The 60,948-nt window shown below is 40.0% G+C and overlaps 2 protein-coding genes across 2 annotated transcripts in view; both read right to left on the bottom strand.

Annotated features, from left to right (window-relative positions):
* Positions 1-1,135: 1,135 nt before the first annotated feature.
* LOC120789455 (mothers against decapentaplegic homolog 3) lies at positions 1,136-34,822 on the bottom strand. The gene is made up of 8 exons (XM_040126186.1): positions 34,066-34,822; positions 11,765-11,958; positions 11,224-11,358; positions 10,052-10,177; positions 8,874-9,086; positions 8,512-8,649; positions 7,146-7,290; positions 1,136-4,745 (listed from the first exon to the last, which is right to left on the bottom strand). Exons 1-8 carry the CDS (start codon positions 34,266-34,268, stop codon positions 4,622-4,624), a joined length of 1,278 nt encoding a protein of 425 aa, XP_039982120.1. The 5' UTR covers positions 34,269-34,822; the 3' UTR covers positions 1,136-4,621.
* A 24,632-nt stretch (positions 34,823-59,454) lies between these two features.
* The window catches only part of LOC120796391 (mothers against decapentaplegic homolog 6-like), a 22,808-nt gene continuing 21,314 nt past the window's right edge, over positions 59,455-60,948 (bottom strand). The window contains 1 exon segment of the mRNA XM_040139234.1: positions 59,455-60,395. Coding sequence (XP_039995168.1) covers positions 59,746-60,395 — 650 coding nt within the window. The 3' untranslated portion in view covers positions 59,455-59,745.

Raw genomic sequence — 60,948 nt, 5'->3', positions numbered from 1 at the left:
ACGATATTTTAACTAAACCGAGAATCAGTCTAATAAATTGTCGGTATGGGAGCATTTAAAACTAAACAGACAACGGGTTTCAACAGACACGCCTAAGAGTGAAAATATTAAAAATTAAAATGATTATAGGGCGTAATGCACTTAGCCTGAACACATGCCCCACCCTCCTACTCTTCGCTCACTTTGCACCGGCCTCTGTCTGGATCTTTTCTGCGTGGAGCAAATCATATGAGGCCATGATTTATAAATGCTTCTCAGTGCCGGTCAGTCAGACAGGACCATTCCTCGGTCTCTCAAAGAACCAGGGTCTGCTATCTGGTATCATCTGCGCTGTGACTGTAAACATTACTCGTTACACAGAGCAAAATCAATCCAGTTCAGTCGTTGGGGCATTGTGTAATTTTTAAGATCTTAATATTTAATATGTTGAGCCAGTGTTTAGAAGAACTTGACTCTCCACTGAGAAGGTACATTCAAATGTGTTTCTGTTTCAAGATGAGATGTTTAAAGATGTCATGTATAACTGCATACTGTCAATGTAGTGTATATATGCACTATTTATAGTACGAGTCATAAACTGCCTATAATAGTGCCCATTAGAACTGAAACGACTAGTTGATTAATCAGTTGTCAATTAGGTGTCAATTAGTTGATCAACAGAAAATGAATCATCAACTATTTTGACAATTGATTCATTGTTTTTCAAGCACAAATAGTGAAAAAAAAAGCCAAATATTTGCAGATTTCAGCCTCTCAGAAGAGGATGTGCTGCTCCTCTTTGGTATGTATTGTAAACCAAATATCTGAGGGTTTTTGGACTTTGGGTCGAACTAAACAGGACGTCGACTTCAGCTCAGGGAAATTTTTTGACAGTGTTTTTAGGTTTCATAAACTAAATGATTAAATGATTAATTGAAAATAATAATCGGCAGATTAATCGATAATGAAAATAATTGTTAGTTGCAGCCCTAGTACTCATATACGCTTGGATTCAAGAATACTTCACAGAGCGTCAAACTAATTCAAAGAAGTGCTTGCAGATTGTGTTGTGATGACCATTATTTACAATTTTATTTTGCAAAAATACTGTAAATGCTGTAATCTTCAGAAAATTGGCTCTTCCTAATGCTTTGAGAAACAATTCTTCCTCCTTTTCATTTCTTTTACTAGAGCAGCTCCAGATTTAATTTATGCACCTGCACACATACACATATACAGTGTCAATCAATGATTCACGATTGTCCTGTGTTTGACTCTCCGGCAAACCACAGTCAATTATTAAACGCGTGTGTCTTGTCTGGAATGAGGCTCGGGCGGCTCTGACGACAGGAGAGTGTGGTGGAGTCAGACACACACACACACTGTGTTAATGTAAAGTCGATTCTGCAGAAGTTCCTGCTTCAGCTTTTGATGCCGTCGCACAATGGAGGCACTCAGGCCCACCAAGATCTGATACACTACAAAAATGTCAAAAATTCACAATGAACAGCCTTGCTACTGCATCCAGATCCCAGATATTTTAACGAGTGAGCTGGCAGAACGAGACACCACTTGGCTTCGGTCCTGCCACGCTCTCACGTCAACAATTGGTTTTCTCACGCACCCAAGCTATTTGTCACCACGGTGAAGTGGCTTTTGAAGTCCCTAGCAGGTTGTTCCGTCGTCTTTACCTTACGGGAATCAGAACAAAGACGGCATTCTCATTCAAAGCCACGCCGTGTCTGTGACAGCAGCAATGGTTTTGGTTTGCATTAGCTCGTAGCACAGCAGCAAGCGAAGAAACAAGAGATGAATGCTTTGGGCCTGTAATTATGGTTTCTGTCTGCTTCTGAGGACAGTGCCAAGCTATTTACCACAGACTAGGAAATCCCCAAACTTTAGAGGGAAACAGACAGACGACTCTATAACCTGAGATGTCTCCAGAGAGGCCTGTAATGTCCACCTTTAAGTATATTTCATGCTTACAGAACTTGTTAAGCTATAAAATGAAGTTAGCAAAATAACTGTTCTAATTTCTAATTTTGAATTATTCCATTTTTGATCTACTACGCTCAACAAAGTGAATGTGACTGGAAACAAAACTAACTTTGACGGTTACTGAAATAAAGATGTGGTTTGAACATTTATCGTTTGTACAACCCAGCTTCAGTTCCCCTCTTACTTGGCACGTTGACCCTGGGCTCACCACAAGATATATATTTTATTCATAGACCAACTATAATAAACAAAAATATAAAGCATCACATCAACGTTTTATAGGCAGAGAAAAATAAAGGGTATAATTTTATACATGACATCTAGAAAGACCAATTCAGAGCACAAAAGCATAAATCACAACTAATAATAACGATTACAGTGAAAAATTTAAACAAGGGGGAAAAACACAAGCACTATAACTTTAAGAGAGTATAAAAAATGACAAATTTGCTTGCAAAATATTCCCTACTGGGTAATTACATTGAATATGGGGTTTAAAAGCCCATTAGGATCAGGACTGCTGTGTTCAAGGACACTAGAAGCTCTAAAAAGAGCTGTCTTGTCTCAGATTGGTAGATGCTACTGGTTCTGAAACAATCTGAAATTATAATTTGAAGGTTCACAAGTCATTATCATTTGACACAGATCAAAATCTACCAACTTTAAGTACAAGTAAAATCTCATGGCTTTGCTGTTCTCTTGATTCCCTAAAATGTTGAAGATTAGCACCACTGGGCTGGCATTGACATCAAAAGCTGGGTTAATGTAAATAAGTACTGTAAAAAGATTCAAAATATTGTCCATGTTCACCCACTGTGTCTTTGTCTAGTGTTATAGAACCAGAAGGAAATCGATCCACTTCCACCACAGTGGGTGGCTCAAAGGAAATGGGACCAAAGCTAAGACTATGTTTTTCTATTTCACCAATAGCTTTTCCCAACTTAAACGTTTTATTTATTTATTTAAACTTTTTTTTTCTTTTTTTTTTTTTTTTTGCATTTTAAACTTCTTTTTTTTCTCCTGCTTCCAAAACCATCAACTTTATAAAGGTTAATGGTCACATAATAACACATATGTACTACATGTACATAGACCTAAAAAATAGGGACATCTGATTTTAAGGAGCTAGTTATTTACATGCCTCTGTCTATCTAAACATTTCCCTTTGTAAAAAGCTGTGATTTGTACTGAAACTGCCTCATCTTCACAGGTAGAAAAATACAAAGTTAGTATCCCCACACCTGCCCGCAGTATTTTCTGCCATGTCATGTAAAAACACTTGACGAGGACAAAGTCGTCAACACGTTGTCACCTTATTGTCCTACAAAAATAATTGGTAGCAAAATAGACTTTAAAGTCTCAAGAGTCACACATTTGTCATTTTCACTGGTGTCTGTACATAATTCAGCTGGTTTTTTTTTGTTGGTTTTTTTTACGGTCCTGAGTGTGCAAAAAAGTCAATATTACTGATGGTTAAAAATAAGACCAATGTCATGGACTGCTGAGAGAGAAAATTAAAATATCAAAGGCATCTTTCTGCAGAGTACTCCTGTCACACACAAGTATTCCAACCACATTTTGTGTGTTCAATTTGTCATTTGACTAAAAGTTTGCAGAATAGTACAGTATGTGAGATGTTTTCAAGTTCTGTGTAAATGCCTATTTTGTACTACCTGGTACACATTGCAATGCTACAAACGTATTTTGCAAATTGGCAAAGCTTCCTGAAATTAATGCAGGCTATATTTCACGTCGCCCTCTGACAAGCACTACTGAAGCTACGAACTACAACTGTCACTGAATGTACTTTGTCCACATTGCCTTAATAGAATATCGACATTTTACAAAAGTGCATCATCTCCTGATGACATCTGATGAATACCACTGTCTTTAAATAGACGGATCAAAAAAGTTTTGATTCCTTGATAATTCGTTTCTGTCTGAAACTCAAAGGTGTAGTTATTTGCCTTATAAGAGTAACACAGGCTGCATAAAATGACAGTATGAAAACAAATATTTGAATTAGGCTTACAGTATATTCCTTCACACAGTGTTTACAAATGATGGTTAACCATTGCCATTATTCCATTATCTTCATAACCTATCAAATGCCAGAATACAGAAAACAAAGTCAAGTGAAATGCATTTAACGTGATCTTACACATGCTTTACAAAGTTGTTATTAATGCTTAAAAAAATTAAATTCATTTTTAAAATCCACGTTTCACTTTAACATCTGTACAAAAATGTAAATATCATGAAAATGAAATTTCAACAAAAGAGTGAAAAAAATTAGAACTCTTAACTGAAGAAAAAAAAAAAAACATCTCTTCCCATTGCTACAGCAAAAAATTTGCCATCAAAATAATTCTGGACAAAATGTGGAGATCATACTAACATGGTACTGCTTTAATGCACTTGTCCCCTTTTGCCACAAACAACATGTATATAAAAAGTGCTACTGACAGCTGGGGGGGAGGAAGGACTGAGTTAAAGATTGAGGATTGGCTGAATGAGGGGGGCTCATCATCTTTCCGTACTTGTGTAGCCATTCTTGTCTGCATGAAGTCCGTGTTGTTTTAGTCGCTGAGACTAAGAAAACACGAGACGTGGTGTACAGGAAGTGGGTGGATGAAGGGCTTCCCTAGGAGACGCTGGAGCAGCGGATGCTGGGGGAGCCCATTTGTGTGAGCACCTTGTCGAGCCACTGCAGGGGGCCGTTCAGGTGGAGCTCGATCCAGCAGGGGGTGCTGGTCACTGTCTGTCGCCTGGGAGAGACGAAAGGAGAGCAGAAACAGATGTTAGGTACGCGGAGAAAGCTGTTTAGAGCACAGGACCAGGGTGAGTCATCTTAGAAAGTCAAGTTTCAGCAAAGTCAAACTAATCTACTTTCAGTTTAGCTGCCATGGGAGGCAGACGCAAGAGGCTGGCTTCAGATTCCTGTGAGCTACACTTGAACAGTTTTAACACAATGTATTGTCAGTTAAGACCGAATTTAAGACCACTTTAAAGTCAAAAAGCCTAGTGTGTGAAGGGAAGTGAAAAACCAACACTCTCTTGTCTATTTGTGTTGTCATTTTTTCACTGGGGATTGGAAATCATGCCTCGTCTACATAGTGATGAGTTTAACTGAATCAGAATAAATCTGATGACAAGAGCCAAAACTTGCTAGCCTCTACGTCTTTCTAGAGTTCAAAAAATGCTCAAGAGAAAATGTCATTTAATAGATATCATACTGCAACTGAAAATAAGATGTTTTGTTTCAAACATTTGTTACCTTTGAGAAAACCTTGGGAAGCACTTATGTGCTCTTAAAAGTGGTTTTGAGAGTAATTCATTGCTTTTGTTCTTGATTTCTGAAAAAGAAAAACTTTAGAAGCAACAGTATCAAAACATTTTTCCAGACATTCAGCCTTTTGATCTCCACATCCTTTGGCTCTTCCCTGATTCCCTACAGACTTTATACAAAAACTCTTACTGCTTTTCCCACAGAGGGGAGGAGAGGAGCGGAGAGAGTGTTCAAAGTAATATAGTGTATGACTTTAAGTTGACTTAAGTGACAGCTCTTAAAAAAAAAATAAAGGTCAGATTACCAAAAAGATTCTGTTTTCAGTGCGCCTCACCCAGTGATAACCCTGTCATTTTGTCTCTGTGCTCTGTCACTGACTCCTTTGTGTTGTTTTCTTTCCCGGCAAATCATGTTTGATACCAGATAGTTGTGTGCACTGGACGCAGCAGCAGGTTTAAGGGAAAAGATGGGGCTGTTTTTTGTTTTGTTTTTCTTTTTCTAACAAAACTGAGCATTTAATTTGTTTTGAGGCAGATTGAAGGAACTAAGTAAATCAAACAACTATTCAATGCTAAGTCAATGCCAACAATAGAAGGTAAAATATATGTTGTCATACATCTACGTTTGGCAAGCCAGACGAAGAGAGACACTTGCCAGCTGGATGATTTCCCTCTGGTTTATATGTTTGTGTCATAACATAGTGTTTGTCTGAATAAATTACGTGCAACGGTTATTTTTTGCAAGATCTGTCATTCATCTTTACATTTGTCTGTTTTTAAGAATTAAACTAGAATTACCACCTTACAGTTATATGCCTCAGAGAGCCAGTCGAATTGCAGTTTACATCCATGTCTGTCCAGGCTCATACAATGTATGTAATGAAGACTTTGAGGGAATTTAATAAAAGTTATTAGGTGTATTCGGTCATAATTAGAGTATGAATTCTTGTGCTATGGCCAAAAATGTCACAGTGACCTTGACCTTTGACCTTTGACCACCAAATTATAATTAATTCATCCTTAATTCCAAGTGGACGTTTGAGCCAGAAGTAATGAAATTCTCTCCAGGCGCTTCTGAAATATCGCGTTCACATGAATGGGACGTACGTGAGGACGCAGTGACCTCTGACCAACAAAATGTAGTCAGTGCATCCTTGACGTACGTACGTACGAACGGATGACCCGAAAACATACTGCCTCCGGCCATGGCTGTCGCCGGCGTGGAATCATGAGAATGAGGTGTGGGTGGAGGAAGCGAAGAAGGAGGGCTTGGCTAGTCCAGTAACCTGAATCCTGTTTTTAAGTGTATCCACATGTCAGCATTTCGTCAGAGCAGGACTGGTGAGCAGTCCATCACAGCACAAAGGTTCTCCCTGTGGAAACCTCCTGTGCAGAGCCAACTTTCATCCAATCATCTGCTCCCCTTCAATCCATCTCCCCCTTTCTTACTATCAGTGAGTCAGACTGTGTGGAAAACAGGGAGGGGATGGAAGAGGGAAAATCTGACATCTCTTTTTGACACAGCACATGTGTGTTTGTTTAAAAATACTATGACGTGCCAGCTGGGGCCTGTTTCTATTGATGAGGGCTCGGCAACATCATACATAGGATTCGCCAGAGTGTGAGCAGACGCCCGGGAGCGGGGGCGGCTGGATTGCGGGATGTGTTCCACAGTCTGTTTGTTTCTATTATCTGTGTTTACATACGGGCTTGCTAAGGACTTGATCTTTGCACAACATCACTTATTATGTTGCTGACAAGTTGGTTGTGGGTTTTATCTTCCGTTAAATGATTCAGCTCTGTCATGGTCGAGGTTTACCATTTAGGAAATGAGTGAGCGGTTGACATTACCCCAAAGCGGAACTGTCACTGCAGCTTACCTGTATTCTGCTCCCCAGCCCTTGACAAAGCTCATGCGGATGGTGCACATCCTGGTGAGTTGGTACACAGCCTCAAACCCTTGGTTGACTGACTGGGCCAGCAAGGCAGCAAACTCCTGGTTGTTGAAGATCTTCAGGTTACATCCTGGAGGAGGCAGCAAACCAGAACAGATGCATTAGAGAACCAAGGCAATTTACTTTTACTGCTACTTTTTATTTATTTAAAGCTTTTTTACTCCTTACAATATATTTAGTACAATATATTTACATTGATCTGCCATAAGTGATTTATATTTTAATAACTGATTTTATTTTCTATAAGCATAGGGCATACTTACATGAGAATTTTAACACAGTGAACTTAATCAGGCAAACAAAATGTGAATTAATGAAATTTCTATGTGCATTAAACCTTGTGCAACCTTTATGTTCACCTGAAGGCATTCAATTTCAGACTTGTGTCTAAAGTGTTACAGAAACGTTACTAGGACCGACCTAATAGGATTACAGTGAGTTTTATGTTAAACTGACTCAGGCGCTTATCCAGACATGACACCGACGTGCCATCACATTTACGTAAAAGGGTGCATGCCTGAAAGGTGCTAGTGACTCAGACTAAAAGTGTGCTTGTGTTAACATTTTGCTTCTGACAACAAACCTCCATTAAGACTTATAGATGTGTTGTGTTCAGGGAAAACTCGTAACACTTTCGCAAATCATGTGGTAAAAGTAAACAGACCCATGTGAAGAGGAAAAACTTTTATTTTTAACCAGACTCCACTTTAGCTTTAGAGGACGTGCCCAGACTGGTGTTGAGGGTAAGGTATGGGTTAGATGCGGCCTCTGCTGTTCACGGTTGTGATGATATGGCTACAATAAACCTGTTCTCAATCGTCCATTTTAAATTAATTTAACTTGGCTTGGATGAGAATTAGATATAACTATGGCAGCAGAAGGTCATCACTGTTACTGCAATTTCAACTAGTTGTCGCCAGAGGTATACACTATTTTCCCTCGCCAAAGACTAGACTCAATTGATAGTTGGAGACAACACTGGACTTTTTTTATGAACACATAGGAAAAGGTAAAGACAGGCATCTGAAAACCTCAGCCATTCTGACAGCATTTGTATACCACTTCATCATGAACACACACACACTCTCCCATCAAAGTTTGGGATTCAGAGTCTAGTTAAAGGGCACTCCGACAGATGGACAGAAGGATCTGAGGATCAAATCACCAACCTTGTGATTATTGGACGCCCAGCTTCACCTCCTGAACCACAGCTACTCTATTCTCTCCTCTCTCCCCATTTGTATACGTCTTTCTGTACCCAACTTTCCGCCTCTGTCAGCTTGACACAAACCTGGAGGGATCTTGCAGACTGTGGCGGGGTGCCAGCCGTAGCGTTGGTTACAGTTGGGGCTCTGGACAAAGATGGCGCTGTCGCTGAGACACTCAGCAAACACTTCTCCTCCGATGTAGTACAGCCGCACACCACGGCCTTGAAGAAAACAGAGACAGAACAACCAACTCCTCAGATAAAATTCACGTCACAATAAAGACATGAGCAGTAAATACACATGCAATGTCTTATTTAGTTTTAGTATACTACAAGTGTGTCAAATGTAAATGTTAATTTGCTAACAGACTTGCAAGAGCATAAGAACAAGTGGTTATAGGAGCACTATGTGATGATAAATGATAATTATCTGAGTGGAGTCCTACCGATATGTCTGCGTGTTAACTCCACAGATGCATTGCGGTTGACGTTGGACAACAGGCCCAGGCAGAAACGCTCTGAGTTGGAGGGGTCCGTGAAGCCGTCCACAGTCAGTGAGGGCTGTGAGGCGTGGAAGGTCTCTCCTACTCGCTGGTTCAGCTCGTAGTATGAAATAGAGCACCAGAAGGCCGGCTCGCAGTATGTCACTGGCTGAAGGTCTGACACAGAGAAACAGAGAAAGATAAAATTTGCTTTCATGAAATCAAAATGGAAAGTAGAGACAGAGTAGAAACAGAATGCAGAACAATACTTGAGCTAATCGGGCGGCTGTGAATAGACTGAAATGTGCAGAACAATAAGAATTGTAACGCATGAAATGATAGAGGAGAAAAATAAACTGGGTAAACAAACGGGTAACAGGAGCAGAATAAGAAGTTGGTTGCAAATCAGATAAATAATGGCCAGAAAACAGAATAGATGGTAGCGAAAATGGAAACACAGAGCAACAACGAGAGGCAAAATGGGTGAAATGTGGGCAGAAAAGGGGCTGAGGTGGATGTAGAGGAGGAACAAAAACATCCCCAAAGAAAACACTGGGCTGAGCTTGCGTCACAAAATGTCAAACCCATACGCCGTTTCCCAGAAGCTTTTACCAGAGAAAATGTGGAAACTCAGGCCTCACTGATGGGACACTGGAGCCAAAATGTTCAAATTACAGGCTTATCCATGATAGTTTTCAGTAACTTCATCTGGTTCTGGTAATTTGCTCTTTTTCCTCTCAACATGGCCACTCTCTAACAACTTCAACATTTTGTCCTTGGCTTTGAAGTCCAGAACAGAGCTGGACGGCACTGCCAAATGAAACTGGTGTGATTTTGTTATTTCACCAGTAGCCTTCCAGCCAAGCCCCCTGGCGTTTTTCCATCCTGATAGAATAAACGTAGGATATTGTCATTGAAGTTAGTGTGGGCTAGATGGTGTCTTGGCCTGTTTAGCAGCTGACATAGTGCAGGAAAGACAAAGGCTTCTTTCATCACCTGGTTTCCTCTTACAAAAATGGAGCTAAATCAAACAGAGAATTCCCGCTGGGGAGATACACTATTGAAGCATTTGTCTGTATGTGAATATAGAGACAGAATAGTACAGAAATGCACACTTATGCACACAGACACACAGTCCTTACCTAAGTTGTTGTGTGTGGGTGAAACTGGGTTAGGTGACAGGTTTGGGGAGCTTGTGTCCATGCTGTGGGTCATCTGGTGATCGCTGGTCTCTCCATCCTCACTGAGGTAGCCTGGTGGTGGCGTTTCTGAGAAACACAAAACCAAACGCAACACAAACATACAAACACACACACACACACACACACAGACAACATCTCATTACATTTGTGGCAAGGTTCCCAAAGTTAGGTCTGGTGGAAATCTGCTGTCTACGTGTAGTAGCTAGCGGATTGTAACACAACACAGGAAGACAAGAAAGAAAAGAATAAAAGAATCAGCAAAGAATAACATTACATAAAATTAATATAAAATACAGCTAAATTTCAATTTAGTTTTTCTCACTTGCCCACCTGCTTGTTCTTTGTGTCTCTGTTTCTCTCATTAACGTGCTCTTTTTCAAACTTCCCTAAATATGTGGTCACGTTTCATGTAAAAAGAACTGATTTAAGGGATGAAAAGTAACTAAGTACATTTAATCAAGTGCTGTACTTAAGTACAATTTTGAGGTACTTGTACTTGAGTATTTTCTGCTACTTTATACTCCAACTCCACTACATATCAGAAGGGGTATTTGTACTTGTAACATAGTATTTCTACACTGTGATATTACTACTTTTACTTAAGTAAAAGATCTGAGTACTTCTTCCACCACTGCTGGTTAGCATCAGATCTGTGTTTAACCCTGGTTGGGAGTATTACATTGAAGCCATGTTGGATAACAATTGTTCACCCATTCAATAATGCAAAAAATTACTGTGTCAGTCAGAAAGGTGTACTAGGCACTAAAAACAACTGCCAATTTATATTCATTGATCATTTTCTGACAGTGCACAGCAACAATGATGTAATCTGAGCAGGTTAACTAATAGGATAACCCAAAATCAAATGTCCCAGCTGTCTAAGCAACTACTGGTGCACAACATCTAAATGTCTTTGTCGCACTCTGTGTGACAAAGAGACTAAACAGAAAAGAGACAAGGTGGTGCATTGCCTGATGCATGTATAATGTTAAGAGCCTGACACAGGGATGCTGTGGATAATCGGACTTGGTATTAAAGATTCCCATATAAATCTTGGTGTCAAAGGGTTATGTGAGACTTGGTATGAGTCATGTTGAGAAACGTGCTTGTACCTGGTATGTAGTTGCTCTGGGGCTCAATTCCAGCAGGGAAGTTGGTGTTTTCAGGGATTGAATGGCTGTAGTCATCCAGCGGTGGGAACTCACTGGGGATTTCTGTGTGTCTGGGCACCAGCACTGGTGGGAGCACTGTATAGTGGACATCAAGACACAGACAGACACACACACACACACACGCCACAAACAACAAGTAGTTCCTTAGAGCATAGCAATAGTGACTGGTTTCATGTCTGGATTAATTTAATACGTAATGCAACACAAAACAATAAAATACGACAAAGTTATGTGCAATAAATAAAAGGGAAAACACTGGATAAAGTCTGTAGATAAAAACAAGTCTATAAAAGTGTGGTTTGGCAAAAAAGCAGACCGTTCAGCAGAAAACAACCCTGACAGCAAAGTGAAATAAAGTGAAATAAATTTGGACAAACTGTGAAACTTCATCCTTTAAATTCTTGGAAAAATGTTTTTTTCAAAATGGTTAGAACCATGATAACGTCTGCAGAAGAGGTAAACAAGCTCCAAGCTGTTATACCTGGTGTCTCTACTCTCTGGTAGTGGTACGGGTTGACACACACTTCATCCTTCTTCGTGTGGAAGGCGTACTCGCACAGCTCCACCGCCCGCAGCTCATGGTGGGACTGCAGGTCGGGCCAGCGCCACAGACGGCAGTAGATGACATGGGGCAGACCTTTCCTGTGGGAAACCTGCAGACGGCCATCCAGAGACCTGCAGACAGGGGGAGAGGAAGAAGCAGAGAAGTCTGTCAATATTATGTAACCTTTTTTTCCGAAATACGCGTCGTGTTAATAAGCATTTTCATCTGAAAAACAAAATAAAATGTTTCTTTTTCGGTGTTTTGGTAATTTCTTGGCCTCATATGTCTAACATGTTGTGTAAAATTAGATTATTTACTTGAAAGTTTTCACCTCAAACACTGACTTGATATCATGTGTAATATTAGACTATTAACTTCATATTTCCTTAATGGTATTCAACTCTATTAAATTGTATTTTCCCAGTCTTTTTTTATCGATGTATGATTTTTTTTATTCAAGGTTATGACAGTATTAACAGTTTGGATTTAGACTGGTTATTGGCTGATTTTCCTTTCTCCTTTCCGGCATTTTTTCCCCAACTAAAACTCACCTATTTTGTATTGCCCATCTATTCATTTATTTAAAAAATGTAATATTTCTTTTGTCTATTTTGATGAGTATTCTTAAGACTTTGACATTTATTGTTTGTCTCATTTTGAGGAGGTTTTTAACTGCTACTGATGTGATGATTGTTTAGGTGTTTGAGACTTCCCACCCCCCTTTTCACTGACTGTAACAGCCTGTGGCTTCAGTATTGACATGTGTTGTTTCATATTGGGAAGCTCTACGGTCAAAATGTTGAGTTTCTAATGAACTCAGTCCTGACATTGTGCAAAGAATACAACCTTCTTTTCACAGTATAGTTCCATTAAAAGAAATTTTTTACTAAGATTTTTAATTCAGTCTTCATATTAGAATTCACTGTAAAAAATTCTGTACCAGGCCTGGACTTTGTCAATACCTCCTACTGACGAGGACCCCAGCTGTGTGTGCACTGGCTATGAGGTGATGTCTAATAATAAACAACTGGCAATGAGATTACAGTATGTATAACAGGAACTTCATTGTGTTGTATAACATCTGCACTCATCTGGTATAAAATACTGTTGGCAGGATGATGATTTAGGCCACCAGATATTAATGACCTGTAGTTCGACATTGCAGATTGACATAATGGGGTTGTAGCCTGTAATCTCTAAGCACAATGACCCATGAAAGAGAGGGGAAAAAAAAAACCCAACTCATCATCTTATGCAAGAGGCAACGACCACATATGTCCCTTCTATCTCTCTCTCTCTCACCCACTCACTCTCCCACAAATACAGAGTAAGGGTCAAAGGCTTAAGCTAAAGCCCTTTGGAAGGACAAATATCAGTCCCCAAATAAAAACAAGGCTGTGCGCTGTCCAACTACTGAAGCTCAGGAGTGGCCAATCTGGGTCAACCATTATACATCCAGCAAGTGAAGAATGATGTTTTAATTTTTAATGGCAATAGCTCCCATTCACTGCTTCTGTACTTTAAAAAGGGGGTGGGGAGTGGGTTGTTGAATTTTGCAAATGGTGTCTAAGTGCTTTATGTGCACACAAGCATACAGTTGAAGAGGCAAGATGTCATTGGAGGAAAGCTGGTGAAGCTCAGAATATGAGAAACATATCCCTAAGGACTGCAAGTGAGAACTGGTGTGCTAACGCCTAACTTATTCCCACCACGAATCTTCACCCAAAATGAGTAAGATACCTAATAAGGGGCCTAATCCTGTAAGAATAAGTCAGTATACTCCAGAACTGTCCTGCACAATACAAACCTTATACTATATAAACTTTATACAGTTAAGGCAGTGCAAGGTTGAGGGTGAAGACCCTATTTAGGTATCTAATTGCCGAGAAGTTGAAAATTAGGTTGCCAAACTTTTTTGCTCACCATCAAAAATTTTTAAGTAAATAGCAGAGGTATCCTCAACCATGAATTGATTGCTATGGTCAATCAATTACACCGAAAACAGCAGGTTTTCTTCATAAAGTCGCAATAAAAACAGATATGGTGTTGTACTCATTGTACAACCTGTTTTATTAAGTGATAGGGTGTATTGTAGTGTCTCTATTAAAGCTCGTTCTTAGTAATAGGCAGCTTTATTCAGAGTGGGCCATAGCAGTATCATGCATATCACTGCTGACACATCAAAAAGGGAAGTGAGCAACATAATAATGAGTACTAATAATAGTACACTGCTCAAAAAATTGAAGGAACACATAAGATCTCAACGAGGAAAAAAAAATCAAGCTGGTTATCTATACTGACATGGACTGGACTGGGTAATGTGTTAGGAACGAAAGGATGCCACATCGTTTGGTGGAAATGAAAGTTATCAACCTACAGAGGGCTGAATTCAAAGACACCCTGAAAACCAAAGTGAAAAAATGATGTGGCGGGCGAGTCCATTTTGCTGAAATTCCATTGCAGCAACTCAAAATGGTACTCAGTACTGTGTGTTGCCCCCACATGTTTGTATGCATGCCTGACAAGGTCGGGGCATGCTCCTAATGAGACGACGGATGGTGTCCTGGGGTATCTCCTCCCAGATCTAGACCAGGGCATCACTGAGCTCCTGGACAGTCTGAGGTGCAACCTGGCAGCGTTGGATGGACCGAAACATAATTTCGGTCCATCCAGAGGGCGCCAGTAGCGGACTTGCCAATTCTGGTGTTCTGAGGCAAATGCCAATCGAACTCCACGGTGCCGGGTGGCGAGCACAGGGCCCACTAGAGGACGTCGGGCCCTCAGGCCACCCTCATGAAGTCTGTTTCTGATTGTGTGGTCAGAGACATTCATACTAGTGGCCTGCTGGAGGTCATTTTGTAGGGCTCTGGCAGTGCTCATTCTGTTCCTCTTTGCACTTAGGAGCAGATACTGATCCTGCAGTTGGGTTAAGGACCTTCTACGGCCCTGTCCAGCTCTCCTAGAGTAACTGCCTGTCTCCTGGAATCTCCTCCATGCTCTTGAGACTGTGTTGGGAGACAGCAACCCTTCTACACGTATTGATGTGCCATCCTGGAGGAGTTGGACTGCCCGTGCAACCTTTGCAGTGTCCAGGTATCGCCCCATGCTACCAGTAGTGACACTGACCCTAGCCAAATGCAAAACTAGTGAAAAACAGTCAGAAAAGATGAGGAGGGAAAAAATGTCAGTGGCCTCCACCTAAAAAACCATTCCTGTTTTGGGGTCATCTCATTGTTGCCCCTCAAGTGCACCTGTTGTTAATTTCACTAACAACAAAGCAGCTGATTAACTGATTAACAACCCCCTCTGCTACTTAACTGACCAGATCAATATCCCAGAAGTTTAACTGACTTGATGCAATACTATGATTAAAAAGTGTTCCTTTAATTTTTTTGAGCAGTGTATTAAATATATTACGTCATGGCTAGAACATAACAATGTATATGATAACACAGGCAACACTGACACAAGTGTGTGTGATCAAAGAACTCCCAAGACTCCAGGGTTTTAAATCGAGGACAAAAAAACAGAGCTCGGCCCACCACTCAGCTTTTGATCTTTGTGTTGAGAGATCTTGCTGCTTCCACAAGTACAATCTGGATACTTACACAAAGTAGAAAAATAAACTGGAACACTTTGGGTCAAGTAAAAAACCCTACAACACTGTCAAACAAAGACCATTTTTAAAGTTGTATTGTAGCTTGCAGTGCTATCAAGCTTTAAACATTTTGATAAATGTCGTTTGGTTAGTGTTTGTGAAAGCTTACTTGTGATCATTGTTCCTCTTTTCTACTGCAGTTTTCCTGTGTTTGGCATACATCAAGCTATGATTATTGAGGCCGTTTCCCTTTACCATGTTGCATAATATTGCACTGTTTTTGGCTGATGCGGCTGCAATCCAGGGCTTTTTGTACCTCAGTAAGTTGCCTCAAAAGTCACTTAAAAATATTGTCCCACCTCTGGCACACTTTGCAACCTTGTTTTAGAAGAGTTGGAGAAAATAAAACAAACAATAAATAAAATAAAATAAAAACATAAAAACTGCTAGTATTTTTGAAATAACTAAATCACAGTTGCAAAGGCAGCTGAGTCATGAGGCCACGAGGGAAACACATGAAAAATGCATTAGCGAAGAGGAACAGTGATCACATGAAGACACTCAACACTGACCAAAGGAAACAAGATATTTACTTAATTACAGGATGAACTGCTCAAGTTGGAACAATCCCTCTTTAACATTATCCACAAAAACTGTTCATTAAAAGATTCAAACAAGTAGCATTTAATGCAAGGTTATTGTGGTTATACTGTAGGGTGTTCCCTTACTCCTTGGAGCAGAAAAAGAAAGAAAAATAAAACATTTTTTCGCTGTAGTTGTGTTAAATGATCAGACAGGGCTGATCTGATGTCAGTGGTATGTGTGTTAGGTCCCTGTTGCTGTGTGGGTGTTTGGTGGGGCTAGACTCTGTGTGGGCTGAAACAGACATGCACAAACTGCAGTGGCATTACTGGTTATTTGGTGTCCTACTTAATGTCCTTGCCTTTGTAAAGCCCCTTCCAGTCAGTGTTTTTAAAGGAAAGGGTTACAGTAATAATATGGTATGAGTCACACTGATTAGTGCAATAGCTGAACTGCACATGTGCAATACAACACGACAGAGGATATATACTCAACCAGAAACAATCAATATCTCTCAGTAGCAACAACTAGCATCACCAATCCTCAGACCGACAGTAAAGAAAGAGCACAAAATGCGATTTAAAGCCTAGCTATATCCCCTACTTGGCCATTATTCAATATATCAAGTAAATGGAGAGTCAAATGAACTTCATTTTTGTACATGCAGTATAACGTCTCAGGGGGGAAATACAGGTGCACAAACACACCAGCTCACAAAGCAACCCAAATTTTCCAAGTAGATGAGGAAAAAGTCCCCCTATACTCCGGATATATGGGAAAAATGGAAGAAACTGGGGGAGACGCTGATATCAATTTGATCTCTGCAGTATTTAGTGAAACAAAGGGCAAATCAACATGGAAAATCAGCACATACCTCAAATGAGTGTGGAGGTTTAGGATTAAAATCTCCAACTTCCCAACTGAAGCCCCACATTTAAACGGGTTTGATTTCTGTAACAGGAGCCTCGACACATCTTAAGCATTTGGAGTATTTCCATTCTTTGCTTCTACTCAGCTACATTTGAGAGGGAAATTTTGTGTTTTTTAAATCGCATACATTTACTTGACAGCTATAGTTAATAGTTGCTTTTCAGATTAAGATTTTACATAGGAAAAAAATATGATACACTCACATAACAGGGGGTAGTAATGTGATACTTTAATTATTCTACCGAGTAATACTGTATATAAAGTATCAAAAAACGTCTCCAGACTGACAAACGTCAATATTAAAATGCTCTTAAATTTTAATGTAAGAGCATTTAATGTTTGTGCATTTGTTAGTGATTAAAAAACAGAATAATATAATATACTATGCTCATATAACAATATGAAAGAAGCCGTTTTGCATAAAGAGCATTTACTTTTGATATTTAGATTTTGCTGATGATACATCTGCACTTAGTAGGGTTTGAATTCAGACTTTTATTCAGTATTTTTCTACTTTTACTTAAGATAAGGATCAGACTTTTCTTCCACTACTGCTGTTTATCTACAGATAAAAAAGACAAGGAAAACAAACAGCAACAGTCAAAATATTGTTCACATGAAACCTATGGACAGGTCCAGACACACACTATACCCTTTGCAATCTGTGTGATTCACTTTATTGAAGAGATTTATGACGGCACACTGGACGACACTTTGATGAGAAACACCTCAGTGACAGTAAAAACCACTCGTGCACCACCACCAAGCCTCAGGAAAAGCCAGTAGCACTATCTAAACAGCTCAGATCCTGCAAAACACTTTAAAATGATTTGAAGCTCAGAGTCCTTCAGGTATGTAGCAGGCGGAGGCAAAGGGGGAAGAACTATGACCCCAAATTCTCTGCTTGGCTCCTGTGTGTGTGTGTGTGTGTGTGTGTGTGTGTGTGTGTGTGTGTGTGTGTGTGTGTGTGTGTGTGTGTGTGTGTGTGTGTGTTTGTGTGTGCGTGTGTGTTCCAGACTGAAGATTTGAGGGACATGGGTGGGAGCTGAAGGCTTCCAAGAATCCAAGAATTCAGGACACCAGTTCTCAACCTTCAGTTCCTCCCAACAGCACCAGAAACTATTCAGCACAGAATGATTTTATTTACAGACAAAGCCACAACTCACACTGAAAAATCTGTTGGATACAAGTGATGAAGGAATGGCTTTATATTTTATTATATTTTATGTAATACTCACTTTTGTGTAAAAACTGTTTCTCTGTTTGCCTCAAACTTGGCTTTCAAAAAAGTAATTAGCACTGCCTCAAAACCTTATAATTACTAGTGCACAAGGCCGACTTCAGCGTGTGTCACTAAGTAGGAAATTTTGTCTGGAAAAGTGACTCAAATGATAAATTACCAAAATTGCTGTTGATTACTTGTCTGTCATTCAACTAATCCATTATTAGATTAATCGTTTCAGCACATTACTTTCCACAAAACTTCAACATACATTTAAACTCGATTTTTATTCCACTTTTTATACTGAAATTTCCTCAGATCTAGTAAGTGATACATCACAGTCATTTGAACCTTTGTTAAGATTTTGTACTTTTAATTTCACAAAACATGTATTTTTTAGGCCTTAAACATGACAGGAAATAAAAATCAAAAAGAAGTTAGTACTAAGGCTAAACCTACTGATTTTTTTTATTATTGATTAATCTTCCAATTATTTTCTCAATCAGCCATTGGTGTGTGAAAAAATGCATATCCAAAAGCCCAATATGTCTTCAAACCGCTTGTTTTCTCCAACCAAAAGCCCAAAACCCATTTACTATCACAGAAGACAAATAAAAGTAGCTAATGCTCCCATTTGAGACATTATAAGTTGTTCTGGATTTTTGATTGGAACATAACATAATGATTAATCAAATATCAATATTGCAATCGTAATTTTTTGTTGCTTGACTAATCAAGACTAAGCCGAAAACACCAAAAATAAAAAAAATGATCTGAAATGTTCAAACTTCCACTTCTTTGTCCTGGACTGATTTTTACTGCCATCTGAAAAGACAACATGTAAGGCTAGTTAAAACATGCTTGTGCTGATGTTTCTCTGTGAAGAGACAGTCAGTGTGAAACTCCAAAAATCAAAAGGAAAAATTGTTATAGATATTTTTTTGCCTCCACGGAAATTGTGTCGACATCACTGCGTGCCAATACCTGAAGCAGAGGCTGAACCTGACCTTTACGCCCAAACCAGCTTATCTGTTTGTGTGAATGGTAGGGAGTGCAATCACACACGCACACACACACACACACACACACGCACACACACACACACACACACACACAAAGGTACAAACGACAGTGAGATAAAATAACAATACCTCCATACGATTCACACGTTTAGTGATCAACTGTGTAAAGAGGGAGGAGGATTTGCATAAGCGGGTGACTGTGAAGAGGAGTATATACACAAATTTTAGATCTGTGTATGAGTGTTTGGCTAACTCGTAAAACAGACTGAAACAGAGCAGATTGAGCTTCACTGAGCTGGGGAGGAGGGGGGCAATACAAACACTGAGGCATGCCCAGTTACGCTCAGAGACACAAACATACAGTACACACTGTGTGTATGTTCAGGCTGGCGATGGTCTGAGCAGTGCTGAACACACACACTGCCCTTGTGGGCTAAGACCTTTTGACATGGACCTTTTACAACTCTCTGCTGAGCCTCCAACTCAAATGAAGGTTGAAGCGCCTGTGAGAAGCTGTGAGAAACACTCTGAGAAGCTAAATCCCTTATAGAGTCTACTTTATTTTTTCTTGTCTTTCAGTGTTGGTTGTTATGATGTAATATAGGAGCTTTTATAAAATAAATACATTTTAAAAATAAATACATTAAAATAATATAAGAGCAGAGTGGGGTGGACAAAGTGGGCGATAGATAAAGAAAGGAGGGTGCTGCTGGACAATGGGGCTGCCAGACTGTCTCAACAGCTCAGGGCAGCTCAGAGTGTCTGTGTGCCCCCCCCCAAACAGGCACACACACTCCCCTCTCCTCCGTCTGTCCCACTACCCCTCCGAGGTGGGGGTGGGAGTGTGGGGTTGTACAGCTGAAATGGCCTTTGTGCCTTTCATAAAGTCTGTGGCCTGTCTGTCGAACCATGAGCAACAGGGCTGCAGTCCAATGACATTCAGCAGAGGGCCAGTGTCTTCCAGCAACAACATGTGAATAGACAAATCATTCACTAGCTCAGAAGAAGGGAATTAAGTTAGCTTGGTTTTGAAACCTGACACACGGTTACTTGACTGACCTGTGAATTTTGCAATGAAAGTTTATAATTTAACAATGTTGGTAAATTAATTTTCTCTAAAACTGCTTAATCTGCTTATACTCCAGTTACTCCCTTTCATACAAGACATCACACGGTAATGAGCAAACCCTCGTTGGACCTTTTCTTGTACGACTGCTGTCACATGTTAATCCTTTAATGTGCCACCATTCAAAGAACTTGCAACCTCAGAATTACCCCGGATTAACTATCTAACATAATTACACAATAAAGATAGTTACAGTTTGATTTCCCTCCGCAGCTAGCCTCTCCTCAAACTCTCTTTCTATTCTTCTACCACTTCAGTTGGTTGGAGAGAGGTGGTTAAATGTTAATTAAACAACAGTAACATTGATTTGAACTCGTTACTGCAAATACCTGTTCGGCAAATTTTGGCAGCACCTGCATTCAGCCCTGGTCAGGAGAAAGACCATGAAGCCAGATGTGCGCTGACCTTTCAGTCCTGTCTTTGACGTGGGCTTAACCCATGTTATTGTGCTGGTTGTTTATGTGTGTACTCAGGTTGTTTTATGTGTAGAATTCATATGTAAAATTTATGGGGGTTTTTTTGTTTTTTTTTTTGGTTCTTTTTCATTTTGTCCATGTAAAGCACTTTGTAACCTCTGGTGCTACATAAATAAACTTTACTATTATTATTATTATTATTATTAGTAGTAGTAGTAGTAGTAGAGGTAGTAGTAGTAGTAGTAGTAGTAGTAGTAGTAGTAGTAGTAGTGGCAGTAGTCTGAATTACCATGTGTTCAGACCAAATAACAACTATAATAATAATATAATAACTATAATAATGCAAAGGTCTGCATCGGTGTTATTTTGGATAGCGGTGAGAAAATTAAATAATCCAGGAAGGCCAGTCCAGAGTAACAGATCCATGAGTTTTAGGCCTATCAGATGCTAAAACACTGTACAGTAGTTCATAATTGTATGAGACAGGATTTTACAAAACCTGGAAAGTTATTATGACAACAATCATTTTATTTACAAGAACCAGTTGGGAATGTGTGATTTTGGCTAATCAAGATGACTAAATAGCTGAGAACAAGGTCAATCATTTCAGTAAAAAGTTAACATTTTGTTGCTGATTCTGAAATATGAGTATTTGCAGCTTTTTCTGCCTTATGCTTTTTGAGGTTTTTGACAAGAACAAAGCATTTTATGGACCAAAGGCTCAAACAGTTAATCGAGAAAACAATTTAAAGACTTATCAATAATAAAGAAAACCATGTGTTGCAGTCCGAGAAAGAATTCCCTTTTTTTTTTGACACTGAGGGACAGATGGTAAAACCTTAGACTTAGTCTTGGCAACTTTCTTTGTCACATGGACATTTTCTTAGAAGTCAAACTGATTTCACAGCATTTTTTATTTCTTATTTAGACATTTTGGTTTACAAATATTTTATCACTGTTGGCCAGCAGCGGTCATTATCACAGAAAAAAATGCTCCAAGTGCACAAATCTTGGCTTGTGAATGCATTCCGGCAGTGGTGCAACTCACACGGAGGAATATATTACACAGACACACACACACACACACACACACACACCGCCCACTCTCTCTGGAAAAGCCATCAGACTTCTCTATTTCTTACAAAAGAAGGGGGGTGAAGGAAGCAAACCAAGAATAGAGTGTGAGAGAAAAGCAAGTCCCACAGGTGAGGTGATATCATAGGGCTAGAGTGTGCTGGGACCAGTGAGGGAGGGCCCAATGTGAAATAGGAAACCAGGAGACAGACGACTGGCAAGGCTAGACGACAAATAACAGAGTCTGAACTCAAAAAACTGGGGAGACGATAGAGGACTGGCAACCGTTAGTTTTACTGCTAATGGTCAATGAGCTGAGCAGCCTGTCTCTCTTTTTTCTGAATCAAAATGATGAATGGCTAAATATATTCCAGATGCAAGTCATCAATAAATTTTTCCCCAGTCTGGTTAAGTATTTTTTCTTACAGTGGGGACTGTAGGAGTGCAGGCACGTCTACTAGTCCAGTGACAACCCTTCCTCCACCTGGATACGATATCCCACAAAATGAAATTTCTACAATAAAAAAAACCTGACTTTGCTTTATCTTAGAGCGTTAAGTGTGATTATGTAAACGGCTGCTATTACCTTGGTATGACAAATTACAACTGTTACTCGGGGCTCAGTGGCTGAAATCAATTTTAACTTCATTAAGCACTTAAATTTAGGATTTTGACATTATCATTTAAGTACAAATTTTGGCCCAATAATAGCAGCTTCAGAATCAACAATTCCTGTTACTTTCAGAGTCTGATTTTAAGGTCATTTCCTCCATAATTTTGGCCACAAATGTTAATCCTGCAGTCAGTCCCACAGCCTACGTCATTGGTTGATTGTTGATTGAATATTTTCAGAGCTGATGGTCAAAGATCTGAAATATAGGACAAAATGATAAAGTATGTGAGCAGAGATGTGGCTAAAAAAAATAGGCTGTGGCAAGTGCTTGCTGTCCAATATGCAAAAACATAGAACAAAAATGAGAACATTGTCATACTGACAATAATGAGTATGCTACTATCCACTTATCGTTGGGGCTATCCCTGCATGCACTGGGAGCAAAGGATTGGGTATCATTTGAAATTTTTCAATGCTGGTGCTGATACAAGTTGAAAAATATAAAAAAGTCTTTTTTAACAGAAGCTTTTTTCATTCAACAACCAGTCCTCCTTTATTCTGCTCAGGGGGAGGGGGGCTGTACTGCAATTAAAAATAAATACATAACTAAACTAAATACAAAGCTGATATTTTGCAGGAACTCTACACTTAATGTTACCTGAGGTCGAATTTGTTGTTGCACTGCTACAGGTTGTAGAATCTGAATAGTTGCAGAATACACTGTGACACTGGCTGTAGGCTGATCAAAGCTTATCAAAAATAATATAAGTTCTTGCTTCAACGTGTTGGAGTAAAAATAAATATTTAAACGAAGGACGTGCTATCTCCCATTTGTCGTGATATTGCCTTCTGCGGTTGTTGCGTTATCAAGCTTTTGTTTCGACCTCATCTTTTTTTTTTCTTTGCCGATGCCTGTGATGTCAGAAAGAGAGAGAGAGGCAAAAGAGACTATACTTAGGATGTGAATGCAAGATTTATCGAGCTTAACGAATTCAGGTATTTTACCAACTTGGAACTCATCTTGACAGCAGATTCAAGGATGAATGTTTCAGACAACTTGATAAAATAAATGCTCAACACATGTTTTTTTCCAAACACTGTGCCACAAAAACTCATGTTTCTAGGCCCTTATTGACTCATCTGCTGAGGTTTTTAGTGAGCCCTGGACCACTATTGACTCTTAGGTGATGGACGCTGCTCATCTTCAACAACTTTTACCAAAAATACTCAGCAATCTATTGCTCAATATCTGTATGTAAGACTTTCACTTGTGCTCATGGCTTATAAGTAATCTCCCAATTTCCTCCTCCTCCTTCATGTTAAGTTTTCCCACACATATCCAGCTGTAGTCCAGCACCCGTAGAAGCAGCAGTAGCGCTAGTGGCCAGTGGAGCACAAAGGCAGGTTTGTTGTCTGGTGAACGTGTCCGTGTGCGTGAGACTGTGTGTGAGTTTCTGCGTCGCGCACACGCACTCCCCCGCAGATAGTGAGACCGCCGGGGCCCAGTCGCGGCAACGCTGTCTCTCTAACCCCCTCTACCCCTTGTGCGAGCCGCAAACCAAACAACAGCCCACGCCCTCCTCACGGCCTCGGCGGGCAGAAAGTGCATTCCTCTGAGCTGACTAACCCCCCCACACACACGCGCGCGCAGGCATGCGCACAAGTGACATAAAATTCATATGATATTAATCCCCCACTTAGTGGCCAGAATGCAGTTGTCAGGTTTTTAACTGGTATATAATGATGATATGACTAACATGTAGAAAATCTAAATTGAAAGTTTATCACATTGAACTACATGACATTTCATGTAGTTGAATGTGATTTCCAGTTTCATACCTCATTTTTACAGAGTTTGTAAATAAAATATAACTGTTATTCATTAAAAAAAAATCTGTAATATCAGTGATAACAATGCTATAATATCACAATGTTATGATACCATCACTGTATGACTCCTCTTAAAAACAGTAAACAATTAAATTAAATTATTACCCAGCATCAGCAGCAAGCTGAAGCCACTGCGCCTCTGACTCATTCAGTTTTTTGAGGTCAAAACTCTATGGTTTCAACAAGGTAAACACTATGACACAGGAAAGCACACATATTTAGTGTCTGTATTCTCTCTGGACCATAGCAGTATCCCATTTCTATCAATTAAATCAAACAATTTAAGAAATCATTGACCCAGCTGAAGAGGGTAACTTATCACCGTCATTAGAGCATTCAACCACACACAGACAGACACTCTGAGCTGCCCTATGTTGGACAATGCCGTCTTGGATGACTCAGGTGTGATACTTGATTGAAAGCTGCCTAAGTGAGTTCAAGAGAGTACTTGTGTGCTTGTGTAAAAAGGAGATGGCAGACTTTTAACCACACTGAAGCATAATTAAGAAGAAGGTTAAAGAAAACAGCAAGGAAACAGTCCTCAAGGATCTCCCAACACGAAACTCTATTGATTCTTAAAGTGTCACCTTAAGTACTACGATTATGTAATTTTTCATATGTAATATTGTGATTATTTGATGATTTCCAGATTTAATAAATACTGCTTTTTTGAAGTGCATCTAATTGATATTGTTAAATGTATTCAATTAGAGGGGCAGTGTATCAAATGTTAGACTGTTTCTAAATAATCTAGAGCTGAAACATTAATGTATCTGTCTATCGACAGAAAATTAATAAGCAACGTTGTGATAGCCAGTTGATCTTTGAAAGAAAAATGGTTCCAGCTTCTCAAATGTTAGTGTTTGATTCTTTTCCTTCTTTTAACTTTATAGTGTATTGAATATCTTTTTGGATTTTTGTTCAGACAAAGTAAGACATTTGAGGAGATCGTCTTGGGCTCTAGGAAACTGTGATGGTAATTTTTCAGTGTGTTCAGAAATTTTACAGACCAAAACAATCCGTTGATTACCCGAGATCATAATCGGCAGATTAATAGATTATGACAATAATCGTTTGTTGCCGCCCCAAAAAAATAATCAGAACAGAATTTATAGGCAATGTTTCAAGAATATGTTGGCTATGTTAACTGGCATCGAGAGAGATGCAGCTGCATGGCAGTGCTTACCACCAGCTTTTAAAATCAGGCTTTGGTTCAAGCCCAAACCTCGATCTATCGTGGGCAGGTGCTGTTTAAAGTTAAATCTCTGTGGGTGTATCATCATCACCCTCCATCTTTGGCTTTGCATTTGACATGCATTGACTATGCATGTCCACTCTCATTAACAAAAAAGCAAAAGTGTTGTCTCAGCATTTCACCTGTGGTGTCGCTTTACTTACTTTGATCACAATAAGAAAACAACAGCATGCGTGAAATATGATGGCTAACAACGAATTCAAGAGACACGATGACAGTATAAAAATCACTAGGAAGCACAAACAAGGATTAACACACATAAAAACACAAAAACACACTTTTGAGACAAACAGTATGCACTGATAAAGACAGGATGCATATACCTCTGCTGCTGCTGCAGCTCTACTATGTTAAATGATGTGCAGTATTCAAGCAGTTGGAGTATTAAGTAAGGCAGTTATACACAATATCTTGACACAGTAGCTGCAGTGTGTGTTCAATGTCTGTCATGCAGACACACACAGACACACTTCTTTTGATGTTGAACCGCTGTCTCACTGGAAAACAAACCGGTTCTATCTCAGCTTTTAGCATGTTTTTTTTTTTGTTTTTTTTCATCCAAACCACACTAACCGCTGTCTCCCTTCGATAAGCCAGAGAATTCATCACGCTGCCTCTAGCCAAATGCAGAATTCTGTCTCCTTCTCTTCCTTCATCTAAACCCTCGGCTTTCTGATTTACCTGACTCTCATCCCCTCAAATTTCAATCTGCTTTTATTCTGTCTTCTTCTGTCTATCATTTACGTGTCATCCTCTCTCATTAAAGCACATTCTTCTACTATGATGCAGGTCCTCCCCTACAGCACCAGACACAACACTGGGAATCCCCAACTCCTCTTCAGCACTCTGTATTCCCCCTTTATCTCTGGCACAGCTTCTCTCATTCTCCCTCTCTCACAGCCTTTAAAACTACAGCACGAACCTGGCTGATAACTACTGGCACTTGTATGTTGGTGTTACTGTATCAAGCAAGTGGGGCTGGGAAGAACCAAAATGTTTCAGTACTGAGACCAAAGTAATATTCTTTTAATCTTATCTTTAAGAAATAAAAACTTGAATTTCTGCAAAACCTTTTTTTCATTTAACAAAAGAGGCCAAAAGCACAAACAAATGAAATGTTGTTGAAATAAAATCTAAGCCTAAAATTGGCACATTTTTTTTATTTAAATCAAAAATTTTTGATCAAAGATTAAGTAAAAAAGATTTTCACAGAAATTTATGCCAGCTTGTGGTTCTCTGTGCTACAGATACACTTCTGCGAATACCAAAAAAGTATTGAGGTTCAGTACCCAGCCTTACGACCCAAATTTTCACTCTGAGTCCAGGTCTACTCTAACCAGGTTTTACTCCAAGCCCGACACGGCTCTGCTTTGGTGTGAAGTGGTGACCACAGGTTTCTATAATTAGAGAATTACCACAAGGCTACTATGGGATTGGTAAAGTAAATCTATTGGTTTTGATTTACAGCTCTTGCAGTCATAAACTGTGCTGTTCTGGATCACAAAGACACCTCTACATGATTGTGGAGCTGCAGTTTTGGCAGAAACTTTTTCATGGGCTGACTAAATCAATAGAAGAAATCCTCCAAACTTATTACAAATTATCTGCAACGTCCTTCATGAATCTCAACTACCCTATTAAGCAAAGACGTGTATGGAAACACATTTGTTGATCAGGGTCTGGGTCTTGCGAAAAGGGTACTGGTCTCTCTGTCCTCCTCTGCTTCCTTCCTCCCTTCCTATCTCCCTCTTTCCCATGGATGTAGTCCCTCTCATTCTTAGTAATACAATAATAGCCTCTCTATTCCCAGTCTTTCTTTTTTTATCATCTCTTTTACTTCTGTGCCTGGGACTTCTTCACTCCCTACGTCCTGCCCTGACATGCAGCAGTGTGAATCAGACAGTAGTCTTGCTGCCAAGAGGGATGTGTGTGGACAAGACGAGAACACTACCCACCACTGGCCCAAACCTAGAGTAAGTTAAGGTAGGAATCCACCTCCCCAGGCTCTGTGAAAAGACACAACACACACAAACACGCAACAAACACCTTGGATAATTTCCATTAATATATCACCTACACTAAACTACTACTGGATTCCTACATTAGTTTACTGCTCTGTAAGCTCCTATGCAACCCTATTACCCTATTAAACCACTGTTAGCCACAAAACCTGTAACAATGATGGATTTATCTTTCTGTTTGGCTTACGTATATAGTCCTCTGTTAAAAAATGTATCTCTGTTCAGACAATATAGGGCCGTTACAGATAGGAACACAATGTTTGTGTAATAACTGGCATTTGGCATGCAAGACAAGACAATGGAAGAAGTTACTGAGAGACCGTTTACTTGTTATCGCCTTCTAATTTCAACGTCAGACTATCGCCATCCATTGTTACAAAGGAGTGTAGCTTATGTAGTTTGTAAAAGTCTCTCTTCAGAGTCAAGTCTGCCACTTTTATGTGATGTCCACAATCAAGACGCAGCATTTATAAAACCCTTTACAGCATATACTGCTACCTAGTCGCGCGTGGTTAGTTTGCAGATTACAAGTGCTGAAACTATTGATTAGTTGACCACCAGGAAGTTAATCAAAGAAGACTTTGAGAATTGATTATCTAAGTTATTTATTGCGCAAAAATGCCATAAATCATGTTGGTTCCAGCTACTCAAATGTGAAAGTTTTTCTGCCTTGTCTATTTTATGTCATTGTATATTGAAAAGATTTTGAGTTTGGACTGTTGGTTGCACATGAGGCATAACCTTGAGCTCTGGGAAGCTCTGGATGATGTGCAATTTTCACTATTCTCTGACATTTTATAGGCAATTAATTGAGTAATCGAAAAAATATACAGATCTATTGATAATGAAAAGTAGTTGCAGCCTTCCATGATACACAAAAAAGTTATAGTGTGAAAATATGACTGTAAAAATTGCAAAATTTTTACAGAAAAAAGAGTGCATGTTTTAAAGGGTTTTTAAACAACTCTGCTTTGATAGTCTGCCTGCTATAATTACAGTATGCATAATGCTTGGTAAGGGTCAATGTTAATACTGCTATCATAATTAGATCAGAAAATCAATAATCTATGGTTTTTCATTAAAAATTACTTTTTGCATGTCTGCAACAACTCGTCACATATTAACTAGCATTTAGCGGCCTGCCCAGTTGAATTAAAGTAGCAGCCAAGTAGTGCTGTGATGCACTTGACCAATCAACTGCCTCTGACACAGTGTGTATGATCAGTTTCCTTTGGATAAATAGTCAAGTTGGCTCGGTGATGTAAACTTGAGTGGAGAGGCTCGTGTAGCCTATAGTATAGGCAGTCCATTCAAAGAACAGATCTAATATTGAATGTTGAGCAAGTGACCAATTTAGAGACTTGCAGTACACCCCATGATTAATGGCAAGTGTAAATAATAAATACTGTATATATCTTGCATTAGGAAGTTGGTCAATGGTTGACTCAATATAAAGCAACTCGTCCATATTAAACAACAAAATATACTGTTTGTAATTGTCCTCCAGAATGACACATATAGGTGTTTTCTGCTCAGACACCCTGTTCAGCAGGACGACACCAAATGTTAGGGCCTTCCAAAACCTGACACTTCTGTGGTTAAGGTTTGGGCAGGTTTAGGCACAAAACTGACTTGGCTAGGATTAGGGAAAGGTCATGGTTTGGGTTACAGTAACTCATAGGTTAATATTAGGGGGAACATCAGGGTTTGGGTTTAAATAACTGCTTCCTTAAGGTTAGGTAACCTTCATCGTCTTGGCTATGGTTAGACAACAATCATGGCCATAGCTAAAATAAACTAACGCTGACCGTCAGTAGGAAACCGGAACCGAGTAGCAGTCTGATGTTTTGTTGACCCATCCAACCAACCTGACCTCCTCCCTCTACCCTTGACTTTATGTGTATTTCCTACTTTGCTCCAGAGACGGACAAGAGTCACAATTCCTATGGCCACAGGAGGGCTGTGTAAGTGTAAGAATGTTTAGTTATAGGGTGGCTACAGTATAACCACCTGAGATATTTACCAACCCACAGGGCTAACTGAAACAGACTCGGCCTCTGTTTATGAATGCACTGAGCCTTCTTAAACAACAATTTGTTAGTCATCCTGCAACATTCAAGCAATGCAGGCTACCACACTTCACATCCACCCCTCCACCATCGGAAACTGGTAGACTTTCATGGCTTGACGCACTTTACACACCAATGTTTGTGACCAACCAAAGTTTACAGCTCATAGGAGGAGAGGATTTTAAAAGGAAAAACAGGGACAAAAAGAGGGAGGGAAGGTAGGTCAATACCACAATGCCACAACTGCTCGTTGTTTAGTGACTAAGGCTCAAACTTGGACAGGAGCCTGAGCATTCACTTTGCTTAGTGCTATTCAAAAAAGTAGAAACAGCTCATTATCAAAACCACAGTGACCTAAAAGGCAAGTAAAGCAGTAGCCCTGCCCAAGCAACACGCAAGACCTGCTTTATTTTAAAAACCTTTAGTTTTCAACTTCAAATGTAAATGTAAGTCAAAGTGACTGGGACTAATGTTTGTTCATGGGATGCGGACTTTATCTTCAGTGTTGACATATTGTAACATATCTACACACATGTACAAGCTGCTCCAGCACCCAAATCAACCACCCACACACAAAAATAACTTTCGCGACCAAACTCACCATGTTGTGATATAACTTCTGATATATAGCTTCTAACGCGGCATATTTACATTTTTTTGTATTTTATTTTATTTAGGAGTGCACAGCCCTTTTAAATCAGCTAAGTTTCCCAGGGCTCATAAGCATATCATTTTTACCACCTGGCAAGCTAAACAGTTGTAAGATAGGTCTGCGGTAGATGTAATACAGACATAAAACTTACAGGAAGGAGTGGCTTTGGACAAAAACCCACAAACATCATCAACTTTGTTTGACACAATTGGAAAGCATTAACCTTCAGATTTCAAAATCAACTTCTGGTATTTGGCCCTCCAAGATATGATATCTGAATCAGCTGTGATGAGTAAATCATCTGTTTCCTCCCTTAAATTACCCAACCAGATACCTGATCTGCTGTTCCACCACTGGATGCAACTATTGACTCAATCAATGCACAGTGCCTGCTTCCTTCAGCACTCAGCATCACAGCAAACCATCACCTAGGGGGGTAAAGATGAGCCTCATCAGGCAGTTCATGTGTCAGAGAGACAGGAGCTGACCTCCCCATGGACAGGCCTGAACACGCAGGCAGCTGCTGTCAGTGAGCCAGAACGTAGGGGAATTAATAGAAACAGCAGCTCTCCAGGGACACTGTTAGCCCACACTGACAGCCAGCTCTGATCTGGGGTCATCTTAATGCACTCTGCCTCTTCCCCTCTACATTAGTGGTGGGAAATTTGAGACCTGGATCATGGCAAACATTATTTAACTTTCCGGGTAGGCTTAACTCTGAATGCTGGCCCAGGCCTGTACAAGCCGTGATATGCACACTTGTGGCAATCAAGAATGTGGGAGTGCCCTGTGTGTGGTTCAATTTTCATCTGATACACTGTGCTCTATTATATCTAAATTACCCACACATGAAAGTAAGATTTTGTGGACACAACCAAAAGTTTGATGCCTTTATTTATTACTTACTAAAAATTGTACAATAGTAGAGACTTAAAAATGGCTGTGAACATACACTCTGTTGCGAGTCTATGAGTTACAACTGACTGAAACTATTATGACAATCTGCCAATTACTTTCCTGATTAATTGTTTGGTCTAGGTGTCAAAAGTTAGTTAAAAATGCCTTATACTGTATAATCTCCTAAAGCCAAGGAGATGTATTCAAATTTCTTGTTTAATATGTGAACAGTCCAAAACCACAAGATATTGAGTTTACCCTCATATACACTACTGTTAAAGTTAAAGAACACCTCAATTTTTCCAGCTTTTATTTAAATTCGCATAAGTTAATTTCTCAATGTTTCTGCAATTAAAACATAGAACAAATAAAAAATTGGAGATTTTAAAAACAAGAAATCACTGAATCTTCTTGTTGAACTAAATTTAACTTAAATTTCTGACTCATTCAGCAGCCCAACACACTCATGACGTTCCTTCTACAATGGAAATCCAATATTGTTCAGAAAGTTTGTCCCAACACTGTTGCAGAAGTTCCAACGAATGTGTTGCACTTGCAGGTTGCTTTGCTTTCACCTTCTTTCCAGTTCATCCCAAACCAGCTCCACTGGAGTTAAGTCTGGAGACTGTACTGGTCTCCCATCATTTGACCCCGCCCTCTAGTTATTTTCTTCTAATATTTGGGTCATTATTTTGCTGTAGTGTGAACCCCTGACCCTGAACTAGTCCTTTGTTACTTGCCGTTTTCTCACCATGCCAATAGCAATATACAGAACTACGTCTGCAGTACAGTGTTATCCTAATGATGCATCGGAGGGTGTAGAAACACAGTTCGTTCCAACACTGCCTTTGTAAAGACAGAGGGACCTGTAGGAATTGTTTGCATTAACTTTTTAAGACTTCTGTAGGAAAGCTGTAAATGAATGAATTTCTTAATCCCCGAAAGAGGCCTGTTTCCTATGAAATTTACATGATTTACAGTTTTTGGTGACTTAAACTTTTCTTTTTTTTTTTGTAACCTTTGGCAGTTATTGTTTACCCTAGTAGCATTTAAAGTTGTCCACTGGACTGAATCCCTTACGTTTCAATAAACACTGGAAAAATGGGGGTGTTCTAAAACTTGTGACTGATATGTGTATGATAAGGAAAAGTATCAAAACCTCATATCTGAAAGGCTGGAACCAGTGCGTGTTTGTTAGTTTTGCTTGACAAATGACTCAGATGATAAATAAACAGTCATCAGAATAATCGCTGGTTATTTTCTGTCAATCAACTAATCGATTTATGACTAATCCTTTCAGCTGTACCCTCACAGATATACTGTACAAGGGGTGGACAAAAATTACCCAGGTGTACTTAAAAAACTGGCAACTGAGTGTATGTAATAGATATTGTCCTATTATATAGGACGCATATCACACATTGGAGAGTTTTAAGATAGACAAAACTTTAAACTCTATTATTATTCTACTAATACACATTCACACGCTTTGGGAACTGAGATGAATAAAACACAAGACTTCTGGTGGACATGATCAAACAGCACCTCTCAAGCTCTTAACTGTCACAGCCTTTCATCACGGGAGGAAAGTGACTGCTTATAAAGGAAGTGAATCCCTAAAACTATGAGCAGCAATCCGATGTCAAATGTCAGTGTTGATTATTTGTATTAAATAATGATCCAATGGACATATGGCATATTTTTTCAGTACTTCCCAGCAGTATATAACAATATATTTTTTTAATGATATACAGTACTAAATCAAACAGAAAATGGATGGATTAACAAGTTGAAAATGATTAATTCGTTTAAACTCATCAAGGTATTTGCTAAAGTCAACACTTGCCCATTATGACACGACGAGCCTCTAAGCTGCTGTAGCTGCAGCAGTAGTGACTTTGTTTACTACAGGTCTGATGTTGCTGAATGAAACTCAACAAAAAAGGACTGAACAGCCTAATGCCACACTATCCACTGTTACGGCAACCCTACTTGTGGTTTTGTACATGTGTAACTATCAGAAATCTCATCTGTCTTTGCAATCACATATGAACACATTTTATACTTAGTATTACAGTATGCAGCAGAGGCAGAATAAGAATAAGACTTTTCTGAATTTAAACTGAAGACTTTTTAATACCTTCTAAAGGACAGTTTTTGAGGAAACTGAATTCAGTGCTTTTTTTTAAAAAAAAACAACAACAACAAAAAAACCTTTCAATACCTGCAGGAACCCTGACAGAGGCACTGAAAGGAAGTAGAAGAGCCCAGCTCCATGGACTGGTCTACGCACCAACACTACAGAGCTAGAAAGCGTCCCAGATTAAGGCCAAGTTACATAACTTGGACTCCATTTGTGCTTTTGCATCGCATGTGCGCTGCTGGCTTGTCAATATACAGACTGTATGTCTATTTATTTATTTATTTATTTATTTTATTTATTTTTCTCTCTCTCTCCAAACACGGTGACTTCAGTTAAATGTCAATTCGATCACGGGGAACGGCTAAAACTCGTTCAGTTGAATCGATTCACTGACGGGTAAAAACGCTCGTGTGGTGGCACGGTGCTTGAGCTAGCTAGCGTCACATCGGCCACCGTGTTGCTGCATGATAAAAGGGAAAGAGTTTGAAGTGCTGACGCGGGGGGAAGGAAGTGGAAAGGCAGCCTTATCATGTCGCGAAAGGGTGCTAAACGTGTGTGAGGCGAGCGTGCAACAGTCACCAAACAGCAGGCTATATTTTTTATTTTATTTTTTTTTTCTGTAACAAGGATGTAATTACTTAAAAGGAAGAGGCTGACCTGCCCACCTCTGGTGGCTGGGATGCTGGCTTCACGGTCAACATCAACGCCAGCGCTCAAACTCTCCTTACCTTGGTATAGTGATGCATTTTGTGTTGATATTCTGGGTGGTGATGGCTTTCTCCAGTTCGTCCAGCTGCCCCGTCTTCTTCAGCTTCTTCACCAGACTTTTCACGGCCTTTTCGCACCACTTCTCCTCCTGGCCGTTCTGCTCCCCTTTCTTCCAGCCCAAAAGTCTTTTGACAATGGGGGGAGTGAAAGGCAAAATTGACATCTTGAGTTCAGTTAAGTCCTTCCAGAGTCGAGAAGTCCGTCGGTCTGGACAAAACGCGGGGGGACGGCTGCTCTTCAGACGGTCCAAACGGTGGAGACGAGAGCGTTATTTAGCTGAAGACGGGTTGCTGTTGTTGTTTATTAAACGCCACACGGAGGCATCCCGGACTTAAACCCTCCAGTTTTAGCGCACTCGGGCCGTCTGGATCGAGCTCAGCGGCGGACTGTGCACCGGTAGTCTGTTGCGCCGCGGATTTAGTGCCACTCCGCCGAGAAACCTAGTCCCGTCTGCGCCTCTCCCAACCGCAGCTAGTTTACATACGCTCAACCCGAGTCACGCCCAGACCACGTCTCTAACTCGCACAAGGTTAAAACTCCCGAGTGAAATTGCGTCGTTAGTGTTTTATTCCGGATGCATTAACCCCCGATGAGCAAAGTTTTGTTGAAGTTCATCCGCGGCGCTGGGTCCGCCGACTGAACGCTGCTAGAAGTCTGCATCAAATGCTAATGCAGGAGCTGCTGCGGAGAGTCTCCATTCAAGCTTCAGGCTGCACAGAAGACCCGTGAAAGGCCGATCCGAGCAGCTGGCCAAATGTGCAGCGCTGATGTTGCACAATCCCGGCCTTTTCCCTGCGATTGCTTGCTGATAAAGCTGCATGTGGCTGCGCCTAAATAAGCTGTCACAATCATACACATACACAGATCGCTGCATTTAGTTATCTAACACGGAGCAAAACAGTTTTGCATGTGAGTTGACTTTAAAAAGTTCGATGAAATTAAGTCCTTTTTCTCCTCGGTGTTGATCCTTTATTTATGTTTGGGGGGTTTGGGGTTGTTGTTTTTTTTGGACCATATAGGATGAAGACATGGTTCCATCACCAAGGGGGCAACTACCCCAGGACCCCAGAACCCCAGGGGCAATAAAAGCCCCAGGTTTACTACAAATGTCTATGTACTATATTCCTATAAAGCTGATCTTTAAGACAATGCTTTAAAGTAATTAACACTCAGAAAAAGTAGGCTCAGGGCGGTATCATTACAGCATAGGCTTACTGGTTGAATTGTGAGTGTCTTGGGAAATAATGAAGCTGTCAGTTACTATATAGTGGCTCAGTTAGGGCCTGACAATAGTTTTTTTTTTGCAGGTTAATCCAGCCGTGGATAAAGGGAGGCCATCTGCAAAGGATACACGTGTTCTGCTTAAACTGAGAAAAACTACATTTCCACAAGCAAAGACGCTTATTTATTCCTAATAAATCTTCTTGAAAACTCCCCAAATGAAATCACCCATCTGTTTCAGTTTACCATCATAACATAATTATAGTCCAAAGAGGGCCATGATGTTCTTACCTCCTTATTTATCTCCACATGGTAAAGTTTAGATTTTTAACGTCAAGAGGAAAATACACACTTTTTTTCTTCTCCATTTTATTTTTGAAAATCAACACGTTCTTAATTATCCACCTGGCAGTCATGTAACTGCTATTGCATAAGGATACATTCCTGTGTGTGTTTGTTGTACAAAGACATTCAGCATCTCCAACACAAGACTCTCCAGTAATTGCTGCCGGGTTGTTTGTCTCCACATGGGTAAATAACTTAGGAGCTGCCGTAAGATGAAAAGTGATAGAAGTCACGCACACACGTTCAAGCCCAGCCACTGACTTGCCTCAGCATGTAAGAGGTACGAACACTCTACGCCTACTCAACAAGGTGGCAGTTTGGTTTGCTGCAGAGACCCGAAAACCTCAACCACAGTCTGACATACACATACACACTCATATGCATGAAGACGTACAGCGCCCTTCCTCGCAATCTCACTAGTCCAAAGACACACACACACACACACAGGGTGTCAGGGACTCGAAAGTGCCAGATGTACAATAGCGTGTAGGCCTATAGCATAGCTGAGCTCACCGCAGAGAGAGTGAGAGTTGGACTGTTCCGGGTGTGAGGCTGCCTTTGTTCCTCAAGCTTCAAAAGAAAGACTTTATAGCATTCAAGAGCGGTTTCCAAACTTGGGTGCCTTATTTGCACAAACTTGAAAGAGTTGTAAAAGTTGTGAATGCTCCGCACAAAGAGACCGGTGCACTTGCTGGCTGTCCATTTACCAATTCCAGTTTTTAAAGTAGTGTAATAAATCAAAGGAATCAGGGCCAGCCAAGGCAAAGCAGAAAAAACTTGCATACTTGGGGCCACAAAAAGGCTGTGAATGGCCCTGGAAATTATGCATTAGAAAAGTTTATTCATTTATTTTCTTTCACTTTATCTAACGAGACGAAGTAAAGATAAGTAAAGATAAACTGACTTTCCCTTGTCAATTTTCCCATCCCCATATCTTTTGTTTTTAAGTGCAAACATTTAATCAGTGCGTCCACTGACAGTTCACAGCTTTACAAGAATAGTAGCATTGACCTGTGGTTACCATTTTGGTATGTGTGTACAGGCACACTGACATGCGTCTAGCCGTCCCCCTCTCTGTGCACAGTGTGTGGTTTGTGCTAAAAATACAGCTGGCTTTTGGCCCAAGAAGACAGACACCTTTCCTTTTATCTATTTTGGTTACACGAGTATGTATATTTTTCTATCTGCTGAGGGCAATGTCAAGGTTCTTTCTTCATTCTTCAGAGTCTTTAATAAATAGATTTACACTGCACTGCAGTGTCTTGAATAAATACCTTATATAAAGTACTATACAGTAATTCTTCATTAATTAAAAAACATTACAAATAACAAAAATTGCAAAACATATGCTTTATCACAAACGTTTACCGTGAATTGATGGCTTGACCCAGTGAGAAGGTTTTATATGAGCTGGTTTTCGCACTAATAGCCATCAACAACTCCTTGTCTGTGGTAACAATCAAGTCTACAGCTGTAAAATGCACCACTCTCTCCCTCTCTGGTGTGTTGGCAGGTTGGAGGAGAGGGCTGGAGGAGCGTGCAGCCGGGTGTCACATGCTGAGGCCCTGCGGCCCTCTCGACACCTGTTTACACCCCCGGGGACACGACCGGCCAAGACAGCTGGTTTGTTTTGGAGAAGTGTAGAGCGAGACAGGGCGGATATGGGGGTGCAGGATGGGGGATGGGATTACAGATGGGCCGCAGTAGACTGGGGGTAGGACAGGGTGTAGGGTGGGGGGTGGACTATGGGGGCTTCTGTGAGAAGAATTACTGAGCACAAAAGGCACGTCAGCAAGACTGAATGGGGAGTGACCACGTACAATCCGATGGATGATAATGACATTGTGCTGGCCTCAACCTCAGGGGACCAGAGTGTGCTTGTGTGTGTGTGTGTGTGTGTGTGTGTGTGTGGGTGTGTGTGTGATGTCAGCTGGTGTCCCAGTGGAGTAGAAGCAGAAAGAATAGAAACTGGGGGTCTCTGGATAGATGTGATAAGAACACAGATGACCAATGTTTGGCCAGCTTTAAGAGAAAATTACACTTACATTGATGAACATAACATTTTAAAACTTATCTTCAATATAAATATAAGATTTACTGTATTAATAAAGCATACTAACTGCTTAACTTTAATCCGATATCCACCTTAACGGGTTCCTTAAGTAGCATCAAAATAGATTGAAAAATATTTCCACTGTTTGATACAATCGCATTTAACACTTCACCGCTGGTAACACTGCTAAATATGGGATTTGCAGAAAAACGTGTTAAGTTTGTAATTATTGAGCCACAAACGTGTCAGTGGGGTTGTTACAAGTTTCTCTTTTGTGTCCTAGCAACAAATTTAAATAAAAATCTCTTTAAATAAGGCCAATAATTCTCAATATTTGTCAAACTAATGTTCACGTACTGTATACTACAAGTCATATTTCAGGCACTTTTGTGAGTGAGAAGTGCAGAGCTCTGGGCAAACTGTTGAGAACCATATGAAAAGGGTTTTCACAGATCTCCTTGGCAACAACATGACATTGTGTTTTCTCTATGAGAAAGCCATCAATCGCTCAACAGCTCCTGACAGTTTCTCCGGTGACTGGTAGAGCACATGGCGTACTGGAAGCTCAACATCATAACTGTCAAACACACACGCGCACACACAAACACACACAATCACACACACACACACACACACACACACACACACACACACACAGACACACAGACACACACACACACACACACACACACACACACACACACACACATACACAGGCACACATACACACACACACACACACACACACACACACACACACACACACACACAGGCACAGGCACACACACACACACACAGGCACACAAACACACATACACAGGCACACATACACACACACACACACACACACACACACACACACAGGCACACAAACACACACACACACACACTTGTACTTCTATCTGTGTGAGGTTACTTGTTGACATAATGCATTCCCCAGCCCCTTAACCTAACCTTACCCATCGCAGCTAAATGCCTGACCCCAACTCTAAGCCAAACCTAAACTTAACTCTAACCTGAATCTTAAAAACCAAGTCTTTACCCTCAAACAGCCAAAATGTCCTCACTCCCAAGGTCTAAAACTCAAACTGGTCCTCACAAAGACAGAAGTACAAGTTGCACACACACACTCCCTGTCACACACACACACACACACACACACGCACACGCGCACACACACACACACACACACACACACACACACACACACACACAGACGCACACGCACACACATGCACACACCATTTCCACATGCAGTTGGCCCCTCCTTTCTCACTTCATTACTCTACAGATGACACTTTGCCTTCCCTTCTCTCTCTTTCACTTTTGTATGCACTCTCTTCACAAACTTTTTTCACGTCAGTATACAAATTTACTGCTGTAAATTTGTATTTATATGTGACCATTGTTTCCACCACTTAGTCCACTTGAGCGGAAGATACAGTTCTCGGTTCATATGTCCTCGGTGACAAATCTTCTGAAACTTGAGGCTGTTGCACAACTCACTATGCTGTGAATAACAGGAAGACAGCTATTTTTCCTCTCAGTTTAACTACCTGTCAAACAGCTAAATCCTCAGTGGTAGCCTGCATAAACACAAACCACATATAAAGGTAGGCTTTGTATACATTATGCTTTGGATATGAGAACTTCTGAGATTAGTTTATGTAGACAGTTTTACAGTTGCCTTGTGTTACTTTTCTGATCGCTGAATGAAAAATCATGATTTTGTTTGTCTGTGTCAGCTGATCATAATTGAAAATTGAGGGCTGTTTTCCAGATGCGCACCAATGATACTGATGAAAAAAAATCTTTAACAGCATCAGAAAAGCATTTGTCCTCGTCCTATCAGTCAATTCAGGAGGCCGGTTCCAAGCTGGCGTTTAGAATTTCGATGGTGGCTGATGGATACAATTACTTAGCTATATTTTACAAACCGGGAAGAACTTGTCCTCTTGAAGAAGTGGGCAGGTCTGCGCGGTGGGAGGAATAAAGCCTCCCATGTGCTTGGGCAAGCGCATTAAAACAAAGGGGCCATTTTTGATGTGTTCTCTGCTCTGTGCAGCACACTGCCATGCGTTCATCCGTTCATCCGCCGAAGGTTTGAACCCTCGCGAACACTTCTGCGTAGGTGTGTGAATGTCAGAGAACCCGCAATAGACCCCAAGGATGTCTTCGGCTATTTACTGACCTTAGTGTCCTCAGTGGTAGTTACAGCCCTAGCTATGTCACGGTAACAGGGGTAACTTTCTGTTTTGTTTTTCGAAAAGGGTTGACAGGGCGACCCCCTGCGAGTGTTGCGGCCCACAAAGGGAAATGGCCTGTGTGAGTGTCCTGTAATAACAGAGTGGCACAGCGGAGTCATATGTTTGTTACTCATCAGCACTGTGTGACTTTGCTGATATGACTTCTCCCTGATATTGTATGAACACACGGGAGTGGATCAAATACAAACGCATGACTCATAGCGCAAGAAGGTCTATTCTCTTCCCTTATATAGTCATAGTGGCCATAATCCTTGTAGCTCCAGTGAAAATTTTACCTCCAGTGTATTTCTACTCGAGCTGTGACTCATCAAGTGAAAAAACAATCCGAGAGACAACCTGGTGTTCCTACTATGACTGATAATAAAACACAAGCTTGTCTTACAGGCACCGCTGTCATGACTTACCTCTGAGTCATGAGTCACTATAAATGGCTGTTGGTCAATCCCTGTGAGAGCAAATTTCCTGTTGTTAGCATGCCTGCATAATCTCATTGATAGCAGACAGGATATTGAGTTGAGGTCATTCAGTTTGAGATGGTGTGCAAAGGCAAGTAGAACAGAGCATAGAGCCACATATGAGACCGTCATTTGGTATCATTTAACAGCACATGCTCTATCAAAGTACTTGCGCTAAATTGGTTTGGGATGTTGATTCAGCTGATGTTATAAATCTTCTCAGCATTAGAGTAACAGCCCAAAATCTTTCTGTTATCCTATGCACAACCCCACAAAATCCTTTCTACAAATGACTGAACAGCATCACTAATAGGTCTGGTTCAATTTACATAAATTTCATTACAGTGAGACGGTCAATGGAAGCTTCCTCTCCGCGATTTTTCATCATGCTAACATTGACAGGAGACGGAGCGCACCCGGGCATCTTTAACAGCAGCATAAAGCAACTGAAGTATGTCCCCAGCTCTCCATTGTCGGTCCCTTTTCACAAATTATTCTAAACTTACTTCATTACTGAGCCCCCAGCAGAGCCATCATGAGTATCACCACTTGAACGCTGACATAGATGAAAGGAAGTCCAGCCTTTTATTTTGAAGTGAGACCTTTTTTTTTTTTTTTCTTGATTCCATGGTGACCTCACAGTGAGATACATGGACATAAAAAAAACAAAAGCAGCAGAAATAAAGTAAATGGACAGCGATATAAAAAATAAGAAAACGAGTGGTTAAATAAAAAAATATACAATAAATATGGAAATGAGCAAAAAAGCACATTCTGGTAGATGTGCAATAGGCCAGTTACTTAAACTTTGAGAGATTTGTTAACTGTTTGATCTTTTGAGTGTTGAAGTTATTTTTAGTCTTAAATTTTAAATATAACAGTGCTTGGGTCATTCCTATGATATCATTACACTAATCTGTTTCTTTCAAAATCCAAACCAACAGAAACTGATACACTATATAATGATACTCTTCATTTGGGTCTCCTTTCAAATATAAAGTACACTGTCTTGGGACGCAGTCTCCTAAATGTCTCTTCTTTGAAACTGGCAGGTTATGACTAACACGCCTAAATATAGTTCTGTACTCAGGGCTAAGCGAAAACAAAGATTTTTCAAAAACAAACAAAAAAAGTCCTAAACAGTCACTACCCTGCACATCTAAATGTATGCACATATGACAGTAACAGTAACAGTGATTCCCAACCCGAACCAAAACAACATAAGAGCTCACAAGGCAAATCTCAAGAGATGACAAACAGAAGAGGAAAGCAGTGAAAAACATATGATTATTTTTTCAGACTTTCCTCTAATTATTGCTTTTTTTAAATTGAGAAGTACCAGACAAGTTTACCTCTAAAACCTATTCAAATACAAGGAAGAATATCACAATATTTGATGGACTGGTCATGAGGGGTCCCAATTAGATGTGGGCCACTGGCGGAAGATCCTTAATTAAGTATTAATACTACAATGTAAAAATACTCTGTTATAGGTAGAAGCATTACAATTTTACTGAAGTTAAAACACAAAAGTATTATCTGCAAAATATACCTTAACTATCGAAGGTAAGAGTACTCGTAATGCTGAATGGTCAGTGGCATATTGTTAGATGTATCATGCTTTTGGATTATTATTACTGATAAATTATTATGGTTTGGTAGAGTTAATTTTAACTGCTTCATGTCCCGTTGAGTAATTTTATTTGAAACAATACATCACATTTTTTATGTCAGTCATATATTTTGTATGTAAAATCTGAATCTGCTGCCAGCTGAAAGTAACTACAACTGTCAAAAGAATGTAGTGAAGTGAAAAGTATAAAGTACCATGAAACATCAAAACAAGGACCTCAAAACTGTACATATGTACAATAACCTGAGTAAATGTGTTCAGGTGCCTTCCGTTGTTTTGTCTTAATGGAGTCACACACCAAAACGGCTGGGGCTCAGCGTATAAGTAACGTTATAATGTGTAGATCAGTCATTGCCACTTGTGATTTACAGCACATCCCAAATAAACTGGTATTTATCTAAACACATACGAGGACCTCTGGAATATTCCCAGTAACTCCATATTGTAGTTTCCCATTATTTTGGAAACGCAGAAAAAGGTTTCCCCTGATTATGCATGTCTTTTTGCATCATCATCTTTTTTTTTTTTTTCACATTCACCCTCTGTAGCCAGACTTTCTTACCAGCTGATCCAGGGATTTCAGCTGGTAACCATGCACGCTTTAGTCATCTCCATTCCTCTGAACTTTATTATAGTATTATATAACTCAACTTCGTAATTCCATCTTCTAACTTTTTTGTAAAACTAGAGTCTAAAAACCAACAAAAATGTGAACCAAAAAATGAAGACAACTGAAGAGAAAACATTAAAATATCGACAATGTGTGGGTGGATCACAAAAGGAAATTATTATAAAACATATAATGATTTCTCTTCACATGAAGTTGTTTTAGTCACCACACACTTCATTATTACAAAAAAGAAAGAATTTAAAAAGATATTTGGTGTCCCATATTCTGCTGACTGTGACCAAATTTTAATTTCTTTTTTGTTTGTTTGTTTGTTTTGGGGAAAAAAAGAAGGTAAATTGTGCCACCCAGTGGTAACAGTTGCTTTATTACAGGCATTTGTACTTGTTAAATATTCCATTCCCTATAGCTGAGAGAGAGGAGCGCTTTGACTTAACAAAAAGTCTTTTACGGAACAATATTAAATCAATCATCATAACTATCATATTACCAGCCAAATAATTAGACTTTATCAATTCTGGCCATCGCAATCATCAACCATCAGGTTTTCTGAAAATGTACCACTGTGACGAGTCCTGGCTATTACACATTACATGCTACAGTAAATGAATTATGTCTAAAATCATCCTACTGTGTGGGATGTGCACGACACTGTCCACTGCACATCATACTATACAGAACACTAAAGAGGATTTGATTGAGTAAAATTCCCTTTTGAGCCATAATTGCACATTATATCCTGCATACCAGTCTTCCATTTGCATTTTTATGACAACAAAACCCCTCAGTCTCAGATAACATATGCATAGAAGATCAAGCATTTGGTCACAGACCATCGCTTTTCTTTGTGGTTGATATAATTTCTCATTCTCCTAAGCCCTATTCACACACCCCTTGACAATATGCAAATAATGTCCCTGGGCTACCATTGTATTGCCACACTTGAACAATATGAGTGAGGGGAACACTAATGTTGCCGGAGCTGTTATCGAATTCCATGAGCCTTTAAAATGTGCAGCAGCTGATGATAACGTAGGGACATAAACAAAGAGATCTATGTGATCTGCCCAATGTTGTTTGGAAATTAGAATCCTGTGATATGAACAACATGGAAATGAGATACTCACATCTCAATTTATTCCACATTTTTTCCATTCTGCACTGACATTTGGTCACTTCAAGATAAAGAGACAGAAACGCGATTGCTGGCGTCACAAACCTGTTCAATGGAACAAGTCAGGTTGATGTGCCAAATAACTTTATAAATTTTATTTATAAATAAACAGACATAACTTACACAAATGAAACAAGGAGTGTGAAAGTTGGTTTCATCAGTGATGTGTGGAGTGTATGGGTGAATGAGAGATGTGCGTGCGGTGGTGCTGTGAGCGACAAAATGTTGAACCGAACCAAAACCTGGAGGCGTGGAGCCAAGGAGACAGAGAGACAGTGAGTGGGAAGTACCTGTTGTTGCCTTTGTGGAGGCTTAACCAGGTGCCACCCCGTTACACTAATGACCCTTTCTTGTCTGCAGGCTCCTGCAAAAGAGGACTGGTTAGACAGAGCAGGCAGACAGGGAGGGGTCGCAACACTAGTAATAATTGAAACAAATCATCTAATCAGGACAACACATTAAAGCTGGACCATCGGAAGAATATTTAACACCAACCAAGGTCATATAAGACATGGTGTATGTATAGTGCCATCTTATGTCATTACAATACCGGAGCTGAAAGGTTTTTCGGATGCTGTAAGACATCCATCGATCCATCCATCAGCTATACCACTTGTCCCTTGAAGGTGGCCAGTCCAAACACAAGGACGGCACATAGAGAGAAACAACCAGTCACACTCACATTCACATCTACGGGCAATTTGGAGTAGCCAGTCAACCAAACTGGAATACCCGGAGGAAAACCCACAAAGGCACGGGGGAGAACATGCAAAACTCTACTCAGAAAGCCAAGCTGGGGTTCAAACCCAGAACCGTCTCATTTGGTGGCAACAGTGTAAACCAACGCAGGTTGGGAAACAACGGGATGGAAACCATCCTCCTTAGTTTCTGCATATTCATGATATCATTCCCATCTCTTATGGAGCCCGTGGAGAAAAAAACATTGCGTGACTTGTTACACTTGTGCCAAAAGATGGCAGCAAAAACCCACTATGCTGACAGTAAAACTTTGAAACCCCCCCCCCCCCCACTGAACATAGGCTAAACCTTAGATTCCAAGGTTCGGGAGGAGGCAGAGATATCTCGTTAGGGTTAGGGTAAGGTTAGATTCAGCTTGAGCTTCAGGTATGGGGAAACACACTTCGGCAAGGAAACAGGCTTCAGTTCCCACAGAATCTCTTTCCGAGTCTTGGAATCCAAGGCTCACCATGAACAAAATCCACTTATAAATGTAAGCACCACACAAAACACTTCAGAGATGAAGAGAAATATTTGACCAAAAGCTTCAAATTCTTCACAGTGTCATGACTACATCACAGTCATAACTATTATTGGTACTAATCTGCCCCAGCATGTGACATCAAGCGTGTTTATGTGTGTTCATATAGACAAACTGGTCAAGAATTGCATGTTAAACTGTACAGTATGATACACATCTATGATTGAAGACCGGGTCAAGCAGGAGGATAGGAACCAAAGAGGATAGAGTCGGTATGCTTGGTAGTAGATTTTTATATATCGGGCTAAACATACATGTCAGTCATGTGTATTTATTTATTTGTGATAAGATGAACTCTTTAAGGATAAAATCTGCAAACTCAGATCAGAACAGAATGAAATACTCTCATAATAGAAGAGAGTCTCTTCTGTGTGTGTGTATATATATATATATATATATAAACGAACGCTGGTTTTACACTGACATTTATGAACACATTCATGTCAGCCTAAATTACAAGTAAGGCTTAAGTGAATCTTTTTTTTTTCCTCCAGTGTGTCTCTGGCTCAGAAAGGAGTAGGTGTGGTGGTAACTAACTGGTAACTGATTTGAATACGCTGTAGTTCAGAACAGTTTCAGGCAATGTAGCTCTGCCATAGGTACAAAAGTTCCGTTGTTTCAGAAAAACAAGGCTGTGCACATTCAGAGCCAGAATTTATATAATCTGAAGAAATACCAGATAGATTTGCATAGCAACATGCCCTGATGCCCTGCAGTACTTTATTATATTAATTGATTATGACTCTTAAATACATTATCAGAGATTAGTACTTGTAATTCGACGGCAGTGAGGACAAGGAAAGCAGCGGTTTCTGATGTGATTATCTCCCATGAGTCTCGATCAGGTATCTCTCTGACAAGTTAGAGCTGAACTTAGGTATGTCTGATACCTGATTGATCCTGTTCAATCAATGAGCATCAATCACGAACTGAGAAATTGAGAATTTTAATTGGAAAATCAATCAATTTTGAACTTTGAACTTCTTTGAACTTCTTTGATCCTGGATCCATCATCCTTTATATGGGTTTGTCGTGTCTCAATCAGAACCTAAAAGATTCAGGTTCAAAATAATTTGTTTGCAAAAAGCGTTTTCATTGTATTTACTGTAGGCAAAAGACAATTTATTGTTTTATTATTATTTAACTATCTTCAGTATATACAGTAAAGTCTATAGCATGGATTTTTCTCAGTGAACATAATCCAATTATAGACATTTTATTTGCTAAGCATATTGTCTGCATGTACTGTATTATGCTCTTCCGAGGTAAGTTTTTTTTTTTTTTGCATGGCACACTTGATTTATCTGTAATCAACCACTTATATTATGACTCTTTGACCTGCAAGGCATAACATTACGTATGATCACTTCAACCAATCACGACAGACCAAGAGTGACATTTAATCACTTTTACAATTCAAAGGACCTGTTTCCCAGTTTCGGTTACTACATCTGCTACAAATCATCTATAATTTAAATGTCTTAAATGCATCAGTTTTCTAATGAATTCTGCAGTATTTTAGATTTCTGTTTTTTCCCTGACTCGCATCACAACAAATAGATTTTCTTACACAGCGTAAGACATGTCGTTGGAAAATTCCTGTGAAAAATACACCAGAAATTCTCAGATTCTTTTAGTACAGTGTGAATACGTCTCCCGTGTGATGAGGAAGTATTAATCTTACAATGTACATTTGAAGGATAACTGCCATGTATAATCTGTTTTATTGTGTGTGAACTATTGTAATTTAAAGGCGCATTTAAGGTGCAAGGCAAGCTCCAGGGCAATATTACACCAAAACATCTGTCGTTTCCACTTTATTTCTGTAAAAACTTACCTGCTTTTTAGGTTTTGAGGATGTTTTGATTTTCTGGGCTTTCCAGCATACCGAAATGATAATGAAAGAACAAAACACTGAAAAACATTGAAAAAAAAAAAAAATCAGATTTTAATTGCAGCAGCAAAGGTCAACAGCAGCACTGTAGGGCATGTGTTGACAACTCCTCCGACAATCTTTAGAACATCAGTAGTCGTGGTAATGTTGCCCTCAGGGCTCAGGCTAGTACCTGCAACACTAGCACACTGACAGGACGACATAGATTTCTCACCTCCAGCTCAGTTTGACTGACAGCTTCATACAAAAACCCCCAAGAATCCCCATTATACACTTCAACTGAACAAAAGCGCAGGGATTTTGATTTCATCAGTGGTGGAAGATATATTCTGATTCTTTGTTTAAGTAAAAGTACTAATATCACACTATAAAAATACTCAAATACTACTACAAATAGAAGTCCTGCTGTCAAAAGCTTACTTAAGTATAAGTTCATTAAATTGTTAAAAAAAAGTACTCGCATTGCAAAAAAATGGTCCCTGTCAGTGTGTTATGTTGTGTTTGCTTTACTTTGTTTACTACTCTATATAATGTTGGGTAGCCTAATCTAGCAGAGCATTGTATTCTACAAGGTCATCCTATTCTTGTAGTGTCGCTGTCCTATGAGAACCACATATCTCAAAAAAAAAACCAAAAACAGCCTTGTTTTCAGTTTTGTTAGAGGTTTTTAAATTGTTTATTTAGTTTAAGAAGTGGGAGAATTTTCTGAACCGTTAAAGGAACACTTTATCCTTCAGTTGATCAGAAAAAGTCACATTCAAAATCACCCAATTTGGAGATACATGTTTTTCACTAGACAGGAAGGCTATGAAAATTCGTGATCTGAAAAAGTAACTAGTAACTACAACTGTCAGACAACTGTAGTGCAGTAAAAAGTACAATATTTCCCTCTGAAATGTTGTGGGGTAGAAGTATAAAGTAGCATAATAGTACCTAAGATTAGTACATGTAGGTACAGGTAGTTACATTCGACCACCGGATTTGATCTGATGCTTCTCTGGCTGCGTCTCTTGTTCATCACCCAAACTCTCCTTTTGAAAGACTATCCGGTTACTGTTGCAGGAAAACAAGGCAGTTTTATCTTCCCTTGTCAATTTGATGAGCTGAGAGTGACTTCTTCAACTTCAAACATGTCGCCCCGAGAGCAGCGGCCTACAAAATGTTGCTTTTGTACTATGGAGACCAGACCTCTCAGTTCCACCCTTTTATTTTCTGTTTTTAACACCTTGCTTGAGACAAAGGGGGAAAGATGAAAAATGGCTGTATACCTCTGACCAGCTCAAGAGGAGGTCAGACAATAAGGCTTTGTGCCTTCAGCTAGCCGCCACGGTTCAATAAAACGCTTTGATATGAGGAGTTAATGTCTGTGTGTGTCAAAGAGAGAAAGAAAAGAAGAAAGAAAAAGAGATGAAAGAGTTGCGTTTAATGTCTCCAACAATTTGGGGCTGTCTGATGAAGGCCTGCATTTTTTTTTTTTTTTTTTTAAATGCTAAAGTACAGTTTAATCTCATTCACAAATGGTGCTGATACCACAGTTTGTAGATGACATGGGTGCAGCTGGTTCCAGCAGGAGTAATTATACTTACAAAGACGTAAGGGCTTCAGAGCTGGTCCATTACTTTTCGAATGTATAATTAATGAAGTTTAATGATTTTATGGACGGGTAGGCCTATTAAAGTGACAACGTTTTAAAGGAAGCAATTAATCGGAAGTCACTTTAGATTTATACTATTAAAAATATAGAATCCTAGCGTCATCATCAGGATCAGTTCAAAATTTAATTAGTCCAGCACTTTAAGACCAAATACCTGCAAAACTAATTACATTCTCATTGGCCTTGGTTGCACTTTTTTGTTTAGTGATAATTAGCAAACATAACCATTGCTAACATGCCAAACTAAGATGGTGAACATGGTAAACATTACGCCTGCTAAACATCAGCGTGTTAGCATTGTCACTGTGAGCATGTTAGCATGCTGTCGTTAGCATTTAGCTCAAACTAAGCACGGCTGTGCCTAAGTGCAGTCTGAGCGAATCACAAGCATGGCTGTGGAGTCTTGGTCTGGGTGAAACGTATATTCTCCTTTTGTCAGGGTATATAAGATATCTGAAGGCACGGACCAATTCCGTCAACGAGGCTTTGGACACAGAAAGTAACTTACTAACACACATTCACATCCATATAGATCTGAGAATATATTTAAAAACGCGCTTTTGCCCTTTATATTTAAATATTATCATTGCTACTTTCATTTTTGTTGACATTTTTGTTAGAGCTAACCTTTGAGTTAATGTGCAATCTGAACACCATTTTTTTCCCACTCACAGGTCTTTAGGGAAAAGATACACTAGTAGTCCTTCAATGAACAGAGACGAGTGTACTGACGACTTATAATGTTGTCAGATTCATTACATTGTAGCCAGAGGCTCATTCTTTACACTGTTTCCTGTCAGTCTGAGACTTCTGACAGGCCCAACCAAGTGCTACGCAGGCTGTCAGAAAGCAGAATAATGCTGCTTGGAGGGCTGAAACACACTGTATCTGCAGGATTTCTTCCCATTATGTTCATGTCTCTGTGCTGTTTTCTGTCTCACTTGTTTTTTTTTACCATGTCAGGTCATTTGTTTGTGTTTTTGAGTTGTGCCTTTTCTTGCAGCTCCACCTCAGTTCATCTCTTATCAGCTGAAATATTTTCGACTGTTTAGACTGTGTGCATGCTGGCATTGAGTTGACAGGAGGTCTGGCTTTACAATGGGAAAAACTGGCTTGATTAACTAAAGTTAAAGGAAGCCTTTGGGTCACTTTAGTAGCATCCATTGCCCAGAAGGAAATAACAAGACTGTCGTCATGCCAAGTAAACATATTTCCACAAGATCTGAAATGAGGTGAATGGACAGCAAAGGGAAAATACTGTGTTCAGAAAGAGAGGGCGGAGACTGCCAAAGTTTCTCTCCCAGCGAGAGGAAACCTGAGCAGGGTCGGTACAGCGCTGGAATCCACCGCACTGGCATCCACCAGAGCCAAAACCTCAATCTGGAAGTTTGGAAAGGAGAGTGGAGTGACAGCATTTCCTGCATCCATTTAGAGTCCCACAATATGGAAAACATTTAGACCTCTTAAAGAGGAAAAGTCAAGTTGTACATTGGTTGCGTTGTGATTTCTTTCCGGTGTTATTTTGGGTAAATGCAAGTTTTGTAAAGGAAACCTTTTATCTGCAGACAATAACAAATTGAAAACAGAAAGGGAGTTGGTTTGATACTTGATTGTGTGGTCTCTGGACAGAATTGTTCTTTGTTATGCACTTGTAAAATGAATTACATTAAAACTTCTATGAAAGTTGTCAAACATCCTGTGTGTGTCTCTGAAAATGTGCGGCAGCTTTTGTCTGGGTGGTGTGGCGCCGTGCCAGGATAACCAGGCATGGTATTTACACTAACCACTATTGAACCACTATTTAACCACCGTATGTTGTATATATTTTCATTGTTTTCAAAACTGTAACTAAACTCATTTTCAAAAGTATGCAGGGAACAAAAAAATGACATGATAGCCCTGGCACATAGGAGGTAAAAGCTTCCTCTTGGTTATTCCTTACTATTCCTGCTCCTTCCCGATCATTTTCACTTAATATGTAAGGGAGTGCTTTAGGCATAAGACAACCCATTCAGCATTTATCAACTTCAAAAAATATCCGGCTGGGGTTCTATAGATCTTATCAGAGGCCATGTCCACACTATTATAGATTAAAGCTGAAAATCCCAGTTAGGTGTTGAAACTTTTCTTTCCGTGGTAGCATTTTCTAAACGTTCCCCAGTCACACCAAAATGTGAAACAAGCCAAAATTTGATTCAGACTCTACATTGTCCTCCTGTTTTTATTTACTAAACTGATGCAGGATTACGCGCTCCTCCTGCTCCTTGAGGGTAAAGCTGTAACTCACACGCAGCGATAGGCTATTTATGAGCTGTTACCAATGAGACCCTCAATGAGAGCACATTTTTATATTCGTCTGGCAAGGGAACTCGTGTGTTGTGTGAATGACGCTAATTCAGACAATTCACACAACAAAACAGTTTGTTTTTTTCTTTTTGCTGGGACATGTTGAAAAGGCTTATCACATGACAAACATACAGGTAAAACTACATTTTCGGTGGTCAAAAATGTCTCCTTTACACAAGCAGCCGAACTGGAGAAAATAGTTTTCAGATGTATCTTCCTTAGCACAGAGGTGGTCTCCGAATGACCGCACACATCCCTCTGCAACATGAATTTGTCTTTTCGAAATACTCTTCCTTTTTTTTAAATTATGAGATTAAGTTGTGTAAGGCCTCAATTTAAGTGATGCATGTTACATTTTATTAAATTTAAAGTGTAACTATGTTGGGTATTTGAGCACATAAACCACTGAGTATTGTATGGTATTAACAACTACGCAGGTAGGTACAATATATGCAGTACAGCCAAATACTCAGTTGCACTTATATGAGCTTACGTAATACCACTGCTATCAGTTCGGGGGCAACGTTGTCTTCTAAAATAAACGTCACGTACAACATTTTACACGAGGAAACATTTATATTATATGTATCTGCAAAACATCCATAGCTAACATATAATATTTTATTTGTTCATCATTCAATATCCACTCCTGGCAACAAAAGCAGGATTGACATTTTTTTACGGTTTTGTTTTGACCAACTCCGAGCATTAGGTTAAGGTTAGGAGAGGATCATAGTCCTAGTGTTTGGAAAAGCAAATTAGTAGCTAATAAACATGTATTTGGTAGGAGACATGGTTAGTTTTCTGGAAACTATCATGTGTAGTGACGCAGCAGACGTTCTCTGTGGACTTCACAAAATCTACCCTCTTGTTACACAAATGAATGTTCACCAATACAGGCCATTCCTCTCCTGCCCTGAATGTAGGCATTATAATGCGATATGATTCCATTAAATATTATATTTATGTCATATTTTGGCATTTTGTATATGTCTAACAAGATGACATTCAATAAGCTCAGTGATATATTTTGTGCACATAGAATACTTACTTACTCCAGCGTGTAAGTGGTTGTGGGAGTGACTGCAAAATATGAAGTAAAATCTTGTTACACGCAGCAAAAAGGTTAAATAATGGCATGTGTTAATTGCAAGCAGTGTGTGTACGTGTTTCATTACAAATTAAAGGACAGATAATAACTCATAAAAAACATTCCATACATTTTGTGTCAGTCTCTTTCCATGACCATTTCCTGTTTCTGCCTCTCAGATCTTAACTTTCTTGAGGAAACCCTCAGGTGAATTGGAAGAAAGAGCTCTTTGGGTGATCTAAGGGGTTAAACGGGAGTCGAAGAGTCTCTTGGCTGCTATTCAAGAGGCGATCAGCTTCAGGCGGTACTGGTTGTGGCTCACAGCAGCTGAAAGAAAAGGCTGTCTCCGACACCCCCCCCCCTTCTGTGTCTCTGTCTCCATATAATTACACTATGGCTGAAAGACATGGTGCTTAAAGTAACAAAACAAAGACAGACTGGAAAATAAACAGCACCTCACTCATTCATTGAAAGGGCGAGCCTGAGATGTGTACATTGCTGAGTTTTATACTAATAATTTAGTGGAGACGGGAAATAGTTTACAGTGAAAGCAAAGTTGAAGTATGTCCTTGGAAACCATAAATGTGACAGCCAGTCATCCTATTACTCATTTCCATGTATTAATGAGGTAACAAGAAGCTCAGCCACAACTGTCATTGTTGTTTTCTTTCCAGAGACACATGTAGGTCATTTTTCTTTCAGTCTGTAATTAGTTTACAGTGATTTCATGCTTTAAATTTTAGAAATAAAACTCTGTGATGGATGTGTGTGTGTGTGTGTGTGTGTGTGTGTGTGTGTGTGTGTGTGTGTGTGTGTGTGTGTGTGTGTGTGTGTGTGTTTGCGTGTGTGTGTGTGTGGGGGGGGTGTTTTTGTTTGTGTGTGTTTTAATGTTTGCTGGAGAGAAAGAGAGAAGAAAACAGAGGTAGAGAGATGGAAGAAGTATAACTCGACAGTTTTTGCACACATATCTTGAACTTCTGAATTCAAATACAGTAAATGAATAATGAAGAAAAAATTCTTTTCTGGCTCTAAAGGGAGACTCACTGTCATCTCATTATACTTAACAATTTAAATATGATTGGAAGACATCAGCAAAGATACTGTATATTTTCCAGTTATAAATAAAGTTGCATCTATAATCTACGTCAGCAGCAAGAACAATGGGACACTGTGTTTGGTTAATTATTCAATTTGTTGATCGACAGAAAATTGTTGATACAACCTTTATAACAATTTAGTCATTTATAAATAAAAATGACAGGGTATTTGCTGCTGTTACAGCTTCAAGTTCATCATTCACTTCCTCATATCAACACACACACACACGCGCGCGCGCACACACGCACACAAAAATACTGGTTATTTTGGTTACTGATCAGATAAAGTGAGAAGTGAAAGTCAAAACTTAAACCTGCAATAATAGATTTTTTGGCCACTTTGGAGTCTGTGGAAACAAGTTGTGAACACAACACTGACATATCATCACAAATGTGTTAGCAAACAGTTGCTTATTTGCACATCCAGCATTTATGGAGCAACATTTGGAGTCATGCTTCTGGCCATCTGGCAAATGTAAGTCTAAGATTCACTCTCTTTTAGCTCTGTTTTTGGTTTCTGTCAGCTGTTGAGGGAAAGGCCAAAAACGACGCTATGAGAGCGGTGAGAGTGAGTCAAAACAGTAAATCTACGGCAATGACTTACTAGGGCCACTTAGAGAGAACAGAGTGCACCTGTGCTTTTCCTATTATGACAAGTCAAGAAAGCCAGACCACCAAAAAATCAGCTTCATTATTATTAATTGTATTATCTAAACCAGGCTTGACTCCTGGCCAACCAGCATGGCATTACTGCAGCCTTTTTATCCAGTGCATTTGCCTGGCCTTTGATTTGATGAAAGCACCGGAGTTAATTAAATTCAAATTAAATAAATTAAATTAGATTTGTGCTTTTTCAGCCGCAAAGTCTTTCCTTGAGTCCTGAGGTAGTGTGTTGTTTCATCCTCAGATTGGGCCAAAATAGGAAAACGTGAAAGGTTGCTGGCAGTAAGTCCACTGCTGAAGGGCCCGACGATAAAGCCTGACACAAACTAAAACGTTTACTCTGTCCATCATACAGAGAGACCGTACAGGCACATTGGTTTGTGTTTGGTAGAGTTTCACAGAAAATATCATTTTGAAGTTTAAACTGGTCACAGACTTAATGCTTCTATATATTTTATGGGTGAAGTAACTGATGACGATAACCGTAATAAGTGGCATAACTAAGCTTGAGCCTCGTTCGTATCCTTATCATTCTGTGATAAATGTATTTCGATCTGTCTCTCTGGTATAGAAATTACTGACGAGATAAAACTGACTCAGTGCTTTGGGCAGTATTAACAAAGGCCTCTTTAGACAGCTCTGACCTTGATGTCTTTGGATGTTTACTCTTCACATAGAGATGACTCTGCGAAAACACCCAATGTTTACAGGATAATAACTTTAAAATTTGAGTTGTCCACTTGGCAAATTTGTTTGGTGCTGAGATCTGTTTTTTGATTCAGCATTTTCCGCGTGAAGCACTAATAATCCTGGATTATGTGTACCTAACAAACATCAGAAAGATATCTGTATGCTTGGCCTTTGTTTGACAGACTTCAGGGCACATACACTCACCAAGCACTTTATTAGGAACACCATACTAACACTGGGTAGGGCCCCCCTTTGTCACAACAGCCTCAGTTCTTCATGGCATGAAGACAAGGTGCTGGAAACTTTCCTTTCAGATTCTGGTCCATATCGACATGATTGCATCACATCATTTCTGCAGACTCATGCCGCGAATCTCCCGTTCTACCACATCCCAGATGTGTTCTGCTGGATTCAGATCTGGTGACTTGGGAGGCCGCTGAAGACGACTGAACTCACTGTCGTTTTCAGGAAACCAGGTTGAGGCGACGTTTGCTTTGTGACATGGTGCATTATCGTGCTGGAAGCAGCCATTAGAAGATGGTAAAATTGTGGCCAGACAGGCTGTGGTATTCAAACAATGATTGATTGGCATTAGGGGGCCAGAACTGTGCCAAGAGAACATTCCCCACACCGTTACACCACCACCACCTCAAGGTTCGACGTGTTGCACATTCCGGGATAATTTTCTGCTCACCACAATTGTAAATAGCAGTTATCTGAGTTACCGTGGCCTTTCTGTCAGCCCCAATCAGTCTGCCCATTCTCCTCTGACCTCTCTCACTAACAAGGCGTATCCATCCGCAGAGCTGCTGCTCACTGGATGTTTTTTGTTTTTCACATCGTTCTGAGTAAACTCTAGAGACTGTTGTGTATGAAAATCCCAGGAAATCAGCAGTTTCAGAAATACCCAAACCAGCCTGTCTGGCACCAACAATTATGCCACAGTCAAAGTCACTTAGATCACATTTTTTTTCCCGTTCTGGTGTTTGATGTGAACATTAACTGAAGCTCCTGACCTGTTTCTGTCTGATTTTCTGCATTGCACTGCTGCCACATGATTGGCTGATTGGATAATTGCAAACTGCCAATTGTTTATTTCCTGGTTTCTAGTTAGGGAGAGACTACTTAGGACTTATCTATCGACATGATTTGGTCGTGAGGATGACATTAATAAACACCGGCATTCCATCAACAACTAGACGGTGAAGGGATGTCTGAGCTGTCTGCGGTTTCACACAAAAAGGGCTCGCTAACAGCGAGAAGTATCGATCCATGTGCTCTCTGAGCAGCAAAGTGATAAAACACGGTGGAGATGATGATGTTGTGATTAGGGGAGAAGACTGTGGATTTTGAGGTTGGAGTGTTTTTCTCTGGTGATCGTGTGTACTGCCTCAAATTTCTGCACTCGTGGGATCATTTAGAGTTGAACTGTCATGTGAAAAATCGGTGACAATACGCTGGATTTGTTTATGGATTGAGTGTTATTGTGTAAGGGGTCAGTGGTGGAAGAAATTCTCAGATGCTTAGTTAACACTGATGTAAGAACACGCCATTAGAAGTAAAAGTCCTGCATTTAAAATCCTGCTTAAGTAAAAGTACAGAAGTCCCCGTGACTGACATATTATCATATATTACACTATTAGATTGTTAATGTATAAGTGGAGTTTTCGTGTTGAAGCTGGTCAAGGTGGAATTTTAACAACTACCAGTGTCTACTTTTGACATCCCAATGCATGTCACGCATTGTAACCAGTTCACCCGTGGAGGGATTGATTTTATTTTGCTGCATCTGAATCATTTTTAAATGGCCGGAAAATCCTATAATAATCCTGTAATTCACAATAAAATAAAGCAAAGATTAGAGGAACATCTCTTGTTAATCTCCTTGCGACCCCCCCCAGACTCAACCTCCAGCCCCTTATATGGGCCCTGACCCACAGGGTGGGAACCGTTGCTCTAGAACATGCGTTTGAAAATTATCAAGAAAAAAATAAGGTATACATTATTTGCAGTCGAGAAACGAAAAGTTTTAAACATAACTTTGGTATGGTCCTTTAAGAGATCACTCATCTTGTTTGGGGCAACAACAGAAAATGTTTTCCATTAATTACCCAACCCTGATGCATTCATTAACATAATTCTAACATCATAATCTGGACAGGGATAATTATACGGTGAAGAGGTGGAGCTCGTGAGCCAGCGGCAGAATTAGCCCGTTTTCCTTCAGTTCACAGTGAGGTCAGTGCACACCGCAGCCCTGAAGCGGAGGGCCAAAAACCCTCCTCCACCGCTTGCTGCCTGGGATCCATTTCATCGTCTCCATGACTCTGAATCCTGACAAAGGAAAACAAAAAACAAAAGACAAGAGACTGGGCAGGGGTGTTTTCAGATGAGAAAACCAAAAAATAGATGGAAAAGAAACATGGCAGATTTTGGACTAGTCCTACCAGCAGCAACTCTCCCACCCCAACCCCTCCTCCGAATCCTTCCATTGTATCCTAACCACAAATCCCACGCTCTGCCTGGAAAAGCAGAGAGGAGACTTGACTGAAATATACATTGGAATTTTCCGGGGGTGTTTGTCAAGGTGCAGACCTTTCATACACAGTTTTTCTCAGTTCTGTATGTTGTCCTATACAAATAAGATTTTAAAACTAAGATACATACATGTATCCATAATGGGATGACATCTATTTCAAGTTCAGACTGCAAGCATACTGTAACACTGGAGAGATATTTGAATGCTGCAGGGTTTCATTTTTCCTTCAGGAGTAATGCAACTTTGTAATTAAGCCTTCTTTACTTTTCAAGCTAAAGTTAATTACAGGTTTCAGCAAGCAGCCTGCACAGGTTCAGGGTCAAAACAAAGATGCCTGCCTGCCTGAGCTGAGCTGCCGGTGCTGCTGATGCTGCTGCTGCTGCTTCTTAAGCACACCTCTCTAGAAAGGTTACAGCTTTTTAACTGCCTTCTGCTGCTTACTCCGCTTTTTCATCTCGCCGTTCTCGCTCTTCATCCTTTTCAAACTCCGAATATGAGTTTCCATAAATAATTGTGTTGTTGAAAGATTCAAACAGGATGCCATTATGCTATAAACACAGAACTTTCTCCTACCAGAGTCAGTTTGGGCCTGAGTGCCCTGCTGTGGTTTGTTGTGTAATCTCTCAGTTATGCACTTTATTTTCTTACCACTGGCACTGTGACGCCTTTCACTGTTTTCCATTGCCTCTGGTCCCTTTTAGTGCCAAGCAGATAGTAAAAACTTAATAATGATTTATACAGTTTGAACACATTTTTTACAAAGTATTCAGTGTAAGGCCCAAACAACAAAACATGCATGAAAGTTCATTCTTGACCAATGAGAACGGTGCACTCAAAATTAATCGAAGCTCAAAGGTCCACTTACTAGCTTTTCAGGGCTTTTAGCCGCATCTCAAGGTCTTCTTCAGCATATAGGGCTGGATCAGGTGTTGACCTAGAGCTAGGTTCTACCTGACAAAAGGGGTACCGGATTTCACCATTCGATAGTACCACCAACACTTTCTGTATTGTACATAATCAGGCAGTGTTTTGCTTTAATTATATTCCACACAGTAAATGTAGTTACACCCTTTCATTACACTTACATTGCACCCAACTTGGGGAAGGGATGGGGCACGGGCCACGGGAGAACCCATTCAATTTTGGGGCAGATCTGAATCATTTACGATTAATCTGAATTTTTTTCTCTGAAGTCTGGTGTATGTTGTTTGACATTGGCCTTGGCAGTAGTCTCGGCTCTACTGAGTGCCATTCTAGTTTACTTTGTGATATGAGTGACGGTGGGCTGCGCACACACTTCATGAATTGCAGTTACACCAGATAACTTCTATTTTGCCTTTTTCTCATTACTGAAAAGAATACTAAGGCCATGTTCTTTCATTCACTATGACAGAGAGTGGTGATTACAGTGTTGAGGCAGAGATGGCTTTGTTGGAGGTGTGATACTGAAAAGGAAGCGTTTCAACCAACAATTCTTTTCATTATCAGTATGTCTGACAGTTATTTTCTTTATTAATCGATTAGTTGCTCAGTGCATAAAATGTGAAAAGTCAAAAACAACATCTTAACATATTCAAATTGTTCATTCTGTCTGACCTACGGTCAAAAACCCAAAGAGTTGAGTTGCGTTTACTGATTTAGAAAACTGGGAAAACTAGCAAATATTCACATGAGTAGCTGGTAACAGTGAATTTTGCTTGAAAATGACTGAAACGACTAATCAGATATCAATATTTTTGCCAACTAATTTTCTGTCAATGAGCTATTCGGTTAATTAACTTATCATTTCAGCTCTAGGGTTCTAGAGGGTCTAGAGACTACTGGTTGGTTTCTGGGTGTCTGGAGAAATAATGACACTGACATGTAAAGTGAGGGTCGGCAGGGGCCCAACAACAGATTTTTGCCCCCTAGGTTCTTACATGCCATGCATGCACATTTGAATCATCTTTTTAAAGAAATAGTAAATATCAATACCACTCTCATATCCGTCCATTGAATATGAAGTTACAGCCAGAAGACGGTCAGCTTAGCTTATCCAAAGGTAAAATGAAACAGAAATCAGCACCTACCAGCACCTCAAACCCTTCCTGTAAACACTGAAAAGACCATCGATGGTGTAAACAGAAGAATATATCTGTTAATGGATGCTATTAGTATCAATGAGGTGCGTCGTAACTCTCCACGTCACTGATCAGTCAAAGAATCCAAACTACTCCACAGCTCGAGTTAAAGCACTTGAGACCACCACAGAAATTTACATTTAATACAAATACTTTATTGACAATGTGTGTATGGCATACGATTTGATGGAATTCCTAAATCATAAGAACACAAACCAGGTTTGTCTTATTTTTACAGTTTATATCTGCAAAATGACACTGAGAATCTGTAATGCATATAGAGAATCAAAAGTGCATATTCTTGTTCCTTTTTATTTTGTCCATATACACATTACACTATACATAAATAATTGCATTGTAAAAATGACTCAAGTATTTACATGTATAATATATTTTATATAATATATAAATTTTATATTAAATCTAGGTAGATTACAATTAGGATACTGGGTCAGGAAACCCCATGTGAGTCTGTGAGTGTGTGTTTGTGTGCTATCTGTGGTTGTTGAGTAGCACCTCCAACCAGCAGGGACAGGAGGTGATGAACTGTCTGGAGTAGCATGGGCCCCATCCTTTAGCAAAACTAATGCGAACACTGTGGGGGTCCCAGGGCCCCTCCTGGCTCTCAGGCTTCACGCCGTGCTCAGCCATCCAGCTGGAGCACTCATAGTCAAACACCTTGAGGGAGAAGCCCGGCATCACCCTCTTCACGCTCAGCCCTCGAGCACTGGGTGGGTCCAGAGTGGGTGAGTGGACAAACACTGGGTGCTGGCTGCGATTGTACACCCACACTCCGTCCGGCTCGCGGCTCAGCACGATGCCGAAACCGATTTTACTGCGTATCTGTTGCACGCTGCTGCTGCTGCTGCTGCTGCTGTTCCCTCCGCCTGCATGGCTGTGATGTCCGTGAAGGCCCGATGTGCCGTGGCCGCCCGGGTCATCGCGGCGGCTGTGGTAGGCATTGGCGTGGAGCTGGCTGAGGCAGAGGCCCGTGCCCTGAGGTAGGTCATAGAAGATGCTGAGCGAGGGCTCGTAGGCTGGATAAAGGCGACCCACGCGTGTGCGCTGCTCCCAGTAGGCAACACTGCACCAGTGAGAGCGATGTCCGCCAGAGGTCGAGGAGCCGAGGGAGGTACCAGTGTCTGAGGGGGAGAGAAAAGGTGGAAGAATTAATGTTTGCGTTTGCTGATTTTGTACGACAGTAATTCCTCTTGAAGGGAGGAGAGTATTATGATGTTATGGGGGAGAAGGAAGGGAGGATGGGAGAGGAGGTCTTTATGCTCAATTTTTTTCTTTGTTTTCACCAGGGGTGGGGGACAGCACAAAATCTGGTTTTGGTCCGATACCAAGTATTACCAGGGCCAGGATCACTGATATTATCACCAACATGTTTTATATTAAAAACAGATAATGTAGCATCATGTCATGGAGAGCCATGTGTCATGATTTATGAGGTGAACACATCATTAATATTTTGGAAATGATTTTTATTAACACCAAATGATTTGGAAGAAAATAAGTTTTTCTTTGTGCATTATGTAATAGTTATTTAATCAAATGCATGTTGCAACAGAAGATGATTTATTATGGTGTAAGCATGTACACAACAGCAGCAGAGAAGCAAAGAGTGCATGCACTAAGACGAGTGTTCGTGTGCCCTAACTGTGATCTAATGTTCTTGGTATCGCCGCTATT

The sequence above is a fragment of the Xiphias gladius genome, chromosome 1 (genome assembly GCF_016859285.1).
Source record: "Xiphias gladius isolate SHS-SW01 ecotype Sanya breed wild chromosome 1, ASM1685928v1, whole genome shotgun sequence".
In the NCBI taxonomy this organism is placed as follows: domain Eukaryota; kingdom Metazoa; phylum Chordata; class Actinopteri; order Istiophoriformes; family Xiphiidae; genus Xiphias; species Xiphias gladius.
This window is presented reverse-complemented; position numbering and strand designations above follow the sequence as displayed.

What these genes read in the sequence shown, in the direction of transcription:
- LOC120789455 (XM_040126186.1), bottom strand. Translation starts at nt 34,268, where the DNA reads ATGTCAATTTTGCCTTTCACTCCCCCCATTGTCAAAAGACTTTTGGGC. An exon ending in ACCCACACACAACAACTTAG is followed by an intron (nt 9,087 to 10,051) that starts GTAAGGACTGTG and finishes TCTCTGTGTCAG; the next exon opens with ACCTTCAGCCAGTGACATAC. An exon ending in AGTCTGCAAGATCCCTCCAG is followed by an intron (nt 7,291 to 8,511) that starts GTTTGTGTCAAG and finishes TGCCTCCTCCAG; the next exon opens with GATGTAACCTGAAGATCTTC.